Source organism: Oncorhynchus gorbuscha, linkage group LG12 (assembly GCF_021184085.1).
Source record: "Oncorhynchus gorbuscha isolate QuinsamMale2020 ecotype Even-year linkage group LG12, OgorEven_v1.0, whole genome shotgun sequence".
In the NCBI taxonomy this organism is placed as follows: Eukaryota; Metazoa; Chordata; class Actinopteri; order Salmoniformes; family Salmonidae; genus Oncorhynchus; species Oncorhynchus gorbuscha.
Window position 1 is genome coordinate 66,596,543 of NC_060184.1, and position 60,948 is coordinate 66,657,490.

General features: G+C 43.1%; 2 protein-coding genes across 3 annotated transcripts; one reads left to right on the top strand and one right to left on the bottom strand.

Moving 5' to 3' along the window:
* Positions 1-22,870: 22,870 nt before the first annotated feature.
* Positions 22,871-37,285, top strand: cul1b (cullin 1b). Its single transcript, XM_046292678.1, has 22 exons — positions 22,871-23,191; positions 27,163-27,493; positions 27,792-27,966; positions 28,174-28,341; positions 28,456-28,506; positions 28,711-28,801; positions 28,921-29,084; positions 29,191-29,353; positions 29,526-29,656; positions 29,778-29,885; positions 30,002-30,108; positions 30,191-30,239; positions 30,357-30,488; positions 30,609-30,726; positions 30,825-30,901; positions 35,552-35,670; positions 35,752-35,857; positions 35,986-36,033; positions 36,482-36,564; positions 36,671-36,776; positions 36,868-36,981; positions 37,131-37,285. Exons 2-22 carry the CDS (start codon positions 27,354-27,356, stop codon positions 37,209-37,211), a joined length of 2,331 nt encoding a protein of 776 aa, XP_046148634.1. The 5' UTR covers positions 22,871-23,191; positions 27,163-27,353; the 3' UTR covers positions 37,212-37,285.
* A 1,761-nt stretch (positions 37,286-39,046) lies between these two features.
* ezh2 (enhancer of zeste 2 polycomb repressive complex 2 subunit) lies at positions 39,047-49,251 on the bottom strand. 2 transcript variants are annotated; one of them, XM_046292680.1, is made up of 20 exons: positions 48,859-49,251; positions 45,850-45,973; positions 45,647-45,775; positions 45,366-45,485; positions 44,794-44,914; positions 44,493-44,678; positions 44,166-44,271; positions 43,454-43,617; positions 43,238-43,335; positions 42,926-43,160; positions 42,673-42,839; positions 42,451-42,545; positions 42,286-42,326; positions 42,009-42,134; positions 41,737-41,915; positions 41,567-41,662; positions 41,388-41,469; positions 41,219-41,299; positions 40,901-40,985; positions 39,047-40,723 (listed from the first exon to the last, which is right to left on the bottom strand). In XM_046292680.1, exons 2-20 carry the CDS (start codon positions 45,964-45,966, stop codon positions 40,663-40,665), a joined length of 2,289 nt encoding a protein of 762 aa, XP_046148636.1. In that variant the 5' UTR covers positions 45,967-45,973; positions 48,859-49,251; the 3' UTR covers positions 39,047-40,662. The 2 variants fall into 2 exon arrangements, with proteins under 2 accessions (XP_046148636.1, XP_046148635.1); XM_046292679.1 differs by having other exon boundaries at positions 43,448-43,617.
* Positions 49,252-60,948: the final 11,697 nt, after the last annotated feature.

The window sequence follows — 60,948 nt, forward strand, 5'->3', positions numbered from 1 at the left end:
ATTTATTTCCAGTTTGCTTGAGATTTATTCCTGGATAATTATATGGCCTTGTGGCTTAAGGATTATAGCCTCATGTATCTTATCCTAGTAGCACCCTCTGGTGGCTTATAGCCTCATGTATCTTATCCTACTAGCACCCTCTGGTGGCTTATCTCATGTATCTTATCCTAGTAGCACCCTCTGGTGGCTTATCTCATGTATCTTATCCTACTAGCACCCTCTGGTGGCTTATCTTATCTTATCTAGTAGCCTCATGTATCTTATCCTAGTAGCACCCTCTGGTGGCTTATCTCATGTATCTTATCCTAGTAGCACCCTCTGGTGGCTTATCTCATGTATCTTATCCTACTAGCACCCTCTGGTGGCTTATAGCCTCATGTATCTTATCCTAGTAGCCTCTGGTGGCTTATAGCCTCATGTATCTTATCCTACTAGCACCCTCTGGTGGCTTATCTCATGTATCTTATCCTAGTAGCACCCTCTGGTGGCTTATAGCCTCCTGTATCTTATCCTACTAGCACCCTCTGGTGGCTTATCTCATGTATCTTATCCTACTAGCACCCTCTGGTGGCTTATCTCATGTATCTTATCCTAGTAGCACCCTCTGGTGGCTTATCTCATGTATCTTATCCTACTAGCACCCTCTGGTGGCTTATCTCATGTATCTTATCCTAGTAGCAGCTTATCTCATGTATCTTATCCTAGTAGCACCCTCTGGTGGCTTATCTCATGTATCTTATCCTAGTAGCACCCTCTGGTGGCTTATCTCATGTATCTTATCCTAGTAGCACCCTCTGGTGGCTTATAGCCTCATGTATCTTATCCTAGTAGCACCCTCTGGTGGCTTATAGCCTCCTGTATCTTATCCTAGTAGCACCCTCTGGTGGCTTATCTCATGTATCTTATCCTAGTAGCACCCTCTGGTGGCTTATAGCCTCATGTATCTTATCCTAGTAGCACCCTCTGGTGGCTTATCTCATGTATCTTATCCTAGTAGCACCCTCTGGTGGCTTATCTCATGTATCTTATCCTAGTAGCACCCTCTGGTGGCTTATCTCATGTATCTTATCCTAGTAGCACCCTCTGGTGGCTTATCTCATGTATCTTATCCTAGTAGCACCCTCTGGTGGCTTATCTCATGTATCTTATCCTAGTAGCACCCTCTGGTGGCTTATCTCATGTATCTTATCCTACTAGCACCCTCTGGTGGCTTATAGCCTTATCTTATCCTGTATCTGGTGGCTTATCTCATGTATCTTATCCTAGTAGCACCCTCTGGTGGCTTATAGCCTCATGTATCTTATCCTACTAGCACCCTCTGGTGGCTTATCTCATGTATCTTATCCTAGTAGCACCCTCTGGTGGCTTATCTCATGTATCTTATCCTAGTAGCACCCTCTGGTGGCTTATCTCATGTATCTTATCCTAGTAGCACCCTCTGGTGGCTTATCTCATGTATCTTATCCTAGTAGCACCCTCTGGTGGCTTATAGCCTCCTGTATCTTATCCTACTAGCACCCTCTGGTGGCTTATATCTCATGTATCTTATCCTAGTAGCACCCTCTGGTGGCTTATCTCATGTATCTTATCCTAGTAGCACCCTCTGGTGGCTTATCTCATGTATCTTATCCTAGTAGCACCCTCTGGTGGCTTATAGCCTCCTGTATCTTATCCTACTAGCACCCTCTGGTGGCTTATCTCATGTATCTTATCCTACTAGCACCCTCTGGTGGCTTATCTCATGTATCTTATCCTAGTAGCACCCTCTGGTGGCTTATCTCATGTATCTTATCCTACTAGCACCCTCTGGTGGCTTATCTCATGTATCTTATCCTACTAGCACCCTCTGGTGGCTTATCTCATGTATCTTATCCTAGTAGCACCCTCTGGTGGCTTTATCTCATGTATCTTATCCTACTAGCACCCTCTGGTGGCTTATCTCATGTATCTTATCCTAGTAGCACCCTCTGGTGGCTTATCTCATGTATCTTATCCTACTAGCACCCTCTGGTGGCTTATCTCATGTATCTTATCCTAGTAGCACCCTCTGTTGGCTTATCTCATGTATCTTATCCTACTAGCACCCTCTGGTGGCTTATCTCATGTATCTTATCCTAGTAGCCTCATGTATCTTATCCTAGTAGCACCCTCTGGTGGCTTATAGCCTCATGTATCTTATCCTAGTAGCACCCTCTGGTGGCTTATAGCCTCATGTATCTTATCCTAGTAGCACCCTCTGGTGGCTTATAGCCTCATGTATCTTATCCTACTAGCACCCTCTGGTGGCTTATCTCATGTATCTTATCCTACTAGCACCCTCTGGTGGCTTATCTCATGTATCTTATCCTAGTAGCACCCTCTGGTGGCTTATAGCCTCATGTATCTTATCCTAGTAGCACCCTCTGGTGGCTTATAGCCTCATGTATCTTATCCTACTAGCACCCTCTGGTGGCTTATCTCATGTATCTTATCCTACTAGCACCCTCTGGTGGCTTATCTCATGTATCTTATCCTAGTAGCCTCATGTATCTTATCCTAGTAGCACCCTCTGGTGGCTTATAGCCTCATGTATCTTATCCTAGTAGCACCCTCTGGTGGCTTATAGCCTCATGTATCTTATCCTAGTAGCACCCTCTGGTGGCTTATAGCCTCATGTATCTTATCCTAGTAGCACCCTCTGGTGGCTTATAGCCTCATGTATCTTATCCTAGTAGCCTCATGTATCTTATCCTAGTAGCACCCTCTGGTGGCTTATAGCCTCATGTATCTTATCCTAGTAGCACCCTCTGGTGGCTTATAGCCTCATGTATCTTATCCTAGTAGCACCCTCAGGTGGCTTATAGCCTCATGTATCTTATCCTAGTAGCACCCTCTGGTGGCTTATAGCCTCATGTATCTTATCCTAGTAGCACCCTCTGGTGGCTTATAGCCTCATGTATCTTATCCTAGTAGCACCCTCTGGTGGCTCATAGCCTCATGTATCTTATCCTAGTAGCACCCTCTGGTGGCTTATAGCCTCATGTATCTTATCCTAGTAGCACCCTCTGGTGGCTTATAGCCTCATGTATCTTATCCTAGTAGCACCCTCTGGTGGCTTATAGCCTCATGTATCTTATCCTAGTAGCACCCTCTGGTGGCTTATAGCCTCATGTATCTTATCCTAGTAGCACCCTCTGGTGGCTTATAGCCTCATGTATCTTATCCTAGTAGCACCCTCTGGTGGCTTATAGCCTCATGTATCTTATCCTAGTAGCACCCTCTGGTGGCTTATAGCCTCATGTATCTTATCCTAGTAGCACCCTCTGGTGGCTTATAGCCTCATGTATCTTATCCTAATAGCACCCTCTGGTGGCTTATAGCCTCATGTATCTTATCCTAGTAGCACCCTCTGGTGGCTTATAGCCTCATGTATCTTATCCTACTAGCACCCTCTGGTGGCTTATAGCCTCATGTATCTTATCCTAGTAGCACCCTCTGGTGGCTTATAGCCTCATGTATCTTATCCTAGTAGCACCCTCTGGTGGCTTATAGCCTCATGTATCTTATCCTAGTAGCACCCTCTGGTGGCTCATAGCCTCATGTATCTTATCCTAGTAGCACCCTCTGGTGGCTCATAGCCTCATGTATCTTATCCTAGTAGCACCCTCTGGTGGCTTATAGCCTCATGTATCTTATCCTAGTAGCACCCTCTGGTGGCTTATAGCCTCATGTATCTTATCCTACTAGCACCCTCTGGTGGCTTATAGCCTCATGTATCTTATCCTAGTAGCACCCTCTGGTGGCTTATAGCCTCATGTATCTTATCCTAGTAGCACCCTCTGGTGGCTTATAGCCTCATGTATCTTATCCTACTAGCACCCTCTGGTGGCTTATAGCCTCATGTATCTTATCCTACTAGCACCCTCTGGTGGCTTATAGCCTCATGTATCTTATCCTAGTAGCACCCTCTGGTGGCTCATAGCCTCATGTATCTTATCCTAGTAGCACCCTCTGGTGGCTTATAGCCTCATGTATCTTATCCTAGTAGCACCCTCTGGTGGCTTATAGCCTCATGTATCTTATCCTAGTAGCACCCTCTGGTGGCTCATAGCCTCATGTATCTTATCCTAGTAGCACCCTCTGGTGGCTCATAGCCTCATGTATCTTATCCTAGTAGCACCCTCTGGTGGCTTATAGCCTCATGTATCTTATCCTAGTAGCACCCTCTGGTGGCTTATAGCCTCATGTATCTTATCCTAGTAGCACCCTCTGGTGGCTCATAGCCTCATGTATCTTATCCTAGTAGCACCCTCTGGTGGCTTATAGCCTCATGTATCTTATCCTAGTAGCCTCATGTATCTTATCCTAGTAACACCCTCTGGTGGCTTATAGTCTCATGTATCTTATCCTAGTAGCCTCATGTATCTTATCCTAGTAACACCCTCTGGTGGCTTATAGTCTCATGTATCTTATCCTAGTAGCACCCTCTGGTGGCTTATAGCCTCATGTATCTTATCCTAGTAGCACCCTCTGGTGGCTTATAGTCTCATGTATCTTATCCTACTAGCACCCTCTGGTGGCTTATCTCATGTATCTTATCCTACTAGCACCCTCTGGTGGCTTATCTCATGTATCTTATCCTAGTAGCACCCTCTGTTGGCTTATCTCATGTATCTTATCCTACTAGCACCCTCTGGTGGCTTATCTCATGTATCTTATCCTAGTAGCCTCATGTATCTTATCCTAGTAGCACCCTCTGGTGGCTTATAGCCTCATGTATCTTATCCTAGTAGCACCCTCTGGTGGCTTATAGCCTCATGTATCTTATCCTAGTAGCACCCTCTGGTGGCTTATAGCCTCATGTATCTTATCCTACTAGCACCCTCTGGTGGCTTATAGCCTCATGTATCTTATCCTACTAGCACCCTCTGGTGGCTTATCTCATGTATCTTATCCTAGTAGCACCCTCTGGTGGCTTATAGCCTCATGTATCTTATCCTAGTAGCCTCATGTATCTTATCCTAGTAACACCCTCTGGTGGCTTATAGTCTCATGTATCTTATCCTAGTAGCACCCTCTGGTGGCTTATAGCCTCATGTATCTTATCCTAGTAACCCTCTAGTGACTTATAGCCTCATGTATCTTATCCTAGTAGCACCCTCTAGTGGCTCATAGCCTCATGTGTCTTATCCTAGAAACCCTCTGGTGGCTTATAGCCTCATGTATCTTATCCAAGTAGAACCCTCTAGACTTCTGTTGACTCCAACATGGCGGATATCTGTTTGGCTTGATTCGTCGTCTGAGCGCCGTACTAAGATTATTGCATGGTTTGCTTTTTCTGTAAAGTTTTTTGAAATCTCACACAGAGGTTGCATTAAGGAGAAGTATATAGTTAATTATGTGAATAACAGTTGTATCTTTTTATCAATGTTTATTATGAGTATTTCTATAAATTGATGTGGCTCTGCAAAATCACCGGATGTTTTGGATGCAAAACATTACTGAACGTAACGCGCCAATGTAAACTGAGATTTTTGGATATAAATATGCACTATGATGTCCTATGAGTGTCACCTGATGAAGATCATCAAAGGTAAGTGATTAATTTAATCTATATTTCTGCTTTTTGTGTCTCCTCTCTTTGGCTGGAAAAATGGCTGTGTGTTTTTGTGACTTTGCTCTGACCTAACATAATCATATGTTGTGCTTTCGCTGTAAAGACTTTTTGAAATCAGACATGAAGGGTAGATTAACAAGAAGTTTATCTTTCATTTGGTGTATTGCACTTGTTAATGTATGAAAGTTACATATTTCTAAAAAATATTTTGGAATGTTGCACGCTGCCTTTTTTGCTAAATACTTATTTTCCACCATGTTTTGCAAATAAATTCATTAAAAAATCCTACAATGTGATTTCCTGGATTTTTTTTTCTCTAATTTTGTCTGTTATAGTTGAAGTGTACCTATGATGAAAATTACAGGCCTCTCTCATCTTTTTAAGTGGGAGAACTTGCACAATTGGTGGCTGACTAAATACTTTTTTGCCCCACTGTATATATCCAAAGAATAAAAGATCCCAGATCTCCCAGAGGAGGATCTCTCCTGTCCTATTTGCCATGATCTCTTCAAAGATTCTGTTGTCCTGTTGTGTAGGCACAGTGTATGTAAAACTTGTCTGCAGTAACACTGGAAACAGAGGCTACATCGGGAATGTCCAGTGTGCAGGAAGAGAAGCAATTCAAATTATTAAAGAACATATGTGAGTCTTTCTTACTGGAGAGGAATCATAGAGATTCAGGGGACTTTGAGGAGCTCTGCAGTCTACACAGGGAGAAACTCAACTTCTGTCTAGAGGATAAACAGCCCATCTGTGTGGTGTGCCAGGCCTCCAGAAAACACAAAAAAACACAACTGCTGCCCCATGGATGAAACTGCACAGTATCAAAAGGTACAGTTGCATAAAGATCTGCATTTAATATATACAAAAATATATCAGATATAGTATAGTATCAATTTGTTGTATTTGTGTGTGTGAAACCAGTGTATTTTTCAGAGATGTAGTGGTAAAAACTAGGTAGGTAAACTAACGCTTCCTTAGCTCTCAAACACTTATTTTCTGTATGTAAGGTTTTAAGCCATTACATTCCCCCACAGTTCCATGCAAACTACAATTCCAACACTGTGAATGTTTAGAAACGTCTTACGTCCTGACCTTAGTTCCTTTTTTATGTCTCTATTTTGGTTTGGTCAGGGTGTGAGTTGGGGTGGGCATTCTATGTTTTGTTCTGTGTGTTGTATTTCTATGTGTTTGGCCTGGTATGGTTCCCAATCAGAGGCAGCTGTCAATCGTTGTCTCTGATTGAGAACCATACTTAGGTAGCCTGTTCTCACCTGTGTTTGTGGGTAGTTGTTTCCTGTTTTGTATTGTGTCACCTTTCAGGACTGTTTCGATTTTCGTTGTTTCACTTTGTTAATTTGTATTTCGTGTTCAGTTATATTAAATTAACATGGACACTTACCACGCTGCACCTTGGTCCTCACCTTCCACCAACAGTCGTTACAACGTCAACAATCTTCGCTTTCAAAATGGTTTTCGAAACATATACTGATATACTTATCTTTCATGTCAGCGAGAAATAATCTTTCAAATAAAAATATACACTTACTGTAGCAGGGGTGGGTATAACTTGTGGAACGTTCCAACAGTTCCAAAAACTTTGGAAATAACAAGGTTGCCAACAAACAACGCATACACAGTTGTATAGTGGCAGAATAAGATAGAGGGCAGGGAGTGGGCTAATTTAATTACATTTTTCACGTCAGAAAAATGTCTGTCCTCACTCTGGTAGCATATGGACACACATTAAGAATAAGCTATGTGGTGAGTTGATGTCTATTCTGCAGCTAGTTAGCTAGGTGAATTGATCATCTTACTTTGTATGCGTTGTTTGTTGATAACCTTGTACTTTACAATGTTTTTGGAACAGATTCCTGTTGGAACGTTCCACAAATTATAGCCACCCCTGTAGCAGCTTTGCACAGATCCATATAATGTGTCAGCTTACACACAGGTGTTCGACGCAAGCTAGACAGCTAATTAGCACAGGTGGCAGCTATGTCTTCCTTAAACAAGTGTTGTAACATTGAGATATGTCCGTGTGGAAACATTAACTGTAACCTTATAAAGGTGTGTAGTAATTGACCCTTTTTAATGATTTTTCACTGATATGAAAGACACGTTCGTTATGTTTCCAATGAATTACAGCAAGCGATGCGTGATGATGTTTAGGGGTGTCACGTCTCCCGCGCCTCCCCTCTAACCATAATCCTCTCCTTTCCCGGATCAAACTATAAAGGCACAAGGCATGACCCAGACGTAGACACGGGAGGCAGATGGTTTGAGTCTTGATATTTATTAAACAATCAAAAAGGTGTAGGCAAGAGAATGGTCGTGGACAGGCAAAAGGTCAAAACCAGTTCAGAGTCCTAGAGGTACAGAGTGGAAACAGGCTCGAGGTCAGGGCTGGCAGAATGGTCAGGCAGGCGGGTACGGAGTCCAGAAAACTGGCAAGGGTCAAAAAACGGAATTACCAGCAAAAGAGAATAGAAGCAGGAGTACGGGAAAAACGCTGGTTGACTTGAAAAGCATACAAGACGAACTGGCACAGAGAGACAGGAAACGCAGGAATACATATATATACACCAGGGATAATAACACCGAGAGGGGGTGGAGACAATCACAAGACCGGTGAAACAGATCAGGGTGTGACACAAGCCCTTGATAGTTGGCCATTAGTGTCCGGAACCATCACCCACATCACCCAACCACTCACCCTCACAGTGAAGTCCATTCATCAGGAGAACGTCCGCTTCTTCATTACCAATGCATCAGTTCACAAGATCATCCTCGGCTTCCCTTGGCTTCTACGTCATAACCCAACCATCTCATGGTTGAGGATGAGCATCACAGACTGGTCACCCGAATGCCGGAAGACCTGCTTCCCCGTCCCCTGTGGTTCCACATCGGTTGAGAGTCCTGTGGTTGCCCTTCAGCCCAACATCCTGGAGGTATACCAGGACCTGCAGGAGGTATTCTCTAAGACCCATGCCACCTGTCTTCCTCCTCACCGCCCCTGGGACTGTGTCATCAACCTGCTTGCAGGTTCAGCACTTCCGCACAAATGCATCTATCCTCTGTCGGTGGCTGAGACCCAGGCCATGGAGGATTACATCCAAGAGGCGCTCCAACAAGGGTTCATCCGCACATCCACTTCTCCTGCATCAGTTGGTTTCTTCTTCGTGACCAAGAAGGATGGATGGTTACGTCCATGCATTGACTACAGAGGACTCAATGAGATTACCACGAAGTATCGGTACCCTCTCCCGTTTTGTGCCGGCAGCCATCGAACAGATGCGTGGGGCCCGATTCTTTACCAAATTGGACCTGCGGAGTGCTTATAATCTCATCTGCATCCGGGAGGGGGATGAGTAGAAGACTGAGTTTAGCACGATGTCTGGTCACTACGAGTACTTGGTGATGCCATTTGGCTTAGCCAATGCTTCGTCAGTGTTCCAGTGTTCCAGGCATTTGTTGCTCGGATGCCAGGTGGTCGTGTATATCGATGACCTCTTGATCTACTTGGCTACCTTGTGATCCTCCATCACTCACGTTCAAGCAATCCTGGAACGCCTCCTGGCTAACCACCTGTTCGTCAAGGCTGAGAAGTGCCAATTTTATCAGAGGGCAGTCTCCTTCTTAGGCTACTAAATCATTCCGCAGGGAGTGAAAATGGACAACAAGAATGTAGGTGCAGTCAGGTCATGGCCAGTCCCAGCCACCATAAATGGGTTACAATGGTATTTGAGTTTTGCCAATTTCTATGGCCGTTTCATCAGGAACTTCTGCTCCGCTCACCTCTCTCCTTAAGGGAGGGCCCTGTATGTTGTTTTGGAGCCCAACAGCCGACTGGGCCTTCTGTCTACTCAAGGGACTTTTCACCCCCGCCCCATTGCTCAAACACCCATGTGTGTTTTACTATAAGAAACTGTCCCCTGCAGAGAGGAATTATGACGTCGGTGATCGTGAGCTCCTGACAGTTAAGTTGGCATTAGTGGAGTGGAGACACTGGCTGGAGAGCACCAAGGAACCATTCGTCATTCTCACCATCCATCAGAACCTGGAGTACATACGGACAGTGAGGAGGCTGAATCCTCACCAAGCAAGGTGGGCACTTCACAAGGTTTGACTTCACACTGTCGCCCAGGTGAAGAACAGCAAGACCTAAGAACAGCAAGGCCGATGCCCTGTCACATCTCTACGATTCGAGAGAGGGTCCATTCCAGAATGCGCCTATATTCCCATCCTCCCGAGTCATAGCTCCTGGCGTCTGGAATGTAGATTTGGACATCTGCCAAGCTCTGGAGAGGGAGCCCACAATCACTAACTGTCCTCCCGAGCGCATCTACTGGAACTGTCACGTCTACTCCCGTTCCTCCCCTCCGGCGTTCAACGTCGCCGATATACTAACTACCGGGCCTGGGATCCATCATTACAAATACATGGCTTCCATCATTACGCGCACCTGCAGATCATCATTATACCCACCTGGACTCCACTACCTTCCTGAATACCTCCCCTATATCTGTCCCTCCCTTAGGAACAATACTGACTGAGGAAGTTCCATGTTCATGTGTAAACACCACTGTTGTGTTGTCTCGCTTCATGTTTGTTGTTTTATTAAAAGTTTCTCCTGCTCCTGCACCTGCGTCTATGAATGAAGTAACGCTCCTTATACATTCAATGCATTTTTCTGCAAAATGTGGTTAAACTGTTGAGCAAAACAAAGTGTAAACTTTGTTTACTTGCGTTTATCCTTCAGAGCAGTGTACTGCTGATATTTTTCAAGTACTTTTCTCAGTGGAGAATAATTTCCTCATTCCTGTAAAACAGATCTATCCGGATCTAACCACACACACGTGACACACCTACTGTACACTCACATAACCTGACTTAAACACAGAGGAGAGCAGTCTATTCACCTTTCTTCCATGTAGATAAACTCTAATTAAAAAAGGAAGGAACATTTCGATGAAACATCCTCTCATTCCAGGAGGACCTATAGACTTTCCTGAAGCCCTTACAGGAAAAACTGGCGGTCTTTAATAAAGTTAAACAAACCTGTGACCAAACAGTTAAGCACATTAACGTGAGGATGACTAGTAATAAGAGAACAGAGAATTGTATGTATTCGGATCACAGTATTTTTGTGGGTAAACTGTGACAATTCAATTAACATAAGTTAGTTTCTCACTGTCTTCATACCCAGCACACAAAGATAATGATTAAAAAAGCTTTTCATAAGTTCCGCCAGTTTTTTTTCTTAACTGCATTGTTGGTTAAGGGCTAAGTAAGCATTTTGCTGGAAGATCTACACCTGTTGTATTCGGCGCATGTGACAAATACAATTTGATTTGACCATCAACTGTGCAGTACAAATTTAGCAGTATCAATGACAGTTGTACACAACTATTATTAACTTAACATGTTCTTCTTGGCTTCCAAAAAACATCACCAACTAGAAATCACCCACAGTTCTAATCTACACTGAACAAAAATATAAATGGAACGTGCAACAATTTCAAAGATTTTACTGAGTTACAGTTCAAATAAGGAAATCCGTCAATTGAAATACAGAAACATTTGCTAGTCACAGATACTGTACCTAAAAAAAAAGTAGGGGTGTGGATCATAAAACCAGTCAGTATCTGGTTTGACCATTTGCCTCATGCAGCGCGACACATTTCCTTCACATAGAGTTGATCAGGCTGTTGATTTTGGAATGTTGTCACACTCCTCTTCAAATGACTGTGCAAAGTTGCTGGATATGGGCAGGAAATGGAACACGCTGTCATACACTTCGATCCAGAGCATCCCAAACATGCTCAATGGGTGACATGTCTGGTGAGTATGCAGGCAATGGAAGAACTGGGACATTTTCAGCTTCCAGGAATTGTGTACAGATCCTTAAGACATGGGGCAGTGCATTATCATGCTAAAACATGAGGTGATGGCGGCGGATGAATGCTACGACAATGGGCCTTGAGAGGAATTATGTATGTATGGAAAATTTGTAGGATATTTTATTTCAGCTCATGAAACATGGGATCAACACTCAGCTCCTGTCACTCGACCCAGACACTGCCTACCCAGATCTCTGGATGTCTGAGGATCTGACAAGTGTAAAACGCAGAAATGAGACATTGTAGCTTCCTGATAACCCAAAGAGGTTTGATGACTATGTATGGATCTGGATCTTGGGTTCTGAGGGCTTTAACTCAGGAACACAGCTGGGACGTTGAGGTTGGGAACAATAAATGATGGACACTGGGTGTGATAGAAAAGTCTGTCCAGAGGAAGGCAGCAGTTAATAAAGTTTTAAAAAGGCATCTTTGAAATCAACTGAATGATACTTAGTACTATAACGAAAATAAATTGTTGTTGTTTTTTACAGTGAAATATTTTGTATTGCATGTTTGTCATTGCGCTGTCTGAGTGTGAAACTCTTTTTTCTTGATCAACCTTGTCACAGTGTACTACCATTTCCCTACTCCAACATATTTCTGTAAATTAATTGTACAATTATTTGGGAAGCTGAGTCATTGCAGGCTTCTAATTAGGCAGACTGGGGTCATGTTTGGTCCAGGGCACCTCAGCGGCGCCAGATACAACCAGTGTTCAGGGGAAATGGAATTTTGGATGTTGAGACAACTCCTCCACATTTACTGAATTGGTTCAACACTGCAGACGAGAACCTCCTCTGACAGATAGATTGTTTTCACATTAGGGAAAAAAAGAAAGAAACGCCACTCAGGCTATGTTAAATTATTGGTGCTTTCAAGACAACTGGGAACTTTGAAAAAAACAAGGTCAAATATTGAAATTAGTGATCTTCGGGTCAGAAAGTCTGAGCTCTAGGAAGATACCAGAGTAATTCAGAGTTGGATGACCATTCAAAACTATTTTAACCAGTTGGAGCTAGTTTTTATCCCCGAGTTCCCAGTTTTTTTGAATGCACTGAAGTCTGAGATTTCCAAATTCCTAGTTGTTTTGAACACGTCATTAGTACAGGGTAATCCGGGACAAAGAACCATGAAGAATAGAATAGCGCCATTCAGAGGTGAGAGGTGTCTGATTTACAACAACTGACCCAGGTCCTAGGTTCTGTCGATCTATTGGTCGGTGGGATGGGTTACAGAGTGACGATGAGGGAGTAGGGTGAAGTTGCCCCTAGAGATGCTGATTTTGAGTCAGTTTAGCATTTCCCAACCTAATGGTTAAGGTTAGGATTGTGGAAGGGGAAGTTGATCCTAGATCTATACCTAGGGCAAACTTCAACCCAGAGCGTTGATGGGCGAGTGAGGTAACCCCAATGCCTGGTCAGTAAGGACAGGCCATGTATAAAGTGTCCTGGAGTCCCTTTGGTTGCCACAGCTCCTGGTGGTCTGACCTGTTCAGAGTCTATGGAAGACCAATTGCCTTGTAGGGTTTGAACCTCAGCAGAGCAGGCTGGGGGGGAGTTGTTATACTTAACAAGAGGTATTCTATCCACCCTCAGTATTATAAATTAATTGTAAAATTGTTTAAACGCCAGTTGTACGTTTTTTTTTATTACCAGTACTTCGATATAATTAAGTCTGACAAAAACATGGTGTTCTTAGTATGAGCGTTTAGAATAGCCTGAGCTATACATCAGCCGATGTTACAAAGTGCTACAGAGAAACCCAGCCTAAAACGACAACCAGCAAGCAATGCAGATGTAGAAATACGGTGGCTAGGAAAAATTCCCTAGAAAGGCAGGAACCTAGGAATAAACCTAGAGAGGAACCGGGCTCTGAGGGGTGGCCAGTCCACTTCTGGCTATGCCAGGTTGAGATTATAACAGTATATGGCCAAGATGTTCAAACGTTCGTAGATGACGAGCAGGGTCAAATAATAATAATAATAATCACAGTGGTTGTAGTGGGTGCAACAGGTCAGCACTTCATGAGTAAATGTCAGTTGGCTTTTCTTTGCTGAGCATTCAGAGTTAGAGACAGCAGGTGCGGTAGAGAGAGAGAGAGTCGAAAACAGCCGGTCCGGGACAAGGTAACACGTCTGGTGAACAGGTCAGGGTTCCATAGCCGCATCCATCAGCCCCTCACCTGACATTCACCTGCTCATGGTAATATACAGTACAATCCCATAAAACTTAAAGATCCACCCCTCACACACCAAGTCCATGATTACACACCTGCTCATGGTAATGTACAACCCTCTCAGCTCTCTTAGGACATAAAACAGGACTTCTACAAAAAGCAAGTTTAAACTGAGCCATTAAATATTCCACGTAAACTGTAACTTTCAGACCCTGCTAACCAAACAAGGGTGAGTCTTGGAAGTGAACTGTTGCCTCCAGAAGCCATTCCAGAGAAAGGAATGTGACTATGAGAGAAAATGGTTTCCAAATTGTTGCACATATCTCCTGTCCATTGTGACATGACATCTTCAAGAATCCAGTCCTACTTTATTTTGTAGCCACAGCTTCTGTAAACCCTGTCTGCAGAAACACTGGGGAGAGGAGGAAGAAAAGGAATGTCTTGAATGCAAGAGAAAAGACAGAGCTTTCAACAGAGCTTTTCCTTCACCTGGCTCTAAAGGACATATGTGAGGCCTTCTTACAGGAGAGAGCTTCAACAAACTCCAAACGTGCTATGCAGTCTGCACAGGGAGAAATTCAAGCTCTTCTGTCAGGAGGATAAACAGCCAATCTGTGTGAAATACCAGACCTCAATAAAACATAAACACTGGATCAGATCCATAGATGAAGCTTCACAGGTTTATAAGGTTTAGGAAAACATTGATTGAATTCAATAAAGATGATTTGTATTTACTATTCATAAAACAAGCAAAACATGGATAGACACTTTAAACCGTTTTTTTCCTGATGGTTGTCAGTCTGTAGGGCAACGAAATGTTTAAATTGTGCAAGGGGTTGTATATTTTCTATAGTCACTTTACAGACAGTTACCATGTTTCCCTGTCTGAGCCAGATGTCATCCTGTCTGAGGATCTGACCACTGTCAAAGTCAGTGAGACACAGCAGCTTCCTGACAACCCAGAGAGGCTTGATAGCTACAAATGGCTCCTGGGCTCTGAGGGCTTTCACTCAGGCACACACAGCTGGGACATTGAGGTTGGGGACAGTTATTGCCACTGGGTGTGATACAGGAGGGTGTCTGAACGAAGGGAGTAGTTAAGAGTAGGTACTGGTCATTGAAGCAGTTTGATGCTAAATACACAGCACAGTTGCCACCAGGACCATCCACTGACCTGACCGTAGCACAGAAGCCCCAGAGGATCAGAGTGCTCCCTGTTAACAACACACACATACACACTTTCACTGAGTCTTTCCATGAATTGGTGATTACAGCAAACACCAGTGTATAAGCATCTTGGCAGAGGAGGCCTTTTTAACGGTGGAATAGCCCTGCAATGATATTTACTCATAGCCAAATACAGCTGAGGTAAACACTCCACAATGCTTCGGTGTTTTTATTTTGAATTTGTCAGCAATGTTCAAAAAAAAAATTTTTTAACTGCTCCTTGCGCTGCCACGTATTATTAGGCCTGTTCTTTGAGTGGTGGATCAGTGGGGATCAGCCAGGATGGGGATGATGTGGGAGGACTTTTTTAGTTTTTGTTAAAAACCTTGTGGAACTGTTTTGGATGAGCTGTAATCTGTTGTTTGCAAGTACAAGTAAGACTACAACCACTGTGTTTCCATAATCAATTCTGAAGAGAATATAACCAATGATATTATTGTTTTATGTGATTGTTGTAGAGATTATTGTTTTGTATTGACCAAAAGATTGTTTTGTACTACAGATAATTGTTTTGTATAAGCCTACAGATAATTGTTTTGTACAGGCATACAGATAATACTGATTTGAGTTTTGTTTCCCCTTACTAGGCTAGGGGAATTCAGATGGCTGATTGTTGGCCTTTTACTGACTGTTGTTTTTTATGATTGTGTTGTATCGCTCTAGTTTTCATAGTGTATTGATGTGTATATTTTGTCATTTTTGTAATTACAGGGCTCTTATGAAAAATCTTGTTCTCAGCATAATCAAAATAAAGGTTAAATAAAAGACTGTGGCTAAACAGCATTGAAACACAAGTTTCAACAATACAGATTGGGAAAGGAGGACCAAGGCTCTCTTCATATAGTGAATTAAAATGCCTTTATTTGTATGGGCTCAATGGAAAACACGTTCACAACTCCGACGTGTTTCGGCTGCATGGCCGTCAGGGAGTACAAAGATATGATAATAGTCCTCTTCTGAACATCTTTTTCCAATCAACCCTGATTGGAAGAGGGAGTGGTTACAGAAGTCATTGGACAACACCTAGTAAGCAATACTATACACATTCAAAAGTGAAATACTGTAGATATGTTATCAAAAATGAAACTCAAGGCTAGAAGCATCAGAACCCATAGAAAGGTAGTTAACCTTGAATATGACTGGGCAAAGTGCAAAAAATAGGAGCCATCTATTTTATAGTACACTAGAACACAGCAAAAATGGACCACAGCAGTCTAAACATAGCTGAGTGCATTAGAGCAAAATGTCCACTAGATGGCAGCAGTCTTTTATTTATTTATTTATTTATTTATTTAACCTTTATTTAACCAGGTAGGCTAGTTGAGAACAAGTTCTCATTTGCAACTGCGACCTGGCCAAGATAAAGCATAGCAATTTGACAAAACATACAGTCAATAATACAGTAGAACAAAATAAAACAAAAAGTCTATATACAGTGAGTGCAAATGAGGTAAGTTAAGGAAATAAATAGGCCATGGTGGCGAAGTAATTACAATATAGCAATTAAACACTGGAATGGTAGATCGGCAGAAGATGAATGTGCAGGTAGAGATACTGGGGTGCAAATGAGCAAAATAAATAAATAAATACCCGTATGGGGATGAGGTAGGTAGATAGATGGGCTGTTACAGATAGGCTAGGTACAGGTGCAGTGATCTGTAAAATGCTCTGACAGCTGGTGCTTAAAGCTAGTGAGGGAGATGTGAGTCTCCAGCTTCAGAGATTTTTGCAATTCGTTCCAGTCATGGGCAGCAGAGAACTGGAAGGAAAGACGACCAAAGGAGGAATTGGCTTTGGGGGTGACCAGTGAGATATACCTGCTGGAGCGTGTGCTATGAGTGGGTGCTGCTATATTGACCAGTGAGCTGAGATAAGGCGGGGCTTTACCTAGCAGAGACTTGTTGATAACCTGTAGCCATTGGTTTTGGCGACGAGTATGAAGCGAGGGCCAACCAACGAGAGCGTACAGGTCACAATGGTGGGTAGTGTATGGAGCTTTGGTGACAAAATGGATGGCACTGTGATAGACTGCATCCAGTTTGTTGAGTAGAGTGTTGGAGGCTATTTTATAGATGAAATCACCAAAGTCGAGGATCGGTAGGATGGTCAGTTTTACGAGGGTATGTTTGGCAGCATGAGTGAAGGATGCTTTGTTGCGATATAGGAAGCCGATTCTAGATTTAATTTTAGATTGGAGATGCTTAATGTGAGTCTGGAAAGAGAGTTTACAGTCTAACCATACACCCAGGTATTTGTAGTTGTCCACGTATTCTAAGTCAGAGTCGTCCAGAGTAGTGATGCTGGACGGACGAGCAGGTGCGGGCAGCGGTCGATTGAAAAGCATGCATTTAGTTTTACTTGCGTTTAAGAGCAGTTGGAGGCCACGGAAGGAGAGTTGTATGGCATTGAAGCTCGTCTGGAGGTTAGTTAACACAGTGTCCAAGGAGGGGCCAGAAGTATACAGAATGGTGTCGTCTGTGGATCAGAGAATCACCAGCAGCAAGAGCAACATAATTGATGTATACAGAAAAGAGAGTCGGCCCGAGAATTGAACCCTGTGGCACACCCATAGAGACTGTCAGAGGTCCAGACAACAGGCCCTCCGATTTGACAAACTAAACTCTATCAGAGGAGTAGTTGGTAAACCAGGCGAGGCAATCATTTGAGAAACCGAGGCTGTCGAGTCTGCCAATAAGAATGTTATGATTGACAGAGTCGAAAGCCTTGGCCAGGTCAATGAATACGGCTGCACAGTAATGTCTCTTATCGATGGCGGTTATGATGTCATTTAGAACCTGGACCTAGGACCTATCACAACCCTACAGGAAAGATGAGAAATCTGTATCTTCATTTAAACCAGGGTACTTAGTGGCCTGTAGTTTGTAAATCCATATCTACGTTTAAACCAGGGTACTTAGTGGCCTGTAGTTTGTAAATCCATATCTTCGTTTAAACCAGGGTACTTATTGGCCTGTAGTTTGTAAATCCATATCTTCGTTTAAACCAGGGTACTTAGTGGCCTGTAGTTTGTAAATCCATATCTTCGTTTAAACCAGGGTACTTAATGGCCTGTAGTTTGTAAATCCATATCTTCGTTTAAACCAGGGTACTTACTGGCCTGTAGTTTGTAAATCCATATCTTTGTTTAAACCAGGGTACTTAATGGCCTGTAGTTTGTAAATCCATATCTTCATTTAAACCAGGGTACTTAGTGGCCTGTAGTTTGTAAATCGAAAAACTTTCCCTTTGGTTTAGCTGTTTAAGACTGTCCCCTTGTTTAATTGAAGCCAAAACATGATCAACACCCATAGCTTGTAGGGAGGCCATGGTGTAAGGACTTGAAGTGCCTTGCCATGGGGTAGTCTTCATAGCCTACCCGTATGGTGTACTTGTGTTCCTCTAAGTGCCCTTGGAGGCGTCTCTTTATCTGTCCAATGTAGAACACCTTGCACTGTGGACATTTCAATCTGTAGATGACATGGGCGGTTTTGCAGTTAATGAAATGCTTGACATGATTCTCCATTTAAAAGCTGTGTCAACAAAATACTTTTTCTGTGCAATATTTCCAGAATGGGACATGGGAGTGAGTCTTTTTACAATGTTTTATTTCACCTTTATTTATCCAGGTAAGCTAGTTGAGAACAAGTACTCATTTACAACTGCAACCTGGCCAAGATAAAGCAAAGCAGTGCGACAAACAAGAACACAGAGTTACACATGGAATAAAGAAACATACAGTCAATAATACAATAGAAAAAGTCTATATACAGTGTGTGCAAATGAGGTAGGATAAGGGAGGTAAGGCAATAAATGGGCCATAGTAGCGAAATAATTACAATATACCAATTAAACACTGGAGTGATAGATGTGCAGAAGATGAGTGTGCAAGTAGAGATACTGGGGTGCAAAGGAGCAAAATAAATAAAATAAATAACAGTATGGGGATGAAGTAGTTGGATGGGCTATTTACAGAAGGGCTATGTACAGGTGCAGTGATCTGTGAGCTGCTCTGACAGCTGGTGCTTAAAACTAGTGAGGGAGATATGAGTCTCCAGCATCAGTGATTTTTGCAGTTTGTTCCAGTCATTGGCAGCAGAGAACTGGAAGGAAAGGCGGCCGAAGGAGGAATTGGCTTTGGGGGTGACCAGTGAAATATACCTGCTGGAGCGCGTGCTACGGGTGGGTGCTGCTATGATGACCAGTGAGCTGAGATAAGGCGGGGCTTTACCTAGCAAAGTCTTATAGATGACCTGGAGCCAGTGGGTTTGGCGACAAATATGAAGCGAGGGCCAGCCAACGAGTGAATACAGGTCGCAGTGGTAGGTAGTATATGGGGCTTTGGTGACAAAACGGATGGCACTGTGATAGACTGCATCCAATTTGCTGAGTGTTGGAGGCTATTTTGTAAATGACATTGCCTAAGTCAAGGATCGGTAGGATAGTCAGTTTTACGAGGGTATGTTTGGCAGCATGAGTGAAGGATGCTTTAAGGCGAAATAGGATGACGATTCTAGATTTAATTTTGGATTGGAGATGATTAATGTGAGTCTGGAGGGAGAGTTTACAGTCTAACCAGACACCTAGGTATTTGTAGTTGTCCACATATTCTAAGTCAGAACCGTCCAGAGTAGTGATGCTGGATGGGCGGGCGGGCAGGTGTGGGCAGCGATTGGTTGAAGAGCATGCATTTAGTTGTATTTGCATTTGAGAGAAGTTGGAGGCCACAGAAGGAGAGCTGTATGGCATTGAAGCTCGTCTGGAGGTTAGTTAACACAGTGTCCAAAGAAGGGCCAGAAGTATACAAAATGGTGTCGTCTGCATAGTGGTGGATCAGAGAATCACCAGCAGCAAGATGTACACAGAGAAAAGAGTCGACCCGAGGATTAAACCCTGTGGCATAACCATAGAGACTGCCAGAGGTCCGGACAGGCCCTCCGATTTGACACACCGAACTCTGTCTGAGAAGTAGTTGGTGAACCAGGCGAGGCAGTCATTTGAGAAACCAAGGCTGTTGAGTCTGCCAATAAGAACGTGGTGATTGACAGAGTCGAAAGCCTTGGCCAGGTTGATGAATACAGCTGCACAGTATTGTCTCTTATTGATGGCGGATATGATATCGTTTAGGACCTTGAGTGTGGCTGAGATGCACCCATGACAAGCTCGGAAACAAGATTGCATAGTGGAGAAGGTACGGTGGGATTCGAAATGGTTGGTGTTCTGTTTCTTAACTTGGCTTTCGAAGACCTTAGAGAGGCAGGGTAGGATAGATATAGGTCTGTAGCAGTTTGGGTATAGAGTGTCTCCCCCTTTGAAGAGGGGGATGACGCGGAAACGTTCCAATCTTTGGGGATCTCAGATGATACGGAAGAGGTTGAACAGCCTAGTAGTAGGGGTTGCAACAATTTTGGCAGATAATTTTAGAAAGAGAGGGTCCAGATTGTCTAGCCCTGCTGATTTATAGGGGTCCAGATTTTGCAGCTCTTTCAGAACATCAGCTATCTGGATTTGGGTGAAGGAGAAATGGGGGAGTTTTGGGCAAGTTGCTGTGGGGGGTGCAGGGCTGTTGACCAGGGTAGGGGTAGCCAGGTGGAAAGTATGGCCAGCTGTAGAAAAATGCTTATTGAAATTCTGAATTATCGTGGATTTATTGGTGGTGACACTGTTTCCTAGCCTCAGTGCAGTGGGCAGCTGGGAGGAGGTGCTCTTATTCTCCATGGACTTTAGTGTCCCAGAACTTTTTGGAGTTTGTGCTACAAGATGCAAATTTCTGTTTGAAAAAGCTAGCCTTTGCTTTCCTAACTACCTGTGTATATTGGTTCCTAACTTCCCTGAAAAGTTGCATATCGCGGCGGCTATTCGATGCTAATGCAGTACGCCACAGGATGTTTTTGTGCTGCTCAAGGGCAGTCAGGTCTGGAGTGAACCAAGGGCTATATCTGTTCCTGGTTCTACATTTTTTTGAATGGGGCATGCTTATTTAAGATGGTGAGGAAGTTACTTTTAAAGAATAACCAGGCATCCTCTCCTGACGGAATGAGGTTAATATCCTTCCAGGATCCCTGGGCCAGGTCGATAAGAAAGGCCTGTTCGCTGAAGTGATTTAGGGAGAGTTTGACAGTGATGAGAGGTGGTCGTTTGACCGCAAACCCATTACGGACGCAGGCAATGAGGCAGTGATCGCTGAGATCCTGGTTGAAGACAGCAGAGGTGTATTTGGAGGGCAGGTTGGTTAGGATGATATCTATGAGGGTACCTGTGTTTATGGATTTGGGGTTGTATCTGGTAGGTTCATTGATCATTTGTGTGAGATTGAGGGCATCAAGCTTAGATTGTAGGACAGCACAAGCTCTGAAGATAGATGGGGGGCAATCAATTCACATATGGTGTCCAGGGCACAGCTGGGGGCAGAAGGTGGTCTACAGCAAGCGGCAATGGTGAGAGACTTGTTTCTGGAAAGGTGGATTTTTTAAAGTAGAAGCTCAAATTGTTTGAGCACAGACCTGGAGAGTAAGACAGAATTCTGCAGGCTATCACTGCAGTAGATAGAAACCCTCCCCCGTTGGCAGTTCTATCTTGGAAGATTTTATAGTTAGGGATGGAAATTTCAGGGGTTTTGGTGGTCTTCCTAAGCCAGGATTCAGACATGGCTAGGACATCCGAGTTGGCAGAGTGTGCTAAAGCAGTGAATAAAACAAACTCTAGGGAGGAGGCTTCAAATGTTAACATGCATGAAACCAAGGCTTTTACGATTACAGAAGTCAACAAATGAGAGTGGAGCTAGGCACTGCAGGGCCTGGATTAGCCTCTACATCACCAGAGGAACAGAGGAGGAGTAGGATAAGGGTATGGCTAAAGGATAGAAGCCTTCTAGGCAGTCTAGTACTTTCGGAACAGAGAGTAAAAGGAGCACGTTTCTGGGCACGGTAGAATAGATTCAAGGTATAATGTACAGATAAAGGTATGGTAGGATGTGAATACAGTGGAGGTAAACCTATGCATTGAGTGACGATGAGAGAGATATGTTTCTAGAAACATCAGAGGAAGGAAATAATTGAGTAAATATATTTTATTGTCAGAAGAGGAGCTTACATTTACATTTTAGTCATTTAGCAGACACTCTTACCCAAAGCAACTTACAGTAGTGAGTGCATATATTTTCATACTTTTTTTGTGCTGGTCCTCGGCGGGAATCCTACCCACAACCCTGGCATTGTAAGTGCATGCTCTACCAACTGAGCTACACGAGATGGGCTCATTGTAATGGCTGGAATGGAATTAATGGAAGGGGGTCAAACATGTGGCTTCCATTAGTTTGATGTGTTGGATACTGTTCCATTTAAGCCATTACAATGAGCCCGTCCTCCTACAGCCCCTCCCACTAGCCTCCTCTGATTATTGTATATCATTCTGAAGATAAACACCTCACATTGTCACAGAAATCCCAGAGGATCAGGCGCTGTCATTCTCTGACCATGGCCTGTTAACAACAACACATCTTCATATAGACTTTCATTGAGAGTCTTTACACATCTAAACAATGGAAGAATAAATACCCAAATGAGAATCTTACCAATGAAGACCTCTGTAGTGGAACAGCACAGTTGGAGCCTCTTTCTGTAACAGTGAAAAAGCACAGCTGGTTAAGTGGAGTGTTTAAAATTGTTAAATGCTGTATGTTTGGGCTGTTGAGTGGCTCTACAGTATTTACCATAATTGAGTTATGGTATATAAAGCTTATTTGTTTACCATTTGATTTCTTGGCTTAGTTTATAAACTAACGTAATTGTAATAAATCCGGTTGTGTCAATTAAATAAAAGTAATGTCAAGTGAATCATTGGTTGGTTGTGTTTCTTCTTCAAACAAATATCCACATTTTAATTTATTTTATATTTGTCTGATGCGCATGTGTTTGGATTTTGCCATTTTAGTTGTCACCAGTTACCACAGCCACAATGTAATAAACCCCGCCTATTTCTACCAATTTAAACCTAACCATATTACTAACCTTATGCCTAACCCGAACATTAAATTAAGACCAAAAAATCGTATTTATGTTTTTAGACATTTTTACGATATAGACCATTTTGACGTTGACGCTGTGGTAACCCACTCGCCGTGTCATCATCATTTCATTTCACTAGGAGATCTTAGCGCTGCTACATCATCTTGAGACAACTGCGAAACGAAGGAAATCCATCTCAGTCAAGAACCGAGTAAAGGAGGCGCCGAAAGCTAGATTCCTGAACCTGTATTTCTCTATTGCTGGGGCAAATAAACGGTTCAGAAATGGTAAGAATAGCTTATTATTCTATTGTCTAAGTGCCATGAAGCTTTTATTTGAGCTCGTTAATTAGCTATCCTCTAGCTAGCGAGGAAGCAGCTCGTTGTGGGTAGCCGCGCAAGCAGGAGATGTTTTGGCGAATAATCCTGACTCATTGAACAGGGTGCCATTTTAATTTATCGGAAATTATGGTTTTAAGCTCATATTTAGTTATGAAAATATTGTCTGGCTCGTCATAACCTTATCAAAATACTCAAACATGAATTAGACCGACGCCCGGCGACGATTAGCTATCGGGTCCAACAATGGCAGCTACGCTGTTTAGAAAACTAACCTAGCGAGCTAACGGCTGACTTAGCTGCGTCAGCTAACGTTAGATACGTTATCCTAACCTAGTAATGGTGATGTTACTTTAGCTAGCCCATGAATGTGTTGATTTAGCGAACAAGTAACTTATACCAACAATAACTCGCAAACTTGAAAAAGTCACCGTGTTACCATATTTGCTCAAATGTTTTGCCATTAAATAACGTTAGCGAGTTAACGTTAAGTTAGTTTGCTGGCCAACAACAGTTCATGACACTCACTATTCTGGCCAAATGCTGTTGGCAAACATGTCTGTAATTTGGTCTGTGTTTAGTTATGACAATACAGATGAGCTCGAAGGCAATCTGCTTTTGGGCCTCTGTAACATTGAAGAGATTGCCCGCTAATGTACATTGAGCAAATTAAAACTAACGTTATTTATTTAGCCATAAATACTCCAACCGAAGTACTGCAGTCTTTACCCGCTTCGGGCTCTGTCACTAAACTACACTCATTTGGTCTGAGTATCACAACAAACAATTATTTCTGCTCTGTCAAGGCAGAGTGGTAAGTGAGTGAAAGACAGTGTGTCAATGGAACAGTCGTCTTTTAGGTCATGTAGGCCTAGTTAGTGTTTGGTTTCAAGTGGGACAGATATCTGACCCTGCCTGCCTCACACTCACCACCCCAGTGATGGCTTCCCCCACCAATCACTAACTACCCCATTATGGTTAGTAGGAAACAACCTCTTCCTACATGCTCTGTGCTTCCCTGACTTCCTCTGAGGCAGAACTGCTCTACTCTTGTAGGAAATAGAGCAGCTTGACATCTTTTTTTTACCTTTATTTAACTAGGCAAGTCGGTTAAGAACACATTGTTATTTACAATGAAGGCCTACCGGTTAACTGCCTTGTTCACGGGCAGAACGACAGATGTTTGTTTACCTTGTCAGCTCTGGGATTCAATCCAGCAACCTTTTTGTTACTGGCCCAACACTCTAATCACTAGGCTACCTGCAGCCCCATTCTGTTCCTCTGAGTCAGTCAGCAAAGCGCCTGTTTGATACAGCCTGAGGAAACCTGGACGCTAGATGTGTGTGTGCAAGGCTGAACACCCCCTCCCCGACTTTACCTTAGATGACCTGTGTCTGTTTAACATGTGAGAGGCGTGCTGACTGCTGAGAGCTGTGACTATAAAATCAATCCTGGTGTGCGTGCGCACTAGCCTTTCAAATGCTGAGCTGAGTGAGAATCAAAAGCTGTATACACTAATGAAATAGCCTGCCTTATTGCCCCAAAACACACCCTGCACTCAAAGCTAGAAAGCAATTAAATGGTTCCCAATACACTGTGATTTGACTACAGGATTGCATGTTCCCGAGGCATAGCTTTTGCGTTATCTGATACTGTGTATCTCTGTTCTGTGAATTAATCACTCTTTCATGGTTAGAGCATTGGGCCAGTAACCAAAAGGTTGCTGCTTCGAATACCCGAGCCGACAAGGTGAAAATGTGCCCATGAGCAAGGCACATGGCCCTAATTTGCTTCAGGGGTGCCGTACTATAATGGCTGAACCTATAAAACAACTAATTTCACTGCACCTATCTGGTGAATGTGGCAATGAAACATTTATTCATACGTTTTCTTTGCTTGTGGCAGACGACACCTAAGGTTTACCTTTTACATTTAAATTTTAAAAAATGTGTCATTTAGCAGACACTCTTATCAAGAGCGATTTACAGTAAGTAGTGAGTGCATACATTTTCATACTGGTCCCCCTGCAGGAGTCAAACCCACAACCCTGGCGTTGCAAGCGCCATGGTCTACCAACTCAGCCACACGGGACCTCTAGGCATTGGGTTTGTTAAATCTGTAGTCAATAAGGAAGTAGGTTAATCTTCTCTCGTTGAGAAGGCCTGATTGGGTCGAAGGCTAGCGAGGTGGTTTAGCTCTGTTTGTGTTTTATTACATTGTTGATGTGTGTTAATGTATACGTAGGCTATTGGGTAGGGCCAGGAAGATATCGGTATCACTATCTTTTGGGAAAACATGAAGCAGACCAAACTCTTTGGTCCTTTAAAAACCTGCTGTATGTAAAATATTGTGTGCTATAATGCATGTGACTCTGGATGATGTTTGTTACCAACATTAGGGTTGTTTTCTATAGAAGTTAAATCTGCTTTGTTTTGTTTCCTTGCCACGATACTAACGAGTATCGCGATACTGGTATCGTCCCGGGCCCTAGTAAGGTTCAGTGACTCTGGCCAGGACACAGTGACTGAGGTAGCCTAATGAGATTTACCGGACTGCTTTCCCACGACCACAGCTCTCTCTCTTCACTGACTCATTGTGCCATTATGGTTTCTCACGGTTGTATTGTGTTGTTAATGTATAATTTCCTGCAGAAAGGCCCAATTGGATTAGCTAGATATTTAAACATTAGCCTTACTTTTAGTGTAAGCAGTTGTAGGGTTGGTGAACCTTATTCGGATCACCATTAGCTGACGCCATTAGAAAAGTTACGTTACTGTTCTTGTCATGTGTTGACACGCTAGTCTAGCACAGATGTTAGTTCCTATTAGCAATCAGCCCTGAGGGGTATACTACAATAACAGTTCAGTGAGTTAGCCAGCTAACTTCTCTAAATGTTCTGAAACAACTTGGTATTTTATTTTTTATAGATGCACTTGAAATGGGCATGGTCGCTGACTCAACAACCAAAAACACATATCTGAGTTTAGCTTAATGAACCAAAAAAGCAATAGGTATTTTGGTTGTTTATCAAAGTTAGCTGGCTAACTCATTTAACCTCCTTTGTAGTATACCCTCTGGGGTCTTTCCTAGAAACAACACATGATGGTGTCATGCAATTTGCAGTAGAGGAACATGATGACGTTGATGTGCCAGAGTTTCAGGTTTCACAACTAACTGTGAGGAAATCACTGTCATGGCCTCCATGTTCACAGCATGGACATCCTGTAAATTACTTACTCACCCCCCTTCTGTCTTTATTGAAGTTTTTAAGACTCCTGCCATCATGTGTACACACACAGATACTTACACACACACACTGTAAACAAGTGACCACTGCTACTGGTGTGTCTAAATATAACATGGGAGAACTAGGCCTATCCACCAATCTAGTGCTGGTCATAAGCACAAACGCACACAAACTGCTTGTCAACAGTGTCAGGAAGTAAATAGTGTTCAGGTTGCAACACAAACAAACATCCTCAGCCTTGTGCCTAAATGACCAGAGATGGAGACAAGGCTGGCTGTCCTCTGCTATATATAGACCTCTGCCTGGCTGTCAACAACAATGAGCCTCACTTCCCTTCTCTCTCTTCATATCTTTGTAAATTGGAGAGGGATATTGTTGATGTTGCCATTTCCTGGTCTCCTGGCCAATCAGGGTTTATATTACATAGCGATGTATTTGACTGTAATCAATGTCTTTGGACTGTGGAGAGCTCCTCTCATGTTGAATTGTACTGCGGTTTCTGTCACAGTATTCGAGGCCAGTCTGCCTGCCAGAGGACTGGGAAGGAAGTAGCCTGGCCCTAAAGTGGACTAATCTGTCATTAGCTAGCTGTAATCACGTAGTTCATAGTTCAGCTGCTAGAAAGAACAGCAACCACTGTTAGTAACCACTGTTTTCTCTCTTATTCCTCCAGGTCTTGTGGTGAGGTGTTGCTGGCATAAGGCTGTGAGGAGGAGCAACTGACAACAGAGCCAAACTTACTGACACGCACTCACCAGCCTCCCATGGACGGCACACTCTGAGACAACACTTGAGAGGAGAGAAACAACAGGAGTGGGAGCAGAGGGAGAAGAAGGAGCTGAGGAGAGCAGGAGGGACGTGACGATGTCGTCCAACAGGGGCCAGAACCCACATGGGTTGAAGCAGATCGGGCTGGACCAGATCTGGGACGACCTGAGGGCTGGCATCCACCAGGTGTACACACGGCAGAGCATGGCAAAGTCACGCTACATGGAGCTCTACACGTATCCCACACTCCAAGTGGGGGGGGGGGGTGGAATATAAGGGGTTATTAAGTTGGTAAGGCTGCTGTGGTTTCCCTTTTGAAGGGTGTTTAAGGTTTATATGGCCTGCTTCCCAAAGTGGAAGCTCACAGCAGTATGCAGTGTATATTGCAGTGTCATTATGGTGTTGTGTTCATGGGTGTGTCCTAGTGGTGCAATACTTACTGATGGGCTAGGTCACATCACATGTAGAGAGAGTCCTGCTGCCATAGACCTGATACCACCACAGTGTTTCTGTCTTAACTCCCCTGCCTGTCAGCCATGTGTATAACTACTGTACCAGCGTGCACCAGTCCAGTCAAGGCCGGGGATCTGCCGTCCCCAACAAGCCCTCCAAGAAGAGCAGTACTCCTGGGGGGGCCCAATTCGTAGGCCTGGAACTCTACAAGAGACTCAAGGAGTTCCTCAAAAACTACCTGACCAGTCTGCTCATGGTGAGTGGTACAGTGACATGGGGATTCCATCCTCTCCTGACCCGCTGGCACTTTGATGACCTTTCACAGGTCTAATGTGTGGTTGGATACAAGGAAAATATGGTGCCAATTCCACCTATCATTGTTTACTATTTTTCTTGAACTGTACCTTATTTTGTTTGGTGACCAATGCATCTTCCATCTCCCCTTCTACTCTCTCTCTCCCAGGATGGTGAGGACCTGATGGATGAGTGTGTGTTGAAGTTCTACACACAGCAGTGGGAGGACTACCGGTTCTCCAGTAAGGTGCTGAATGGGATCTGTGCTTACCTCAACAGGCACTGGGTCAGACGTGAATGTGACGAGGGGCGCAAGGGCATCTACGAGATCTACTCGGTGAGAGGAAGGGAGGGGGTGTCTTTGTGTCAATTTTCAACTGTAAAAGATGAGTGAATTATGACATTAGTTTATCCTCTCTCCTCCATTTATCCCTCGTGCCCTCTTCTGTAGTTGGCGTTGGTAACGTGGAGGGAGTGTCTATTCAGACCCCTAAATAAACAGGTGGGTATGATGATGTCACATCTGACTGACACAACACACGCACGGTAAATAGAATCACCAACCACGCCAGTTCAGTATGTTTCACTGTGTCGTTCTATGTGTAACTGGTGTAGCGATGGAAAGAGCTGGCATCATATTCTAAGACGGCAAACAACGTAATTCATACATTCATTGACTTTACGCCGCTCGCTTGCTCTCTCTCAGGTAACGAATGCGGTCCTGAAGCTGATCGAGAAGGAGAGAAATGGAGAGACCATCAACACCAGACTCATCAGTGGTGTGGTGCAGTCCTACGGTACAACACACCTCAAACCAATCCACTTCAAGTTTTCACTTAGACACGCATTTATAAAATTCTCTCTTCTAGAAGAATTCAGAAGTCTCAGACTTGACTGTGTGTGTTGTCTCCCATAGTGGAGCTGGGGCTGAATGAGGAGGATGCGTTTGCTAAGGGTCCTACGCTGTCGGTGTATAAAGAATACTTTGAGTGCCAGTTCCTCACGGACACCGAACGCTTCTACACACGAGAGAGCACAGAGTTCCTCCAACAGAACCCTGTTACTGAGTACATGAAGAAGGTGAGGATGGAGGGGATGAAAGAGGGTGGGGGTAACAGCAGTGACTGGTGTAGGTGTAGCTCCATGAAAGCACCAGGAAGTTAACCTTGTGTTTCTGTGTGTTTAGGCTGAGGCCCGTCTGCTAGAGGAACAGAGGCGTGTGCAGGTGTACCTCCATGAGTCCACTCAGGATGAGCTGGCCAGGCGGTGTGAACAGGTGCTCATAGAGAAACACCTGGAGATCTTCCACACAGAGTTCCAGAATCTACTGGATGCTGACAAGAACCAAGGTAGGGAATGATGTAGGGGGGTTTTCAGCTGCTCAACCCACAAAATGGAAAATACAATAGAGAATAAGTATAAGGAGTTATATATGCCTTGCTGTTATGAGTGCCTGTGTTCTTAGACAAAAGTTGTGTGTACTCAGTCTCTCATTCTCTCTCCTCTCCCTCTTTCTCTCAGATCTAGGTCGGATGTATAACTTGGTGTCTCGTATAACGGATGGCCTAGGAGAGCTAAAGAAACTCCTAGAAACACACATCCACAACCAGGGCCTGGCCGCTATAGAGAAATGTGGAGAGGCCGCTCTCAACGTATGCACACACACACACACACACACACACACACACACACACACACACACACACACACACACACACGTGTGTATATATATTTGTATATATATATATGTGTGTGTGTGTTTGTCCCTCCTAGGACCCTAAGGTGTATGTCCAGACCACACTGAATGTCCATAAGAAGTACAACGCTCTGGTCATGTCTGCCTTCAACAACGACGCTGGCTTCGTAGCTGCTCTAGACAAGGTGCACTCTAGTTGTTTAATAAACAACTTTTTTCTCCTTGGAAAAAAAACAATGTAGTAAGGATTCCTATATAAATACCCAGAACGAAATGATGTTGTAGCGCGTTCTCTCTCCAGGCGTGTGGTCGTTTCATCAACAACAACACGGTCACTAAGATGGCCCAGTCCTCCAGCAAATCACCTGAACTACTGGCTAGATACTGTGACTCTCTGCTCAAGAAGAGGTGGGTAATCTACTGTATGGCGCTGGGGCTATTGTCTGTCTCTGATGTATCTAAACATTCACTGTGTTCTGTTGTTCTCCAGTTCTAAGAACCCAGAAGAGGCAGAGTTGGAGGACACACTCAACCAAGTGGTGAGGACCTTCTCTTTGTTCATAAACCTTTTGACTTTCTCTTCAGAACTAATTTGAGTTACCAACTGTTTCAACCTCCTATCTCAATAAACCTTTCATATGTTGCTCATCCCTCAGATGGTGGTGTTTAAGTATATAGAGGACAAGGATGTGTTCCAGAAGTTCTATGCTAAGATGCTGGCTAAACGCCTCGTCCACCAGAACAGTGCTAGCGACGATGCAGAGGCTAGCATGATCTCCAAACTCAAGGTCTGTACCCCACACACACACACACACACACTTATCCAATAACACACAGACTGATCACCCCAAGGAATGTAAAAGAAAATATGTAATTTTAAAAGTATTGTGACTTTCTCTCTCCCTTAGCAAGCGTGTGGCTTTGAGTACACATCTAAACTACAGAGGATGTTCCAGGACATCGGAGTCAGCAAAGACCTCAACGAACAGTTCAAGAAACACCTGACCAACTCTGAACCTCTCGACTGTAAGCAGCTGTTGGTTTGTCTAATAAACCTAATACTTCTGTTTACTGGTATTTGTTGTAAATGTGTTTGCAATGCTAAATAATGAGGTGTGTTACAGTGGACTTCAGTATCCAAGTGTTGAGTTCCGGGTCCTGGCCGTTCCAGCAATCATGCACCTTCGCTCTGCCCTCCGAGGTGAGACTCAACTCAATACCAATTCAACCTTGTAATGATACACACATCCCTCCTGTAACTCCAACACAACTCCATACAACAAAAATACATTTACATTACATTTAAGTCATTTAGCAGACGCTCTTATCCAGAGCGACTTACAAATTGGTGCATTCACCTTATGACATCCAGTGGAACAGCCACTTTACAATAAATAGTGCATCTAAATATTTTAAGGGGGGGGGGGGGGTGAGAAGGATTACTTTATCCTATCGTAAGTATTCCTTAAAGAGGTGGGGTTTCAGGTGTCTCCGGAAGGTGGTGATTGACTCCGCTGTCCTGGCGTCGTGAGGGAGTTTGTTCCACCATTGGGGAGCCAGAGCAGCGAACAGTTTTGACTGGGCTGAGCGGGAACTGTACTTCCTCAGTGGTAGGGAGGCGAGCAGGCCAGAGGTGGATGAACGCAGTGCCCTTATTTGGGTGTAGGGCCTGATCAGAGCCTGGAGGTACTGAGGTGCCGTTCCCCTCACAGCTCCGTAGGCAAGCACCATGGTCTTGTAGCAGATGCGAGCTTCAACTGGAAGCCAGTGGAGAGAGCGGAGGAGCGGTGTGACGTGAGAGAACTTGGGAAGGTTGAACACTAGACGGGCTGCGGCGTTCTGGATGAGTTGTAGGGGTTTAATGGCACAGGCAGGGAGCCCAGCCAACAGCGAGTTGCAGTAATCCAGACGGGAGATGACAAGTGCCTGGATTAGGACCTGCGCCGCTTCCTGTGTGAGGCAGGGTCGTACTCTGCGGATGTTGTAGAGCATGAACCTACAGGAACGGGCCACCGCCTTGATGTTAGTTGAGAACGACAGGGTGTTGTCCAGGATCATGCCAAGGTTCTTAGCGCTCTGGGAGGAGGACACAATGGAGTTGTCAACCGTGATGGCGAGATCATGGAACGGGCAGTCCTTCCCCGGGAGGAAGAGCAGCTCCGTCTTGCCGAAGTTCAGCTTGAGGTGGTGATCCATCATCCACACTGATATGTCTGCCAGACATGCAGAGATGCGATTCACTCCCCAACACATTTATTTGGACAGTGAAGTTAACTTTTAATTTGGCTCTATACTCCAGCATTTTGGATTTGAGAGGCGATAGTACCGAATGTCGCCTTTTATTCTGAGGGTATTTCCATACGTATCTGTTTTAGAAATGAAAGGACGTCATGTATCTAGTCCCACCATTTGAAGGTGACAAGTAAATTCAGCAAAAAAAGAAATGTCAACTGTTTATTTTCAGCAAACTTAACATGTGTAACTATTTGTATGAACATAGTCTTATGAAAAAGTTTGGACACCCCTCTGAGGCTGCATAATAATTTACTCTGTCATCACAGAAAATGTTCATAGTGGCATGCCATTAATTTTCTAATAAAAGCTGAGTACTGGGGTATTGTCCAGACAAAGATTTTTAGTGTAGCAATATTAAGTTGTATGAAATTAAATCAGATGTGAAAAATAGGCTATGCAAAATGTGGGCACCCTTGTCATTCTGTTGATTTGAATACCTGTAACTACTTAGCACTGATTAATTGGAACACACAATTGGTTTGGGTGAGCTCATTAAGCCTCAAACTTCATAGACAAGTGCATCCAATCATGAGAAAATGTATTTAAGGCCAATTGCAAGTTGTTCTCTTTGACTCTCCTCTGAAGAGTGGCAACATATATATATATATATATAATATATATGCCATTTAGCAGACGCTTTTATCCAAAGCGACTTACATGGGGGGCCTCAACAACTCTCAAATGACCTGAAAACAAAGATTGTTCAACATTTATGGTTTAGAGGAAGGCTACAAAAAGCTATTGGAGAGATTTAAGTTGTCGGTGTCCACTGTGAGGAACATAGTGAAGAAATGGAAGACACACAGGCACAGATCTTGTTAAGGCCAGAAGTGGCAGGCCATGTAAAATATCAGAGAGGCAAAGGATGGTGAGAACGGTCAAAAACAGCCCACAGACCACCTCCAAAGACCTACAACATCATCTTGCTGCAGATGGTGTCACTGCATCGTTCAACAATTCAACGCACTTTGCACAAGGAGAAGCTGTATGGGAGAGTGATGCGGAAGAAGCCTTTTCTGCACACACGCCACAGAGTCGCGTGAGGTATGCAAACGCACATTTGGACAAGCCAGCTTCATTTTGGAATAAGGTGCTGTGGACTGATGAAACAAAGATTCAGTTATTTGGTCATAACAAGGGACGTTGTGCATGGAAGCAAAGAACACAGCGTTCCAAGAAAAACACTTGCTACCCACAGTAAAATTTGGTGGGGGTTCCATCATGCTGTGTGGGGCTGTGTGGCCAGTGCCGGTACTGGGAATCTTGTTAAAGTTGAGGGTCACATGGATTCCACTCAATATCAGCAGATTCTTGGGAATAATGTTGAAGAATCAGTCACAAAGTTGAAGTTATGCCGGGGCTGGATATTTCAACAAGGCAACGACCCAAAACACTGCTCAAAATCTACCTGGGCATTTATGCAGAGGAACAAGTACAATATTATGGAATGGCCATCCCAGACCTGAATATCGTTGAGAATCTGTGGGATGATTTGAAGCGGGCTTGTCCATGCTCGGCAACCATCAAACCTAACTGAACTGGAGATGTTTTGTAAGGAGGAATGGTCCAAAATACTTTCTTCCAGAATCCAGACACTCATTAGAGGCTATGGGAAGCGTCTAGAGGCTGTTATTTTAGCAAAAGGAGGCTCTACTAAATATTGATGTGATTTTTCTATTGGGGTGCCCAAATTTATGCACCTGTCTAATTTTGTTTTGATGCATATTGCACATTTTCTGTTAATCCAATAAACCTAATTTCACTACTGTAATATTACTGTGTCCATCAGTTATTTGATAGATAAAAATTAAATAGCTGATCCAAACACCCAATTATTCATAAATGGAAATTGCCCAAACTTTTTCATACGACTGTAACCAGATTCAACAACTGAGACATGAACTGAACAAGTTACACAAACATGTGTCTAACATAAATGGAATAATGTGTCCCTGAACAAGGGGGGGTCAGTATCTGGTGTGGCCACCAGCTGCATTAAGTACTGCAGTGCATCTCCTCATGGACTGCACCAAATTTGCCAGTTCTTGCTGTGAGATGTTACCCCACTCTTCCACCAAGGCACCTGCAAGTTCCCGTACATTTCTGGGGGGAATGGCCCTAGTCCTCACCCTCCGATCCAACAGGTCTCAGACGTGCTCAATGGGATTGAGATCCGTGCTCTTTGCTGGCTATGGAAGAATACTGACATTCCTGTCTTGCAGGAAATCATGCACAGAACGAGCAGTATGGCTGGTGTCATTGTCATGTCAGGATGAGCCTGCAGGAAGGGTACCACATGAGGGAGAAGGATGTCTTCCCTGTAATGCACAGTGTTGAGATTGCCTGCAATGACAACATGCTCAGTCCAATGATGCTGTGACACACCACCCCAGACCGTGACGGACCCTCCACCTCCAAATCGATCCTGCTACAGAGTACAGGCCTCAGTGTAACGCTCATTCCTTTGACGATAAACGCGAATCCGACCATCAACCCTGGTGAGACACAACCGCGACTCGTCGTTGAAGAGCACTTTTTGCCAGTCCTGTCTTGTCCTGCGATGGTAGGTTTCTGGCCATGGTGGGTTTTTGGATGATCAGCTGTCCGTCCTGTCTCCCTGTAGCACTCTTAGGCGTCTCACAGTACAGACATTGCAATTTATTGCCCTAGCCACATCTGCAGTCCTCATGCCTCCTTGCAGCATGCCTAAGGCACATTCACCCAGATGAGCAGGGACCCTGGGTATCTTTCTTTTGGTGTTTTTCAGAGACAGTAGAAAGGCCTCTCTAGTGTCCTATGTTTTCATAACTGTGACCTTAAATGACTACCGTCTGTAAGCTGTTAATGTCTTAATGACCGTTCCTCAGTTGCATGTTCATTAATTGTTTATGGTTCATTGAACAAGCATGGGAAACGGTGTTTAAACCCTTTACAATGAACATCTGTGAAGTTAATTCGTAAAAATCCAAATCTCTTTTAAAGACAGGGTCCTGAAAAAGGGACGTTTCTTTTTTTGCTGAGTTTATTTGGACAAATTCACTTGTGTATTACATTTTAGTCTAAAGTTTGGTATTTGCTCCCATATTCCTAGCACACAATCACTTTTATTGTAAATAAGAATAGAATGTTTCTGAAGACTTCTAAATTCATATGGATGTTACCATGATTACGGATAATCATGAATTCATCGTGAATAATGATGAGTGAGAAAGTTACAGATGCATAAACATCATGTCCTCAACATGCTAACCTCTCACCATAACCAATAACAGGGTGGTAAATTTTTTTTTTGGGGGGGGTTGTGTATGATATTTATGCCTCTAGCTTTCTCACTCCAAATGCTTTTGACCCCTTCAAATGGATGAACTAGATGCATGAAGTGCTTTCATTTCAAAATTGTAAAAAATGTGACATTCTGTACCGTCACCTCATATAAAACACTTGATCTCATATCCAAATGATAAGAGTGTATATAGGAACCAATTAAAAGTTTTAGCTTCACTGACCAAATATGTAAGGGAGAGTAGACTTAATGCATTAACCTCTCGTCCTCCAGTTGGAGCGTAGCTACCAGCGGTTCACAGCATTCTACGGCAGCAGACACAGCGGTCGGAAACTCACCTGGCTCTACCACCTGTCTAAAGGAGAGCTGGTCACAAACTGCTTTAAAAACAGGTACAGAGTTGGTACAAGGTCACTTCTCACTAGAATCTGGAGATGTATGTCATCACATATTTAATTCAATGTATGTTCCAGGTACACTCTGCAGGCCTCTACCTTCCAGATGGCTATCCTGCTGCAGTACAACACAGAGGACCTGTACTCCGTACAACAACTCACTGACAGCACACAGATCAAAACCGTGAGTTATGCTGGTACTGTGCTCTAAATAGAGATGTATTAAATGTTTTTAAATGACCCCTGATGAGATTAGCACATTTTGTATTTCACTGGCTGTGAATATTGTTTTTACCATTTTGTTGTTTTTAGGACATTCTGGTTCAAGTGTTGCAGATCTTGTTGAAATCCAAATTGCTGGTAAGTGCAAGTCAAGTAGAATGTGTTGTATACAATGATAGTCCATTCACTAGAGGGCTCTGGACTCTGCAATATAAAAGCTTACACGCTGATGGAAAGTAGTGACTCAAATCAAATGTTATTGGTCACATACGCATGGTTAGCAGATGATAATGCGAGTGTACCGAAATGCTTGTGTTTCTAGTTCCGACAGTGCAGTAATATCTAACAAATTCACAATGACTACCTTATACACAAATGTAAGGGGATGGAATATGTACATATAAATATATGGATGCACGATGGCATCCATATATACATACGAGATGAGTAATGTAGGATTATGTAAACATTATTAAACTGGCCGGTGATTTGAGTCTGTATGTTGGCAGCAGCCTTTCTGTTAGTGATGGCTGTTTAACAGTCTTGAGATGGAAGCTGTTTTTCAGTCTCGCGGTCTGTGTGTCAGGTCCTGGAGGATGAGAATGCTAACATAGACGAAGTGGAGTTCAAACCAGAAACCCTGATCAAACTCTTCCTGGGATACAAGAAGTAAGTCCGCTCTCTGTTTCTCCTTTTGTGTTGTCTGGTTCTTGTGCGTTTTCTGTCTAAGCATAGGTTTAATCCTTACAAAAATGTTTGTTGTTCATGTCTCCAGTAAGAAGCTGCGTGTGAACATTAACGTTCCTATGAAGACTGAACAGAAACAGGAGCAGGAGACCACACACAAGAACATAGAGGAGGACCGCAAGCTCCTCATACAGGTGTGTTCCCGACCGCATATACATGTTTGTTGAAACTCCTGTACTGAATTTCTCTTTCAGTGTGTATCACTAAGTATTATGAACTGTGTAGGCTGCCATAGTGAGGATAATGAAGATGAGGAAGGTTCTGAAACACCAGCAGCTCCTGGCTGAAGTCCTAAACCAGCTCTCGTCCCGCTTCAAACCCAGAGTCCCAGTCATTAAGGTAACACACACTCTTACCTGTCGCCATACATTTTCAAAGGACTCCCACACATTGCACCAACTGTAATATTTTTGTCTTAAAGTACATATTTTTCACCCTTTTCCCTCTTTGCCCCCTTTTTCTCTGCTACCCTTGTCTCTCCTCTGTAGAAGTGTATAGACATCCTGATAGAGAAGGAGTATCTGGAGAGAGTGGATGGAGAGAAAGACACGTACAGCTACCTGGCTTAACCCGCTCCCTTCCCTCTTATTTTTGTCTTTTTTTTTTATGTCCGAGTAATAAAGTGTGGTTCTTCTGACTGGCAGACGTGTGTGTGCTCAGTGGGACATGTACACATGGACACACTATCTTGTTTTGATATGCAAATATGATCAGACCCCCCCCCCCCCCCCATGGCATAGTGAGAAGTCCAACCAGAGAGCTGTGTCCATAGTTACTGCATGCAACTGCCTCCCTACTAGCCTGGTCTCAGATTGATATCCTACGAAGCAGGTTTGACGAGTTTGCGAGGTAACTTTGGTCAACTGAGTTCAACTCAGGATAAGCGGTCATACGAAAGTGGCTCACCTTTTAGCCAGGTACATTTATATGGCAATGAATCCTTCAGAACTACACTGTTCTGAGGCAGGCTAACTCATTGTTAACTCCACTTACCTTGAATGAAATGACTGGGCCTTGAGTTGAGAACCAATGAAATCAGATTCCCTCATCAACCCCCTTCATTTCAGGAAGATGACTGATATTTGATGAATCAAATGTGTTATGTTAAAATCACATTACGTATTTTAGTTATGTCAGAATGCATTTTAAACTTAACGCAATGTAACTTTTGTATGACTTAATACAAAAGTGTGTATATAAGAGAGAGGGGAGGGGGTGCTTGTGCATTGATAAGCACACCAAAGCAGGCATTAATTAAAAAGACAGCCCTTCTGAAAGCATTTCACTCCGCAGTCTGCTGAATTTGCAAGATACATTTTCATGCATTCTGATTTCGGCACAAATTAAAATGTTAAACTGAGTCGCCCATGGATTGATTTTTGTCTCATTTTTAAATTCGCCGTGCGACATGCACGCGCAGTTACAAGCCTGCTGGAGTTAGCCGCAGACCATACATTTTGACCGTTGTGGTGTAAAGATGAAGCCTGAGCTGGTTTATGAAGCTGGTTAGTTTTAGAAAACCCAGAGTAGATCCAGCTTGCTTCGTAGGATACTCAGGTGTAGCAGCTAACGTTATCCTCCCAGACAAACATGACAACACATGCACTAGGAGTTGGCTGAAGCACACAGAACTGGACCAGTACGCTACCTAGCCAGAGGAGTAGAGATGACTGGTTTTACCACCGGTCCGGACGAAGGAAATCAGTTGTCTGGATAAAATGGAGACGCCCCTGCAATTTAAATCTTTCGGAGGGCTTTATTCAATCTGTATCGCTGAAGTTCAGCGGAGACTGCGTTCACGGTAAACGCTACATATTGCCTCAAACTACCTTTTAATTTCTATCGCGTAGAGCGCTGAAGTGTTGGATCCACTGAACTAGTGCCCCACCCCTAGCCTCTTCCCCCACGGGGTTAGGGTTTCATAGGAGATTGGACCTGTAACCCATTTACATTACATTTAAGTCATTTAGCAGACGCTCTTATCCAGAGCGACTTACCCCGTATCATTACTGCAGTGAGAGAACCATTTGTATAGTGTGGTTAATTTTACAAATGTGTGCTAAATAAAGTCAAGGTTTCTCTAGTGGTCTTGTCAGTGGCTGGGTTGTTACTTACACCAGGATGTAGTGTGCATTTTCATTATAAACTGGGTGGTTTGAGCTCTGAATGCTGATGGGCTTGGCAGCCGTATACACAGGTATGACAAAACATTTCTACTGCTCCAATTACGTTGGTAACCAGTTTAATAGCAATGAGGCCCGTAGGTCCCAAATACCACACCCCCTCCGCTCGTTTAACACGACTCTGAAAAGAGTTGTTTGTGCAAAATTACTCATTACTGAAGTGGTTTTAAAATGCATACAAGGTTTCGGTTGTCAGTGGTTCAAAAAAAAAAACAATTGGACACCTTCATTTTCTCATTTTATTCTGGATCACTTTGAACAATACTCCCTGTAAAGACAGTAAAAATCAGCACCTTGGAAATCAGACAGTAGTGGTCCCGGCTAGACAACTGGAGGAAACATTACACAGTCAATATATAGTTTGTATAGAGCAGTTTCCCTATTCCTTGACAGAAGCACCGCTGTTCTATGTAGTAGGCCTATATTTCTATGAACATTCTGTAATGTCCAATCCCACTGGACGCCAGCTGGCTCTACAACTCAGGAAGTATACATCCTAAACAGATGGGTGAGATACTTCTCCTCGAGCTGCTGTATCTGCTGCTTTTCCAGTCAGACCGATGTAGACCTGGTGTAAGCTGTGACATTGAATCAATAGAGTTCCCCACCCCTGTACTAACATGAGCAACAAACTACTTAAAGGAGATCAGCTCCTGACTTCCATCTAAACACAACCGTCAGTCATCTAGATCTGTCTGTAGGTCTTTACAGAGCCCTCTCTCAGTTGCTGGTAAAAGTTGACAAAGTTAGTTGTAAAAACAGGAGATAAATGGGAGCGGTTCGTCCCACTGCAGGTGAAGACGTGAACATTACTTAACATTATTCAAGGCTGGTTGTATTGGTTCAAGTCTGCAGTATTCACAAGCACCAGGCATCACTAGATTATAGTAGCAGTGAGGTCTTCCCGGGACTACAAACATGGAAGCTTTCATCGTCATGCATTAACCAGATTAAGGATACATCTTTATCAATAAAACACTTAAGGGCTCTAATCAAGTGACTATTCAGTGTTCTAACGACGAGATTCAAGGCACAGCAGAAGTGGATACCTGGGGGCATTTACAAAACATCACACCGTCTTAGTTAGCACCGTCTAGAATAGAGATTGTATCAAAGCATGCCTCAGGTGGTCAATGGTCATCAAATGTTCAAAACTTGAAGAAATTAAAGACAGAATATAGTTTTAGGAATAAACCAGAAGTCTGAGAGAAAAAAAAACAGGTAGTGCTGCTGGTCAACATGCATCGTACACTGTCACCTCAGATATCAGGCTATAGTCTCAAAACAATGTTCGGGCGTTCAAGAGTGGGTCTGTGGGGTCTGAGGCTAAGGGGTTTGGACACTGGCTAGGGGAGGGGGAAAAAGTCAGTCACATGTTTTTAACCTGCATTTAGTCTAGCTGGTAGTCAGGAGCTAAGTAAGATGTTCAACAACCACTTGTTATGGTTGAGTCAATGTGTCCATGGATTTGGATCAAGTATAAAAAGCATAACAGAGCTCAAGAGATCCCCGCAGTGGATTTATTAAGACCTGTTTATGTGTGTTAGTTAGCTGTAAATTTGTAAGTCGCTCTGGATAAGAGCGTCTGCTAAATGACTTAAATGTAATGTAAATGTAAATTGGGGAAAGACCGTTCTAGTGACCATAGCAATGAGTCCTACATAACTCTGAACAGGAAGATTTGTTGGTAGAAAAAAATATTCAAAGTGGGAAAAAAAAGGTCTAAACTTCCCAGAATTCTTGAAGCACCCCAGGATTCCGACAATGAGTCGTTTGTGTTTCCTGAAGTGAAGAGCGTGCGTGTGTAAGGCCTTTGATCTAGAGGTAGAAGAGGGGATCATGGCATCTCTGATTCCCGCTCGATGCCGACATACTTCAGAGCATCTGCTTGACTGTACCTGAGAGATAAGACAAGTTAGCTACAGACATCAAATCAACCACAAAGTGTGTGAGTATGCGTACATATAAGTGTGTCAATGTGACCAAACAAGGAGCAAGTTTTAGACACCCTCCTCACGGGGTATTCAGATTGAAATGGCTGCAGACAGGCTGGTTAGTAACCAGTATATACTGACCGGTAGTCAAAGAAGAGCTCTTCTCCAGTCTGGATGGTTCTCTTAGCAAAGATCCCTATCCTGTGGTCCCCATTCACCATCATCACTGCAGAGATAGGAGACTGTTAGCACAACACAGAGGTCTTATCAGTGAAACTCTACATCAGTAACGTCTGTTGGTCCCATCTGCCGGTGTATTAGGTTATACACAACTGGCTGGATCAGCTGACATACTATACATCTGGTGGTTTAAACAGTACCGTAGCACACCACGTCTGATGCTCTCTGGAAACAGTCACCCAAAATCAACTAATGAAAGGGATTATGGCATTGTCTGACCTTTTGCATAGCAGTTGGGGTGGACCGAATGGTTGGCGAAACGAATCTTGTTTCCTTTCCTAGTAGCATCCACTACAAAATCTGGGGTAGAGAGAGAAAGAATTAGCTTTCCCTCCCACTTAGCTTATCAAAAACAGTATTTCAATACTTTTGTATGCGTGTGTGTTACCGTTGTTGAGGTTGAAGAGGAAGCTACACATGTATTTGTCGTAGACCTTCCCTCTGCGATCCGCCTCATCTTGGGAGATTATCTACAAGGAGAGAAAAACAATTATTTTCCACAGGCCTGTACATTACACACAAGTCAAACAAAACCATCACCCTGACAGACACAGGGCCAAGCCTCACCTCCCCACAGTACTCAGAGATGAACTCATTCTTCTGAACTGGCTCTTTGATGAAGATGCCCCAGCCTGCTACGTCAGACGGAGCTAGGAGCAGGTGCTGAGAGGGGGGGGGGGAAATCACAAGAGTGAGCTACTGATATCAAGTGTGTGTGTGGTGTGTGTGTGTGTTACCTTCTTGGCTCCCCTCTGTATGGAGCAGTTTTTACAGGAGACGTTCTTGCTGTCCCAGTGTTCAGCGGCTCCGCAGGTCAGACACAGGTCAGGGTCACACTCTCTGACCGCCAGGTAACACGGACACTGTTTAGTGTTACACTGGGCCTTACACCTGCAGCCTGGGAAACGGTTCTGACCTACCCACACACAGAGATAGAGAGACAATTTGAGAGTGTAGACTGGTTTGCACTAATTATGGATCAAAATAAAGTATTAAAACATTTCCTCACACTCTGAGCTGCACTGGCAGAACTTCTCACAGAAGTTCTGAGCAGTGACACAGGGACATGAGGAGTCACAGGGCTGGCGGGGGTGGTCACATGGCTGGTAGTTATACACGTGGTTGGATGAACCATCTACAGGGGGAGGGGTCAAGCACAGGTCAGCGCTGTCACGCAAAGATAAAAACTGATAAATGAATCACAATGATAAATAAAAAAACATTCAATCACATTCTAAGATTGAGTGAGGCTGTAATGTCAGGAGAGTTCTAGAGACAATCGTCACCTTTCTTCAGTTGGATCTTCCTGCAGTGAGTGGCCCACAACCTAAAAAGGAAGATCGTGAGTAGTCTTTTCCGTGGAAGTTGACAACCAGAGCTTCTGACTATGTCCTGCAGTCAGCCCATTATTGCACCCTGAAGTAGTCTGTCCATATTTGGGCATGGATTACCTGTGTTTCCTCTTCTTCTTACGAGGGGGCGTGTCCTCGTCCTCAGCCGGAGCACGAGCGATGATACTAGACTCCTTCACTCTGAACTCATATACCTAGAGACACACCCATTATTACCAGACAATATACAAAATGTCTTTCCATAAAACCTGCCAAGTAAAGAGGAAGTCATGGGAGAGAAAGCCAGAGAAATGCATAGGTGCTGTGGTGATAAAAACATACCTGTCTGCAGGTCTTGGTTCCTATGAGCCGTGCTATAGCGCAGTAGTTGTCGTAGTAGGTTCCGATGAGAACCCTAAAGAGTGAAGCCTCGGCTCCGCTCCAATCAACAACCTGAGGGTCACACGTCAGCTTCAACTTCACTGGAGTCTGGCACCGTGAGTTACCCTCTGGATTACATAAAAGGCAATGGTTAGTGTGTGGGTGTGTGCATAGGACTGGGTATGGTGTTTGGCTGGCGCACGTGTGTATGTACCTGAACTGCTGGTGGTCTCGTCCTTCTTGTCATCATCATCATCATCGTCATCGTCATTATCGTCATCTTTCCCCTCCCGCTCGCTGTCCGTATCTTTGGTGTCGGTGGAGACTGTTGGTGTACTGGGCCGGCTGTTGCCGATGGGTCGTCCCCTGCGACGGCTCACTGGGCGTTTGGAAGGAGTCTTGGACCTCTCGGTTGCCATGAGGTCAGGATACTCCCTCACCAATCCATCCTAGACAACCACCACAGAACAACAGTCAGAACTAAAGGTGTATGAATGTGTGTCCGAATGTGTCTGAGTGTACTTGCCTGCACCAGGTACATGTAGCACTCGTCACCACAGGGTTTACTGTCCACCAGATTCTCCATGTTCTTACGCTTATAGGTGTTAGGAGTCGCATGGAAGGCTGGAGAGAGAGATACAAAGAGGAGAGAGATGAGGGGTCATAGTGAAGTCAGAGTGTTGGTGCAGAACAGTCCAAATGTGGCGAGAGAGTGTGTGTGTGTCTGTGTCCGTACACTCACGGTGCAGGAAGCAGTCGTATTTGAAGCAGCGTCGGCAGAAGAGTGTGTGGAAGGAGTGTAGACTCTGTTCCCGCTGAACAGAGCGAGCGTTGGGACCGTCCATGTTAGGAGTACACTCTGGAGGCAACGCACCAGGCAACTGGGGCTCTGTCAGCTCCTTGTACCTGATCACACACACACACCCCATTAGATCTGAGACAGGACAGGAATATGTTCTACTGACACATACGGGCTGATACAATAATCGTATTATCGTGTAACCAACAATTATGGACAATAACTGAGCTAAACGAATGATCGTCATAATTTTCATAGATTATTTTTAGTAACGGGGTTATTCAACTATATTTTCAAGTAGATATAGTTTACCCAATAGCAGTTTCTTTTTTTTACATCAAGAGGGTAAAGTTGGTAATGGTTTTACGACCAGAATGGCACAGTTCAGAGATGGTTCATTTCCAAAAGCTCCAAACATTAGTTTGAGAGACAGGGTGCCATCAAAGCTGTGTTGTATTCATTAGGTATGACAAACCTCATTTGCCAATATGCATTATGTACAGTACAAGCTCAGAAATAAAAATCACAATGATTACAATAACCATGTCCTTTTGCATGACAATGAATTGTTACTCCAAACTTCATCATTACTGCCCTAATACACATACAATTTATATGAAAAAACACACACACACACACACAGAGGGGTAGTTACTTTTCTCGAAGTTCCTCTGTTGAGCCCTTATCAGGGAACATTGAGGAGATGGCTTCAAAGATCTTATCAGACGGAAACTTCTTAGAGCTGTCACTGCTGCCTTGGCCTGCAAACAGAGGACAAAGGGGTTACACACACAATTTCTACCAACAGTCACTGCGTCAGCCCACACAGGAGAGCGTAAGGAGAGATAGAAATCTGAAAGGACAAGGACCTAGGGAAGGGTTCTAGGGGAGAGATCTGTGAGATAAAGGTTTAAGGGAATGGTTTTGGGATAGGGCCCATATCTATTCTCGGTTGGATGATAGCAGTAGCCGTCTGTCTTACTGTCAGTGTTGATCAGGGGTTCCTTTCGGGGGTCCTCGGCCAGGTGGTCCTTCGCCTCACAGAGCTCCATCTTCTCAAGCTTAAACTCCTGCTCTTCTTCATCATCATCCTCATCATCGTTGTCACTGTACTGGGTCAGGGCACCCACCAGCTCCACAAAGATCTCATCGTTGATGAAGCCGCACTCTGGAAACACAGACAGTCATTTAACATGAACACACACAACACATCCAAAACCACAAGACTTCATAATAGCAAATATGTGTGTGCAAGCGTGCGTGCGTGCACGTGCATGTCTTACCCCTGTCTCCGTGAACTTTGCCATCGTAGTTCTTGATGAGTTCTTCTATGAAGGTTCCGTCTTGGTCCAGAATCTCGTCTCCCATGTAAGGGATGTTGTGGAGAACCGTTTCATCTTCTACCTACAAGGCAGACCAGGTGTGTCAGGACAACGCCATTGTAGTCTGTGACGTCACTATCATCAAGTCGGTACTAGACTACAGCATCGGGTTGGATAACTGTGGTTCTAGTGCACGTGTCAGAACAAGCTTAGTATTGCGTGTTTACCATGAAGTTCTGCTGTAGCAGCGTGTTTACCATGAAGTTCTGCTGTAGCAGCGTGCTTACCATGAAGTTCTGCTGTAGCAGCGTGCTTACCATGAAGTTCTGCTGTAGCAGTGTGTGCGTGTTTACCATGAAGTTCTGCTGTAGCAGTGTGTGCGTGTTTACCATGAAGTTCTGCTGTAGCAGTGTGTGCGTGTTTACCATGAAGTTCTGCTGTAGCAGTGTGTGCGTGTTTACCATGAAGTTCTGCTGTAGCAGTGTGTGCGTGTTTACCATGAAGTTCTGCTGTAGCAGTGTGTGCGTGTTTACCATGAAGTTCTGCTGTAGCGGGGACCAGGAGTACATGACAGGGACAGAGGCTACAGCGTTGAGCGTCTTCAGAGGTATCACCTGTTTGGAGAACTCAGAGAAACCACTGTCCACCGTGCACTGTAGGAGACAAGACCACACACACACACTAGAGGACTCAGACAAGCCTCCACTGGAAAGTGAAGTGTAAAAAGTCCATACTGGTGAAAAACAGTAAACTGGTAATGTAGATTTTCAATATCTCTGGAAAGGTGTATGTTGTTTGTGAAACATGCGCTGACCTCTCTGGTCCCTCGTAAGGAGCTAACAGATGTCATGATGTGAACGGGCTGGATCCTTCTGGTCTTCCACTCAGCGTTCAGGATGTCTGTCCGCTCCAGGATCCTCTGACGGTTAGAGTTAAACATACTCTGGGGGGAGAGACACTGTCAGAAACCTGTGTGTGTGCGAGATATATCTATAATGTTTGTTTGTGTATATGTACCTTGACCTCATCAGCCCGTCTGAAACGTTTGAGTTGGCGTAGCCTCATGTACTCAGACTTCACCCTTCTCCTCCAACACACTGGTCCCTTCTCAGACCGCTTCCCTGTCAGCACCATGGTCAACCTGGAACACACACACCGCTTTAGAATCATGCACAGTGCAAGAGTAAAGGCAAAGAGCTATGGTTCTGGATTAACGGCGGGACCCCATAGCTGGTCATGGAACATGTTGATACGGGTGCATGCACAGTCTCTTCAGAGTCAACGGCTGTTTCAGTTTCAATTCCCACCTCTACTCCCTTTCTACAGCTGCACCGAGACTGTCATGCCAGGCCAGTTTATAGTCATGCAAATAAGGGGAAACACCCCCAAACTAATTTCTGGTTGCATGTTTCAAATTCATTGTCCATTACTTGGGGTAAAACATAAATCACAAATCAGTCTTTGCTGGCTTCCATTACACATGCTCAGTCCCAACTAAACACAGTATTGAAGCCTCCATAATAACATCCGCGTCTCTCTGCTCGATAAGGCCTGGAGAAACGGATGCTGGAGAGGGCACTAGTTCGAAGTCATTGGCAACAGAAATCAAATTAGAGTTGTGCGTCTGCTACGTGACTGCTGTCTAGAATAGGATGAACTTTAATGTCCCCAAGGGGAAATTGTCTTACCAACAGAGTACTGCTGTATACAAAATAGACACTGTACATTACACAATCAGGTTTTTTTCTGCATAGTGTTTTTCCCAACCTCCTACGTCCAAACAGTACAATTATATATATTTTATAATTTGGGGGGGGGGACATTTTTTTTTTTTTTTTATTAAAATGACTAAAACTAGATATAATCGCAATTGTAAAAGATAACTTGTTCTCAACTTGCCTACCTGGTTAAATAGAGGTCAAATAAAAAAGTAAATAAATATGTAAAAAATAAAGTACGTAGAAAAGATAATGGACCTATATATTTTTTTACAAGATAATCTTTGAGAACTAACAATCACCAAAATAAACACTAGTCAGTCAAATTCCCCAAATTATGTATTCAGAAGTATTTTTGGCATGGCATGGGGCACCCATTGATTTGTTATAATGTTTGAGTCACTCAGATAGCATACGCCATGGTGAAATGTGTAGAATTTAAGGAAATCAACTTTGAAATGGCAACATCTTATCTCAGCCCCATGGCACGAAATTAGCTTTAAAACAGCACCCTTTTCCTCTTAGCAAAATGTGTAGAATTGCAGGACATGAGCTTTAAAACAGCTACATTTTGTCACTGTGGCCAACAGGAGGGCCTCTAACATTTTAAGTCAGTGACTGCACCATTGGCCAATCCCATGGTCCCACCCCCACCACCATTTTCACCCAGAAAAACCCTGCAGACTAAACATAAATACATTGCATTGTCTGTGATTGGTCAAAACAACTTACTGATCACATACTGCTAGAAAGAACACTGTCTATAGCTCTGACTAGAGGAACTAGAATGTATCCTTTTCTTAATCTGCACTGATATTGTGAATCTGTCCTGCCTGGGTGGGTCTAACCCCGTGGATCCCCTACCTTAAGGAAATACAGTATCCTGTGCTGCCATGAAAATCTGTTATCTTATCACACCAGTCACCACACTGGATGCTCATGTTTAGGGCTTTGCCACACGTAGAGGAAAGGAGACTTACTGTAGAATTACACATCACTGAAAATTATGTCAAATTTTTGTGTTCAACAGTTCAATACCAACATGTTCATGTTAGATTGAAGGGCTCAATACTCAAAGATGGAGGGGACAATTAACAGTATTATAATTAAAAGGTAATAGAGAACAATAGTAAATGAGTCTCTTTTTGTAGGCACTAAATCCTCCATGGTTCGTTGAACAAAGTCTTTCAGCTATTTTCTTTTAAACGAGGTTTTTGGATAAACGCCCAAAATAAGGCCTGTGTCTGTGGTAAACACATGTTAGGAGATCTTATACGTTTTGTTCTATGAGACCATCTTCATCAGCTAACATCACTTTGTGATTTTTGAAGCATTTATGTAATACTTAAAAAAAATATATATAACGCAAATAAAGACTTTATAAAAGGTAATGTTAACTGATTGATATTACCATTATAGAACTAAACGTATAAGATCTCATAAGCCTGTGTTAATGTCAGACCTTATTATCGGCGTTTATTCAAAAACCCTATTCCTTCCTCATAGAAATGTCTAAACTAACCAGAGGTAAATCATTTCCGGTTTTTAGGACTACAAGCTGGCGAGTTCTATTCTGTACTAGACTAGTGCCATATTACTGGTATGTAGTGGCAAGTGGCTGAACAGCGTCCCTATTGAAAATATGAAGAACAACAAGTATATCAGAGTCGGGAAGGCTTTCACCTTTCACTCTCAACTGCCTCGAGTGACACACATTGGAGCCTAATTCTGTCATTGTCATTGCTGTCATGTCAAAAAATGTGACTCATTTTTTATAGAATTGTAGCGAACACTAGCTAGCGGTTCTCGAGGTAGCTAACGTTAGTATCAAACACATTTCCCAATTCAGATGTTAGCTAGCTAAATGTCCATTTCAAACCATCCTGACAAATAATTCGATTTAGCTAGCTAACTAATGTTATAAGGATGAATGACACCGCTACACAGTTCAATAAAGTTCAATGTTTGGAGTAAACGTGTAAACCTGGTACGATTTGAAGTGAAGAAAGGAAAACCCCTCCGCGCCTCCACCGCAGACAAACACTCCAGTTAATTTGCAAAGCAAAATAACGTTACACAACTGTCATCTTGCCACATTCATTGGCTGGCTAACTTATTGGCATAATTTACAAAGATAACTTCCAGATCAAACAAGTGAATAAATGTATCAATTCTAACATTAACCTTCCATACATGGCTAGCAAGCTAACTAGCGACCAAGACAGATAGCTAGCTAACGTTACATATGTGGCTATTATTTATTTTTTCAGATGAAAGAAGAATTGTATATTTTGACAGCATTTCCTACCTGCAGAGGGGGGTCAGTCCTCATTCAATGAAGTGACTCGGGATATATCCGATACGCACCAATCGAGAATCGTTCGTTGATCGGGATTGGATTACTAACGTTACAATGTTTTGTTGGCTAGCTCGTTAGCACCGAGAGAAAGGGGGAGTCGATTCACCTCGCGCGTCCTCTCTAGCTAGCGAACACCGGCTTGCTACGCTTCTTTCTGGCATGTACTTCCCAATGGAAATAACACGGATAGTTTGATGCGGAATTAATGTCTTGTAAAATATTATGTTTTACTGAACAGTTTCTCAATTTCTATATTTCCGCCTCAGCAACTATTCAAACGTCTCTCTCCGTCTCTTTCACTCACATTCGCCGCCCACTCGGGCCACTGCAGCTTCAACGAGCGCCAAACATACGGGCCAATCACCGCCGCCGATATTCAAGATTCTTACACGGTGCATTGCGATGGGTCAGATTGTATCAGGGAGCTGGCCAATGATAGGCCGCGCTACAACGGGGCCCCGGAATGGGGGACATGTGGAGAAGTTTCCTTTGTTCTCTTGGTTATCAACGATACAAATGCCTAGCAAAGATGTAGATGCGAAGTGTTTACGATATTACCTGGTGCCACATGTATGTGCAACTATTTACAATTACGACTCCTCATCATGGTAATATCATATTTAATAATCCATGAGAAAATATGTAATGTACAATTTCAGTAGATATGAGTAAATATTGGTAGCAAAACCGTTTAGTACAAAGCAATGTACTAAACGGTGGATATGTTTTATATTGTAGAAAAGTGTATATATTAAAACTCAGCTTTATTTTTATTCTGGTCATTGCATGTAACCTTGTTATGTTCGGGTATAGCCTCAACAGTCTAAAGTCGCTTTCTGTCATCACATTTTCTCTATATGAACTGACAGCAAAGAGCTAGGGAGAATAATTGCTTACTCATTGCGTTAGCTTCCCTCTCCTCAAAACTCATTGAAGGAGAAGTGGCTCTCATCTAATAGATTTTGGGAAGGAGAGAGGACGCGGGGAGTAAGCAATTATTCTCCTTGGCTCTTTCCTGAGTATTCAATTGACATCTTACCCATGACAGTAAAAACTCATTATTGTTCATCCTCTTGTACATACTTTACAGCTAGGCTGAGTTTACTGACTTGTAATCAATGTAGGGAGGTCGACAAGGAGAGGGAGCCAATTTAGATTATTGAGAAGGAGCCCTCCTCTCCGCTAGGGTTATCCAGTTTACTAAGTCCCGCCCTTCTCATACGCTCATTGGTAGATGGCCCGGGATACGAATCGGCCTCGTTCAGAACAGTTCAGTTTGCTCATACAGTAATAGCAAAGATTTTTATAACTAAACCAAGATTGACCACAACCCGTCGTTTCAAATGGGAACGAATGAGTCAGAACTAGCAAGGAGGTGGGCAGAGCCAAGCACGAGCTAGCGAGATCCTATTGGCTCATATTTCCGTTAGGGAACGCCTAGTTTGAAGTGCGCGTGTGCATTTTATCAAAAATAATTTAACCTTTAACTGTGAAGTGCGTGTGTGCATGAACTAAATTCGCATTTGCACTCCTAAACAATGCACTTTTTTTTAAACTTTAGCAAAATGTAAAGTCTACAAAATTTTGTCCACTCTGTTCATAGCATATTTTAGTTTTGGGAACAGAACTGTATTGAGATCAATTGTTTCATCGATCAGAAAAAAAGCAGAAAATCGGCCAAAATCCATCTCATTGCATCTTCTCCCACTGCCAGGCATGTAACGTACTTAAGTTTTTTTTTTAATAGTTTAATGTACCACTTAAGTCGTTTTTTGGGGTGTCTATACTTTACTATTTATATTTTTCTCTGCTTTTACTTCACTACATTCCTAAAGAAAAGGATGGACTTTTTACTCCATACATTTTCCCTGACATCCAAAAGTACTAGTTACAATTTGAATGCTTAGCAGTGCAGGAAAAATATCAAAATCACACACTTATCAAGAGACTCACTAAACATGAATGCTTCCTTTGTAAATTATGTCTGAATGTTGGAGTTGCCACTAGCTGTCAAAAAAAAGTTATAAAAAAGGAAATTGTGCCATCTGGTTTGCTAAATATAAGGAATTTGATGTATAGCATTTACTTTTACTTTGTACTTTTACTCAAGTATGACAATTGAGTACTTTTTCCACAACTGTACTTAAGTACATTTACAACCTTATACTTTTAGACTTTTACTCAAGTAGTATTTTACTGGGTTACTCATTTTATATTAAGGTATCTTTACTTTTACTCAAGTATGCCACCACTTCCCACTGCCTGACATTTGGCTTTTGAAACGCCAAGCGGATGCTTCACATTTATACATCCAGTGAAATATTTTCAATGAACAGAAATATCTGTCTCATTGTTCTATCTGTGGTAGTATTGTCTACAGTATGCACAGAATATTCAATATTTTCATTTTACAAACCACATCTCATGTGTTCTATAGCCCTCAAATTCAACTCTGAACCTCAAAGCCAATTCCAGTGCTTTTTTTCATTGTTCCCCTCAAGGTTATTATAGTAAACTAGAACAGAAACTAAAACTAATGATGAATGATTAGCATGAGGTTGTAAGTAACATGAACATTTTCCAGAACATAGACATATCTGATATTGTCAAATTGTTAAATTCTTGTTAATCTAACTGCACTGTCCAATTAAAAGTAGCTATTACAGTAAAGTAGCTATTGTTTGAGGAGAGTGCACAGTTTTGAACTTAAAGTTTTTAATAAACAAATTAGGCACATTTGGGCAGTCTTGATACAAAATATTTAACAGAAATGGATTGGATCAGTCTAAAATGTTGCGCATACACTGCTGCCATCTAGTGACCAAAATCGAAATTGGGTTGGAATAATACATTATGGCCTTTCTCTTGCATTTCAAAGATTATGGTACAAAAAAAAGTTTTTTTTCTTTGTATTATCTTTTACCAGATCTAATGTGTTATATTTTCCTACATTCTTTTCACATTTCCACAAGTGTTTCCTTTCAAATGGTATCAAGAATATGCATATCCTTGCTTCAGGGCCTGAGCTACAGGCAGTTAGATTTGGGTACGTCATTATAGGCGAATATTGAAAAAAGGGTCCGATCCTTTAGAGTTTTTTTTAAAGATAGACTTTATAATTGAAAGGTAGACTCAGCTAGATGATGTTGCCACAAGCAGCACCCAGATACTGGGAGCGTTTGAATAGTAAGGCAAAAGCAACCGACTGTAGACGATCATCGGGAGTGGTTTTCCAAAAGCAAGGCTCAGATCAACATGGCATTAGGCAGGTTTCCATTGACACAGGTTTATTCTACAAAAGCAATTTCGCAAAAAAAACATTGCGACTTGTATAATTGAAACGGCAGATATAGGAGACATTTTCTAAAGACAGACATTTTTATGAGTTCGACGGGTAGATTTTTTTATTTCTTTAATTGCAACAAATGATGGAGACTGTGTTTTTCAGGTAAATTCTGATTGCCGAATACGTAACTATAAGCTCCACTTCACATTTAATTCAAAATGCCGGCAGCTTGCAAAATAAATAAAAATTACTATAAAAATACGGTTTCTTTTCAGGACAAGGATTATCCTGACTTTCAAGAATGCATGAATTGCTTTGCCTTGCTTTTCTGGTTGGTTATTAAGTTTCACCATCCAAATATTTAAAATCTACAGGAATGCAAGTTTCACCATGGCACTGTCTGTGGAAATTTAAGTTACAGCCTTATTCTAAAATGTATTAAATAGTTTTTTTTCGCCTCATACAATACCCCATAATGACAAAGCAAAAACAGACATTTTTGCAAATGTATAGAAAAAAATGGAAATGTGACATTTAAATAACTATTCCTACCCTTTACTCAGGACGAGTCTTCTTGGGTATGACACTTCAAGTTTGGCACACCTGTATTTGTGGAGTTTCTCCAAATCTTCTCTGCAGATCCTCTCAAGCTCTGTCAGGTTGGATGGGGAGTGTCGCTGCACAGCTATTTTCAGGTCTCTCCAGAGATGTTAGATCGGGTTCAAGTCTGGGCTCTGGCTGGGCCACTTGTGGACATTTAGAGACTTGTCCCGATGCCACTCCTGCGTTGTCTTGGCAGTGTGCTTAGGGTTGTTGTCCGGTTGGAAGATGAACCTTTGCCCCAGTCTGAGGTCCTGAGTTTTCTGGAGCAGGTTTTCATCAAGAATCTCTGTACTTTGCTCCGTTCATCTTTCCCTCGATCCTGACTAATCTCCCTGTCCCTGCTGCTAAAAAACATCCCCACAACATGATGCTGCCACTACCATGCTTCACTGTAGGGATGGTGCCAGGTTTCCTCAAGATGTGACTCATGACATTCAGGCAAGAGTTCAATCTTGGTTTCATCAGTCCAGAGAATCTTATTTCTCCAAGCGGGCTGTCATGTGCCTTTTACTGAGGAGTGGCTTCCATCTGGCCACTCTACCATAAAGGCCTGATTGGTGGAGTGCTGCAGAGATGGTTGTCCTTCTTGAAGGTTCTCCCATCTCCACAGAGGAACTCTAGAGTTCTGTCAGAGTGACCGTCGGGTTCTTGGCCACCTCCCCGAGAAAGGCCCTATTCTGATTGCTCAGTTTGGCCAGGCAGCCAGCTGTTGGAAGAGTCTTGGTAGTTCCAAATTTCTTCCTTTTAAGGAAAATGGACTCCACTGTGTTCTTGGGGACCTTCAATCCCGGCAGAATTGTTTTGGTACCCTTCCCCAGATCTGTGCCTCTACACAATCCTGTCTTGGAGCTCTATGGACAATTCCTTCGACCTACTGGCTTGGTTATGGCTCTGACATGCACCGTCAACCGTGTGACCTTATATAGACAGGTGTGTGCCTTTAACCACAGGTGGACTCCAATCATGTTGTAGAAACATCTCAAGGATGATCAATGGAAACAGGATGCACCTGAGCTCAAGTTCGAGTCTCATAGCAAAGGGTATGAATACTTGTGTAAATAAGGTATTACTGCTTTTTAAATTAATATACAAAATGTCTAAAAACCTGTTTCACTTTGTCATTATGGGGTATTGTGTGTAGATTGATGAGGAAAACATTTTATTTAATCCATTTTAGAATAAGGCTGTAATGTAACAAAATGTGGAAAAGGGGAAGGGGTCTGAATACTTTCCGAATGCACCGTATTAGTCAATTACTGCATTCTATCCATGCTGGCTTTCGCGGGCTACCTGAGACATGAAACAGTTAGGTAGGAGGGCATACAGGCTGTCACCAATTTATTCATTTGCCTAAATGGTAATGGAAAGATTTTGGTGTGACTTCATTATGTCCACCAGTTTTTATTGACACAAGATAGTTAAATGGAAATGCACCATTGCAGACAATTGTCACATCTATTTTCAATGCAAACCTTTTAAATGTCGACAATAAATCACTGGACAAGTTAAGGGATTGTACATTATTTATAATGAGGCATACCTGGAGAAAATTGGAAGTCTCTGAAATTAAAATGGATGGCCCTCCCTTCAGTACCCTCCCTTAACACTCGAAAAATAATTTGTGACCCTCCCCTATACCCAAAAGATGAACTAAAACATAAAGTGGATAGCAGAGAACATGCATACTGTTTACCCTCACTCCTAGGACAGACCAGAGCCTTAGATAGGCCTACTGTATGCCGTTTTAGAAACGGATCTTCGTTTTGTAAGCATTACATGGTAAAGTAGCTAGAAGGTTGTGGTTTCGCAGGCCACTCAGACAATGATAGGGGTGAAAAATCTTTATTACAATAAAATCACTGCATTAATCTATATTATTTACGGTTTGAGAAAAATAGCCTTTTATAAACGCATTTCATGCAATTCTACGTCATTTTACATAACAAGCAGAATCTGTTATAATACCACAACAGTGCATGACAACTAATGAACAGCACCAGAGATGTTTTGATTTCTATACAAGCTATTGTTAAAAGAAATAGGATAGTCTTAAGTTTGGGACAGTGCTAAAGTTGTCTACAAAATTGAACACAACAGAACCAGTTATGACTGAAGTATATAAGAGTATCTTCTAGGCTAAATTAGAAATCCTAAATGTATCTTCGAGGCTAAATTAGGAACCTAAATGCGAAATGTATAGGCATGTTGCTGAAATGCTGAGCACTGCTGCCAGGCTCTAGCGCAGGGGTATTCAACTCTTACTTTACAGTCCGGAGCCTGCTGGTTTTCTGTTCTACCTGATATTTAATTGCAAGCACCTGGTGTCCCAGGTCTAAATCAGTCCCTGGTTAGAGGGGAGCAATGAACAAATGCAGTGGAACTGACTTCGAGGTCCAGAGTTGAGTTTGAGTGCTGTAGCGTGTAACAAATGCTTCACAATTTATTTAATAAATGGTAGTCTATAGCCTTGAAATAATTATAATGCAGCCTAAATAATTCCTTTTTGTGCCTTGGTGGACTACATGGCTTGATCCTGACTGATTTAGTGTTAGTATGTTGTTTAATAGCCTGCTGAAATGTTGAGCGTCAATTAATAGTGACAGAATCACACTTTACATCCCAAGCAAAGTAAATTGTTTGTCTCCTTGACTGTAGGTTGTAACGCGGCCTCTGCATGTCATAGAGACCAACCAAATATATTCTATATGCATCGGAGTCACATCTTTCCCCAACATTTTACAGCTTGTTTCTAGCATAAAGAATTGCGGTCAAAAGCATTGTTATATACTAAGTGTACAAAATATTAAGAACACCTTCCTAATATTGAGTTGCACCCCCCTTTGCCCTCAGAAAGTGTTCCACAGGGATGCTGGCCCATGTTGACCCGAATGTTTCCCAAATTGGCTGGAAGTCCTTTGGCTGGTGGACCATTCTTGATACACGCAGGAAACAGTTAAGCGTGAAAAACCCAGCAGCATTGCAGTTCTTGACACTCTCAAAACTACACATGGCACCTACTACCATACGTTGTTCAAAGGCACTTCAATATTTTGTCTTGCCCATTCACCCTCTGAATGGCACACATACACAATCCATGTCTAAACTGTCTCCTCTCCGTCATCTACACTGATTGAAGTGGATTTAACATTAATAAGGGATCATACACTCATTCCAAAATCATGGGCGTTAATATGAAGATGGATCCCCCTTTGCTGCTACAACAGCCTCCACTCTTCTGGGGAGGCTTTGCACTAGATGTTGGAACATTGCTGCAGGAACTTGCTTCCATTCAACCACAAGCATTAGTGAGGTCGGCCACTGATGTTGGGTGATTAGGCCTGGCTCACAGTTGGAGTTCCAATTCATCCCAAAGATGTTCGATGGGGTTGTGGTCAGGGCTCTGTGCAAGGCCAGTCCAGTTATTCCACACCGATCTCAACAAACCATTTCTGTATGGACCTCGTTGTGCATTGGGGCATTGTAATGCTGAAACAGGAAAGGGCTTTTCCCAAACTGTTGCCGCAAAGTTGGAATCACAGAATCGTCTAGAATGTCAGTGTATGCTGTAGCGTTAAGATTTTCCTTCACTGGAACTAAGGGGCCTAGCCCGAACCATGAAAAACATCCCCAGACTATTTTTCGTCCTCCACCAAGCTTTGCAGTTGGCACTATGCATTCGGGCAGTTGGCGTTCTCCTGGCATCTGCCAAACCCAGATTTGCCCGTCAGACTGACAGATTTTGAAACGTGATTCACCACTTCAGAGAATGCTTTTCCACTGCTCCAGAGTCCAATGGCGGCGAGCTTTACACCATACATCGTTGTGCATGGGAGACGATGCTTGGCATTGCGCATGGTGATCTTAGGCTCGTGCGCGGCTGCTTAGCCATGGAAACCCATTTCATGAAGCTCCTGACGAACGGAGAGTTTGCTTCCAGAGGTAGTTTGGAACTCGGTCGTGACTCGGTCGTAATCTGATTACATTCAGGGCTCCCGAGTGGTGTAGTGGTCTAAGGCACTGCATCTCAGTGCTAGAGGTGTCACTACAGACCCTGGTTCGATTCCAGGCTGAATCACAATCGGCCGTGATTGGGAGTCCCATAGGGCGGCGCACAATTGGCCCAGCTTCGTCCGGGTTAGGATTTGGCTGTGGTAGGCCGTCATTGTAAATAATATTTATTTTCTTCACTGACTTGCCTAGATTACTTTCCCCTTAAGAAGAATTAGAAAATACCAACATTTATGTTACCAATTGAACAAAATCTATTGCAGGATAAATCAATATTAAAATGTACATAGCTGGTCATATATGGATGTTACATTTTACTTTATGGGTTGGTTAAAATGGCTTCTTCTAATCCATTGCTTTCTACTACATATAATAATACAATCAAATTCTATCTTTATATTAAAAACCAAAGTCTATCAGAATTACAGTCATTGCAATAAATGTTATACCCCTTGATCTTCAAGAATAGGTTTTGTAGATATGGAAGTACAGATTAGCCAAATTGTTTAACCTGAGCATAACTCCAAAAACGAAGCACTTATTAGCCAGCCCTACTGTGTTGTTTATGATTTTGTTGTCATGGAGGATGGATTGGGCTCATTGATTTGTGTTTAAAAATAAATGCTGCGCTCATGTAATGTCATGCTTTCAGCACTACTGAAAAGTGCTTTTGACATGTGAAAAATGAATGCCGTATGCTGCATTTGCTATGGGTTTATTGTTTACCTTTTTGTTGCTGACCCTTTATATTTTGATAATATGCAGCTGTTAAGAGGGCAAATCCACAGATGAAACAATAATGACTCTGTTTTGATTAAAGGCTGAGGGATGGGCCTGGAGAAATGTAACCACTCTCAGATTAATAGACAGAGCTAAGGATATACACTGCTCAAAAAATTAAAAAGGGAACACTAAAATAACACATCCTAGATCTGAATGAATGAAATGTTCTTATTAAATACTTTTTTCTTTACATAGTTGAATGTGCTGTCAACAAAATCACACAAAAATTATTATTATCAATGGAAATGAAATTTATCAATCCATGGAGGTCTGAATTTGGAGTCTCACTCAAAATTAAAGTGGAAAACCACACTACAGGCTGATCCAACTTTGATGTAATGTCCTTAAAACAAGTCAAAATGAGGCTCAGTAGTGTGTGTGGCCTCCACATGCATGTATGACCTCCCTACAATGCCTGGGCATGCTCCTGATGAGGTGGAGGATGGTCTCCTCCCAGACCTGGACTAAAGCATCCGCCAACTCCTGGACAGTCTGTGGTGCAACGTGGCGTTGGTGGATGGAGCGAGACATGATGTCCCAGATGTGCTCAATTGGATTCAGGTCTGGGGAACGGGCGGGCCAGTCCATAGCATCAATGCCTTCCTCTTGCAGGAACTGCTGACAATGAGGTCACATGAGGTCTAGCATTGTCTTGCATTATGAGGAACCCAGGGCCAACCGCACCAGCATATGGTATCACAAGGGGTCTGAGGATCTCATCTCGGTACCTAATGGCAGCCAGGCTACCTCTGGCGAGCACATGGAGGGCTGTGCGGCCCCCCAAAGAAATGCCACCCCACACCATGACTGACCCACCGCCAAACCGGTCATGCTGGAGGATGTTGCAGGCAGCAGCACGGCGTCTCCTATATCTGTCACGTCGGTCACATGTGCTCAGTGTGAACCTGCTTTCATCTGTGAAGAGCACAGGGCGCCAGTGGCGAATTTGCCAATCTTGGTATTCTCTGGCAAATGCCAAACGTCCTGCACGGTGTTGGGCTGTAAGCACAACCCCCACCTGTAGACGTCCCGCCCTCATACCACCCTAATGGAGTCTGTTTCTGACCACTTGAGCAGACACATGCACATTTGTGGCCTGCTGGAGATCATTTTGCAGGGCTCTGGCAGTGCTCCTCCTTGCACAAAGGCGGAGGTAGCGGTCCTGCTACTGGGTTGTTGCCCTCCTACGGCCTCCTCCACATCTCCTGATGTACTGGCCTGTTCCCTGGTAGCGCCTCCATGCTCTGGACACTACGCTGACAGACACAGCAAACCTTCTTGCCACAACTCGCATTGATGTGCCATCCTGGATGAGCTGCACTACCTGAGCCACTTGTGTGGGTTGTAGACTCCGTCTCATTATACCACTAGAGTGAAAGCACCGTCAGCATTCAAAAGTGACCAAAATATCAGCCAGGAAGCATAGGAACTGAGAAGTGGTCTGTGGTCAACGCATCACCGGGGGCAAACTACCTGCCCTCCAGGACACCTACACCACCCGATGTTACAGGAAGGCCATAAAGATCATCAAGGACATCAACCACCCGAACCACTGCCTGTTCACCCCGCTATCATCCAGAAGGTGAGGTCAGTACAGGTGCATCAAAGCTGGGACCGAGAGACTGAAAAACAGCTTCTATCTCAAGGCCATCAGACTGTTAAACAGCCACCACTAACATTGAGTGGCTGCTGCCAACACACTGTCATTGACACTGACCCAACTCCAGCCACTTTAATAATGGGAATTGATGGGAAATGATGTAAATATATCACTAGCCACTTTAAACAATGCTACCTTATATAATGTTACTTACCCTACATTATTCATCTCATATGCATATGTATATACTGTACTCTACATCATCGACTGCATCCTTATGTAATACATGTATCACTAGCCACTTTAACTATGCCACTTTGTTTACTTTGTCTACACACTCATCTCATATGTATATACTGTACTCGATACCATCTACTGTATGCTGCTCTGTACCATCACTCATTCATATATCCTTATGTACATATTCCTTATCCCCTTACACTGTGTATAAGACAGTAGTTTTGGAATTGTTAGTTAGATTACTTGTTGGTTATCACTGCATTGTCGGAATTAGAAGCACAAGCATTTCGCTACACTCGCATTAACATCTGCTAACCATGTGTATGTGACAAATAACATTTGATTTAATATATATAATATAATAATATATGCCATTTAGCAGACGCTTTTATCCAAAGCGACTTACAGTCATGTGTGCATACATTCTACATATGGGTGGTCCCGGGGATCGAACCCACTACCCTGGCGTTACAAGCGCCATGCTCTACCAACTGAGCTACAGAAGATTTGGTCACCACCTGCAGAACCACTCCTTTATTGGGGGTGTCTTGCCAATTGCCTATAATTTCCACCTGTTGTCTATTCCATTTGCACAACAGCATGTGAAATTTATTGTCAAACAGTGTTGCTTCCTAAGTGGACAGTTTGATTTCACAGAAGTGTGATTGACTTGGAGTTACATTGTGTTGTTTAAGTGTTCCCTTTATTTGTTTGAGCAGTGTACAGTTGAAGTTTACATACACATTAGCCAAATACATTTAAACTCAGTTTTTCACAATTCCTGACATTTAATCATTGTAAAAATTCCCTGTCTTAGGTCAGTTAGGATCACCACTTTATTTTAAGAATGTGAAATATCCAATTAATAGTAGAGAAGGAATTATTTCAGCTTTTATTTCTTTCATCACATTCCTAGTGGGTCAGAAGTTTACATCCACTCGATTAGTATTTGGTAGCACTGCCTTTAAATGATTTAACTTGAGTCAAACGTTTCGGGTAGCCTTTTACAAGCTTCCCACAAAAAGTTGGGTGAATTTTTTCCCATTTCTTCTGACAGAGCTGGTGTAACTGAGTCAGGTTTGTAGGCCTCCTTCCTCGCACACACTTTTTCAGTTCTGCCCACACATTTTCTATAGGATTGAGGTCAGGGCTTTGTGATGGCCACTCCAATACCTTGACTTTGTTGTCCTTAAGCCATTTTGCTCTGGAAGTATGCTTGGGGTCGTTGTTCATTTGGAAGACCCATTTGCGACCAAGCATTAACTTCCTGACTGATGTCTTGAGATGTTGCTTCAATATATCCACATTATTTTCCTTCCACCTATTTTGTGAAGTGCACCAGTCCCTCCTGCAGCAAAGCACCCCAACAACATGATGCTGCCACCCCCATGCTTCACGGTTGGGATGGGGTTCTTCGGCTTGCAAGCCTCCCCCTTTTTCCTCCAAACACAACGATAATCATTATGGCCAAAAACTTATATTTTTGTTTCTTCAGACTAGAGGACATTTCTTTAAAAAG

Excerpts from the sequence above, each read along its gene's own strand:
- cul1b (XM_046292678.1), top strand. The coding sequence starts at position 27,354 with ATGTCGTCCAACAGGGGCCAGAACCCACATGGGTTGAAGCAGATCGGG. Across the intron at positions 27,494-27,791 it reads CGCTACATGGAGCTCTACAC|CCATGTGTATAACTACTGTA; the intron begins GTATCCCACACT and ends CCTGCCTGTCAG. Across the intron at positions 30,109-30,190 it reads GACTCTCTGCTCAAGAAGAG|TTCTAAGAACCCAGAAGAGG; the intron begins GTGGGTAATCTA and ends GTTGTTCTCCAG.
- ezh2 (XM_046292679.1), bottom strand. The coding sequence starts at position 45,966 with ATGGTGCTGACAGGGAAGCGGTCTGAGAAGGGACCAGTGTGTTGGAGG. Across the intron at positions 45,776-45,849 it reads GACGGGCTGATGAGGTCAAG|AGTATGTTTAACTCTAACCG; the intron begins GTACATATACAC and ends CTCTCCCCCCAG. Across the intron at positions 43,336-43,447 it reads CTGCTTCCTGCACCGTGAGT|CCTTCCATGCGACTCCTAAC; the intron begins GTACGGACACAG and ends CTCTCTCTCCAG.